At 42.7% G+C, this 72,089-nt stretch overlaps 1 protein-coding gene and 1 non-coding gene across 2 annotated transcripts; both read left to right on the forward strand.

Moving 5' to 3' along the window:
• Positions 1 to 13,620: 13,620 nt before the first annotated feature.
• Positions 13,621 to 46,904, forward strand: mphosph6 (M-phase phosphoprotein 6). The gene is made up of 5 exons (XM_078210620.1): positions 13,621 to 13,972; positions 24,191 to 24,303; positions 39,714 to 39,804; positions 42,937 to 43,034; positions 46,576 to 46,904. Exons 1-5 carry the CDS (start codon positions 13,922 to 13,924, stop codon positions 46,709 to 46,711), a joined length of 489 nt encoding a protein of 162 aa, XP_078066746.1. The 5' UTR covers positions 13,621 to 13,921; the 3' UTR covers positions 46,712 to 46,904.
• LOC144493200 (U2 spliceosomal RNA) lies at positions 39,070 to 39,261 on the forward strand. The gene has a single exon (XR_013497684.1). It is a non-coding gene; the product is annotated as a U2 spliceosomal RNA (small nuclear RNA).
• Positions 46,905 to 72,089: the final 25,185 nt, after the last annotated feature.

Genomic DNA, 72,089 nt, shown 5'->3' on the forward strand with positions numbered 1-72,089 from the left:
GCTTTATATATAGAGTGCTAAAAATGAAGAAGGCTGAAATAAAATTGGTTGAACGCACTAGTCAAAAGAGAAGCAAAGGTCTGTGTGTAAGATCAGCAAGAAGTTTAACAACACCAGGTTAAAGTCCAACAGGTTTATTTGGTAGCAAAAGCCACACAAGCTTTCGAGGCTCTGAGCCCCTTCTTCAGGTGAGTGGGAATTCTGTTCACAAACAGAACTTATAAAGACACAGACTCAATTTACATGAATAATGGTTGGAATGCGAATACTTACAACTAATCCAGTCTTTAAGAAACAAAACAATGGGAGTGGAGAGAGCATCAAGACAGGCTAAAAAGATGTGTATTGTCTCCAGCATCCCCCAGCATGTATTGTCTCCAGCATCCCCCATGACGATGGCATTGCTGCAACGGCCTCAGTGCTCAGCGCCAACAACTGCCAGTTTCCAGATGCAATTTTACATCTCATCCGCTTCATCCTGGACCACAATATCTTCACCTTCAACAACCAGTTCTTCATCCAGACACACAGAACAGCCATGGGGACCAAATTTGCACCTCAATATGCCAACATCTTCATGCACAGGTTCGAACAAGACTTCTTCACCGCACGGGACCTTCAACCGATGCTATACACTAGATACATCGATGACATTTTCTTCCTTTGGACTCATGGTGAACAATCACTGAAACAACTCTATGATGACATCAACAAGTTCCATCCCACCATCAGGCTCACCATAGACTACTCTCCGGAATCGGTTGCATTCTTGGACACGCGCATCTCCATTAAGGACGGTCACCTCAGCACCTCACTGTACCGCAAGCCCACGGATAACCTCACGATGCTCCACTTCTCCAGCTTCCACCCTAAACACGTTAAAGAAGCCATCCCCTACGGACAAGCCCTCCGTATACACAGGATCTGCTCGGATGAGGAGGATTGCAACAGACACCTCCAGACGCTGAAAGATGCCCTCATAAGAACAGGATATGGCGCTAGACTCATTGATCAACAGTTCCAACGCGCCACAGCGAAAAACCGCACCGACCTCCTCAGAAGACAAACACGGGACACAGTGGACAGAGTACCCTTCGTTGTCCAGTACTTCCCCGGAGCGGAGAAGCTACGGCATCTCCTCCGGAGCCTTCAACATGTCATTGATGAAGACGAACATCTCGCCAAGGCCATCCCCACACCCCCACTTCTTGCCTTCAAACAACCGCACAACCTCAAACAGACCATTGTCCGCAGCAAACTACCCAGCCTTCAGGAGAACAGTGACCAAGACACCACACAACCCTGCCACAGCAACCTCTGCAAGACGTGCCGGATCATCGACACAGATGCCATCATCTCACATGAGAACACCATCCACCAGGTACACGGTACATACTCTTGCAACTCGGCCAACGTTGTCTACCTGATACGCTGCAAGAAAGGATGTCCCGAGGCATGGTACATTGGGGAAACTATGCAGACGCTGCGACAACGGATGAATGAACACCGCTCGACAATCACCAGGCAAGACTGTTCTCTTCCTGTTGGGGAGCACTTCAGCGGTCACGGGCATTCGGCCTCTGATATTCGGGTAAGCGTTCTCCAAGGCGGCCTTCGCGACACACGACAGCGCAGAGTCGCTGAGCAGAAACTGATAGCCAAGTTCCGCACACACAAGGACGGCCTCAACCGGGATATTGGGTTTATGTCACACTATTTGTAACTCCCACAGTTGCGTGGACCTGCAGAGTTTCACTGGCTGTCTTGTCTGGAGACAATACACATCTTTTTAGCCTGTCTTGATGCTCTCTCCACTCCCATTGTTTTGTTTCTTAAAGACTGGATTAGTTGTAAGTATTCGCATTCCAACCATTATTCATGTAAATTGAGTCTGTGTCTTTATAAGTTCTGTTTGTGAACAGAATTCCCACTCACCTGAAGAAGGGGCTCAGAGCCTCGAAAGCTTGTGTGGCTTTTGCTACCAAATAAACCTGTTGGACTTTAACCTGGTGTTGTTAAACTTCTTACTGTATTTACCCCAGTCCAACGCCGGCATCTCCACATCATGTAAGATCAGCAGCAGGATAAATGATAATCGGTTCTGAAAAAAGTATCATGAATCGTGAAAGGCAAAGGGCAGGATTTTCCAGCCGCGCTCGATAAGCGGAAAATCCCACCCTAGGTCAACGGACCTTTGCATGGTCTGCCCTCAGCCCGCTACCATTCCCCTGGGGGCAGGATAGGAAAATTCCAGTGTAAGGAATTAAACTAAAAAGGGAGATGTTAAAATAAGGTAATTTGTATGAGCCCACCCATAAAAGACAGAAAGGAAAAAGGGGTGGACAGAAATCTCTTCATACACAGAGAGAAACCACAAAATGGAAAGAGATAAAATTGAGAAAAATTAAAAGGAATAGCAATAGAATTACAACTAGCATTTATATTGAGTCTCTAATGTAACAAAAAATTCCAAGAATTATCAAATAAAATTTGACACTGAGAAGTTATGAGGACAGGCAATCTGAAGCCTGGTCAAAGAGAGAGATTTTAAGCTGCATCTTAAAGTAGTATAGAGGGAGGTAGAGTTGCGGAGAGCTTTAGGCTGTGGGAATTTCAGAATTTAGGGCCTAGGCAGTTGAAGGAACAATTGGCAATAGCAGAGAGATGGAAATCAACAAGAGACTTAAATTGGAGGAATGTAAAGATTTTGGAGAGGCAGAAATATAGAGAGCTGAGGTTGTGAAGGGATTTAAAAACAAAGATGAGAATTTAAGATTGAAGGATTATGGAGGTTTGGAGTCAATGTAAGTCAGTGGGCACAGGGGTAATAGGGTGATTAGGACTTGGTGCAAGTGAGGATTTCATCAGCAAAATTTGGAATGAGCTCACATTTACAGCTTTCTATTCAATTGAACAAATAACAATGTGGGCTGTCCTCCAGGAGAGTATTAGAATATTCACGTCCAGAGGTTACAAAGGCATACCTGAGTGCTTCAGCAACAGATGAGCTGAAGCAGGTGTTGAGAGACAGGTGATGTTACAGAGGAGGAAGTAAGTGGTTTTCATGATGGAAAAGATTATAATGTTTGAAACTCAGCTCAAGGAAACGATAGGTGACAAAGATTGTGAACAATTTGATTCAGCCTCAGACAATGGCCAGGCAGAGGAATGAAATTGGCGGCCAGGAAACGGAGTTTGTGGCTTTGACCTTCTTAGTATTTAATTGGAAGAAATTTCTGCTCATCCAATACTGGATGCTAGGCAAGTGGCATGACAACTTAGAGGCAAAGTATGGGTTGAAAGACGTGATGGTGAGGCAGTGCTGCATGCCATCAGTGAGAAACCTGCCATTGCAGCCTCGATTTTAACTCTGTGCAAGTGAATGTGTTTTGAGTGGCTTAAAATCTCACCCTGTGGGTGGGTTTTTCCACACTCCCGTGGCGTGTTTTGTGACAGCGGAGGCAGCTTGCCATTGGCCGGAGGCAGGATCCTCCAGTTTCACCACTGTCAATGAGGTTTCCCATTGTACGCACACACACTTGCTGGGGAATCTGCAGTAGGGTTTGGTGGGACTAGAAGATCCCATGGGCAGGAATGGCCAGAAAATCCCTCCTTGTGTTTCAGAATAAGACTAACGAGCGGCAGTACATAAATGAGAAATCAGAAGGCTGTTTCTCATGGAATATGTTATGCGACCTAATGATTAAACCAGCAGGTGTACCTCTAATATTCTAATAGTTATTATGCTTTAAAAGTACTTAATTAACTCTAAAGAACTTCGGGTCAGCCTGAGGTTGTGAAAAGTGCTGTATAAATGCAAGTCTTTTTGTATTTTAAGCACAATATTCCAATAATCCTCTTCATCTTGGTGGAAGAAAGTACCTGAAAGTCACATATGTTTTCAAATAATTAAACAAATAGCAGAATAACTTGCCCTTCTGTATTATGGATGGAATTTATAGATCAGGAAAGTATTGATTAGGAGAATTATTTTACTTGTATGTTCAACACGCTGTTTGCTAGCACACTAGCAACTGCATGAGTTATGAATTACTTAATCAAAAAGTTACCAAATTTATCTTCTCAATTTAATTGTTCCTTAATCAATTATGCTAATGTGTCCAACATAAGTGACTCTACAAGCCACTGAAGGGCAACTGTTTGATAGGACATAGTAAGCAGCGTTTTAGAGGCAACTGTCCTTGTGGAGTTTACAAGGTTGTCTGCGTGAGTTTCCTCTGGGTGCCCCAGTTTCCTCCCACACTCCAAAGATGTACAGATTAGGTGGATTGACCATGCTAAATTACCCCTTAGTGTCCCAAAATGTGCAGGTTACGTGGACTAGCCATGGTAAATGCGTGGGGATGGGGCGGGTGGATGGGCCTGGATAAGATGCTCATTTGTAGAATTGGTGCTGACTCGATGGGCCAAAGGCACTGTCGGGATTCTATGGTTCTATGGTTCTAACTAAGAATTGTGCCATTAATTAAGTGGAGCATGCTGAGCAGCACTACTAATCGTGACACCCAAAGTAAAAACATTGTTGTAATAACAATATTGCAGTTGGTAAATCCATAAATGACATAAGGAACTTTAATCCAAGGATATCAGCTAGATCTCTAACCCCTCTGCCTTAGTTCCACATCAGAGAATTGGCTGAAGATTTATCCCCCACATCTAAGGATTATTAGGTGCCTAAGGTTTCTGTTTGCCTCCAAACCATCTTATATTACCTATTAGAGTTGTCAACTATGATTAAGTATATTCCTGCAGGTTTCATCACATGACTTGCTCCCACGCTTCAGCCATTAGTCGACCAATACATTTATCCCTGTGATGCACTGCCTTCCTTCGTCAATTGGAAAGCAACAAGACTCATTACCCAATTGGACAATGCTTGACTGTCGGCCAAACAGCCTTTTTATTTCCATTTTCAAAATTTTTATATCTGATAAAGAGAAATGTTCAAAGAAAATGACAAGGAAAAAAAAACATTTTTAAACGCCTAGATGCTCTTTTCTAGGGTTGCACACAGCAGAGTCCTGGAGATTGATGTACAATTCCTGGAGACTCAAGGCCACTCCTGGAGGGCTGGTAACCCTATTGCCTATTCTAAAATATGTTGACAGTTATACAAAATAACCTAGCTATCCAGCCACAACACACTACCCCACTAAACTAGTTTACCCCTTCTCAAGAAAGAAGGAGCCATGCATCTTGTAAATTAACACTCCTTCAGGACTTGTTGAGTACTTTAAATGCAGCTGTATTGTTTTCTAAGTTAAAATAAAATAAAGTGTGCAAGGTTGAACAATATTGGTGCATTTAACAGGAAAAGCAATATAGATATTACATAAAAGGGCTTGCAGTCATAAAATTTAATAAAAAACAATATTAATGCAAACATGCCAATGTCTCTGTTCCTTGTCTCAGCCCAACAATCATTCCATTCTCAGTCTCAGCCTGAGGAGTACTTCCATTCTTGGACTTAGTTTTAGCAACAGTTCCATTCTCATGCTCGAACTCAGGTATTTAGTTACTACTCTCTTCAGCCCTCAAGCACACCTCTGTTCTTTATTGCAGTCCACCTATCTTTGCTATTCCATTTTGTCAGATGTAAGAAAACTGACTGAATCTATTCTGCTTCCGCTTCCATTTTGCCTGATTGCTCTGCTCTCTTGCATTCATGCCAAACGATTTTGTTCCATACTTAATGAACTGCTCCACTCCCCAGTTCATTACCCAGACTGAGCTATGTCATGAAGATACCACCATGATGTAACAGATACGGGTGATATATGCACATTGACTCATCATCTACTAATATTGCATTCCATATAATTCTGCTAATTCTTGACAATCTATAGATATTACAGCTGATATTTATTAAATGAATGTGCATTTATTACAATAAGTTTAGTTTGCTGTGTTTGAGGGAGAATATGTAACAAGCAAATGGGAATCATTACAGCAATAAATCATTCATTGGATTCAGATTACTTAATCATAAATTTGAAGCTGTCACCTGTAAACACCAGAGTGGAGAGGTAAACAGCTGGAGGGACAAAGGAAGGGAGGAGTTGGGAGGAAAAGGCAGGGAAGGAGAAGAAAAGAGAGAATGAGAGAAGAATAAAGCAGGAGCAAGCAAAACGAACTGAGGACAAAGGCAAGGGAAAAAGAATGAGAAATAAAGAAGGTAGAAAAGAACACAGAAAGGAAGGAGGTCTGAGCCAGAACTAAAGGAAGTGATATGAGGTGGATGGACAGAAGGTGAAGAGGAATCAAGAAAAGAGAAATGGAAGAAGACATTATGGTAGAAAGATGTGGAGAGAATTTTTACAGCTTATCATTTCAGTATCAGTATTTAGAGGATTTGAGATTTGATTTGCATTGCCAGTTGTAAGGAAAAGTGAAAGCTTATGGATATAACTGAAATAAATTATTTTAGATTATATTTATCAAGGCTTACGCGAATGATCCATAAACATGGTAGTTTTGAGAAAATGAATATAGAATATCATTTTCTCCAGAGTTTCATGAAATTAGTAGTCCTGTATAACCAGAAGTCTAGGATGTAGTATAAACATGTTATCACAACAGTGTCCTGACCATTGCTTGGTCATATAACAACTTTATTTGTTCATGGAATGTGAGTGTTTCTGGCATAGCCAGTATTTATTCTTCTTGAGGCCTGACCCATGGCACCACAATCTCCATCATCATAGGTAGAGCAAAGAGGCAGATCATGAATCTACCCCAGCCAGAATGGGGACTGAACCTTATGCTGTTGGCACCAATTTGATCTTATAGTATAGAATCATAGATCCCTACAGTACAAGCCATCGAGTCTGCTCCGACCATAATCCCACCCAGGCCCTAACCCCCCCATATTTACTCAGCTAATCCCCTGACACTAAGGTCAATTTAGCATGGCCAATCAACCTAATCTGCACATCTTTGGACTGTGGGGGGAAACCCGAGCACCCGGAGGAAACCCACGGAGACACGGAGAGAACATGCAAACTCCACACAGACAGTGACCCGGAGGCCGGAATTCAACCTGGGTCCCTGGTGCTGTGAGGCAGCAGTGCTAACCACTATGCCACCATGCCGCCCATTACATTCATTATCTCCACTAGATGTCCAGCCAGCACACCAAGGAGTCAAAGTTCAGTATTTATTGTCCATTCCTTCTCGAACTGTTGCAGTCCATCTGGTGCCGGTACATCTTCCATAGAGCTGTTAGGGAGACAGTTCCAGTATTTTGACCCTGAAACAGTGAAGGAACTGTCGATGGCTTTGGGGTTTCCAGTGGATGTGAATGCATGTTCTTCTTTTGATATTGTACTATCCAAATATAAAGATGACTGTAATAATTAAGATTAAAGTGAACAATTTTAGCATTTCATTGTGTTATTCATTCAATTGATTCTGACCTCTCATGCATCTCCTTCACTGCACTATTGGAGGCCATGCCTACGATTGTCCAGACCATAATTTCTGGAATTCCTTCCCTAAACAGATCCAGCTTTCTATCTCCTTCTTCTCTTTTAAGAACTTCAAAATCCCACCACTTTGGCCAAGATTTTGTTCACCACTCTGAATACTTCCTCCTTTAGCTCAGCTCCCACTTTTGAATGATTACACTCCCACAAAACAGGTTAGGTCATTATTCTGCACTAAATGGGCAAGTTCTTGTTGATGTGGTTGTGACCCTGATTTTGCAATGGTATTGATGGTGAATCTTTCAGTATTCACCATCATTATGCCACTGAAACTGATAACAACTTCTGGAGTATGCACGTGTACAGAATAATGTGGATATCCAGAAATTGCTGTCAGTGATTGTACATTTCTCCAGAGAGCGCACAGTTGAGACACACTCTGGTCCATAACCAATGAAAATCAATTGAATTAACAAGGAACTTCCACTCTTACACTGTTAGTTTTGCTGTTAAAAACCCTTCAAAAAGTTACATCTTGCTGAATGATATGTAACTGGGTCTTTAATGTCATGTTAACATATTAATTACTGCAAAATACACTCACCAGCTGGCAAAGCTATTTTTTTATTTGTAGAATGTCAATTTTTTCAACAGTTATCTGTGTGGCTGGATGCTTACTTGCTTGCTGACATCATTGCAACTGAACACCAAGAGATCTCCTTAAACTGCCCTCAAGAAAGGGGAAAATCACACCACAAAGATCATTAGCTCTTTGTAGAAACAGTTATCTCCTTTACGAGAATCTTGTTAGACTGATCTCATACTCTTCCCGTTATCGAGTTGGCCATTTTAAAATGGTATTCATACAATACTTACAATACAGAAGGAGGCCATTTGGCCCATCATGTCTGCACTGACTCTCTGACAGAGCATCTTACCCAGGCCCACCCTATCCCAGTAACGCCACACATTTATTGTGTCAATACACCTAACATACACATCTTGGGACACATGGTATAATGGGTACAAAATATGATACAATATGGTACAAAAATCCATTGCAAGCTAAAGCCATTCTCCCAATCAGGTCCACTGCTCCAGAGTAACTGTCACTTACCTGTGCATCATAGCCCTCATAACCAAGCATTAACTTCCAAAAGCAATATCCCTGGAGAAATGTAGTTAAATATTTCCATACCCTTCTCAACAAATATCAATCTACCTCCCTTTTAAAACTGTCAACTTTACTCAAATACGTCCCTTGCAAGTTTAGTCCACTATTCGAATGTTTGGTTATGGAATGTTTTGCAGCCTCTGACGGTTTATTTCTAGTTCTTTTCTGGTCAAGTTAAATAGCCGGATTATTTCTAATTCAAGCTATCACTGGCATTAATTTGAAGATCTGCGTTAGAACTGTTCTACTGCATGCAAAAGGGAGGTGATGGCCTAATTGTATATCACTAGACTATTAATCCAGAAACTCAACTAATGTTCTGGGGATCCGGGTTTGAATCCCGCCAAGGCAGCTGGTGAAATCTGAATTCAATAAAAAAACCTGGAATTAAGAATCTACTGATGACTATGAAACCATTACCGATTGTCGGAAAAACCCATCTGGTTCACTAATGTCCTTTACGGAAGGAAATCTGTTGTCTTTACCCAGTCTGGCCCACATGTGACTCCAGAGCCACAGCAATGTGGTTGACTCTCAACTGCCCTCTGAAATAACCTAGAAAGCCACTCAGTTTCAAGGACAACTAGGGATGGGCAATAAATGCTGGCCAGCTAGCGACGCCCATGTCCCACAAATGAATAAACAAAAGATGCAGGATCTGTGATGCGCTATCAATAAAGCGAAAGACTACCCGTGTGCCAATACAAGTGTAGGCTTTTATTCACAACAGAATCAGGAGCAGATCCCAACAAATAACCGACCTGGACTGAACAAGGGGGAGGAGACAGCCACCTTTATACTGGGTGCCGCGGGGAGGAACCAAACCGGAAGGGGATATGTTCAGGTATGACAAACACACACAACGGTGGTCCAAATAGGACAAAGGCACAACTGAGGTCCACCACAATCTGGTAAGAAAAGATGTTATAAATAGAATCAAGGAAGCAAACCCCCTTTTAAAGGTCCCATGAGGGACCTTGTCAAAGGCCTTGCTGGAATCCAGGTAGACAACATCCACCGCCTTCCCTTCATCCACTTTCCTGGTAACCTCCTCGAAAAACTCTAATAGATTGGTCAAACATGACCTACCATGCACAAAGCCATGTTCACTCTCCCTAATAAGTCCCTGTCTATCCAAATATTTGTAGATCCTATCCCGTATCACACCTTCCAATAACTTGCCCACCACCGACGTCAAACTTACTGGCCGATAATTTCCCGGATTTCTTTTGGAACCTTTTTTAAACAACGGAACAACATGAGCCACCCTCCAATCATCCGGCACCTCCCCCGTGAATACTGACATTTTAAATATGTCTGCCAGGGCCCCTGCAAGTTCAACACTAGCTTCCCTCAAGGTCCGTGGGAATACCCTGTCCGGTCCTGGGGATTTATCCACTCTGATTTGCCTCAAGACAGCGAGCACCTCCTCCCCTTTAATCTGTAAAGGTTCCATGGCCTCCCTACCAGTTTGCCCTATTTCCGTAGACTCCATGCCCGTTTCCTCAGTAAATACGGATGCAAAGAAACCATTTAGTATCTCCCCCATCTCTTTTGGTTCCATACACAGTCTACCACTCTGGTCTTCAAGAGGACCAATTTTATCCCTCACTATCCTTTTGCTCCTAACATACCTATAGAAGCTCTTTGGATTTTCCTTCACTCTGTCTGCCAAAGCAACCTCATGTCTTCTTTTAGCCCTCCTGATTTCCCTCTGAAGTAGCTTCTTGCACTTTTTATACTCCTCGAGCATCTGATGTGTTCCTTGCTGCCTGTACATTTCATACAACTCTCTCTTCCTCTTAATCAGTGTTACAATCTCCCTCGAGAACCAAGGTTCCTTATTCCTATTTACTTTGCCTTTAATCCTGACAGGAACATACAAACTCTGCACTCTCAAAATTTTTCCTTTGAAGGCCTCCCACTTTCCATTTACATCCTTACCAGAGAACAGCCTGTGCCAATCCACACTTCCCAGATCCCTTCTCATTTCATCAAATTTGGCCTTTTTCCAGTTCAGAACTTCAACCCGAGGACCAGATCTATCCTTATCCACGATCAGGTTGAAACTAATGGCATTATGATCACTGGATCCAAAGTGTTCCCTCACACTCACATCCATCACCTGCCCTAACTCATTTCCCAATAGGAGATCCAATATCGCATCCTCTCTAGTCGGCACCTCTATATACTGGTGTAGAAAAATCTCCTGAACACATTTTACAAACTCTACCCCGTCTAAACCTTTAACAGTATGCGAGTCCCAATCTATATGTGGAAAATTAAAATCCCCTACTATCACAACTTTGTGTTTCTTGCAGTTGTCAGCTATCTCTTAAGGGCGGCACGGTAGCACAGTGGTTAGCACTGCTGCTTCACAGCTCCAGGGACCTGGGTTCGATTCCCGGCTTGGGTCACTGTCTGTGTGGAGTTTGCACATTCTCCTCGTGTCTGCGTGGGTTTCCTCCGGGTGCTCCGGTTTCCTCCCACAGTCCAAAGATGTGCAGGTTAGGTTGATTGGCCATGCTAAAATTGCCCCTTAGTGTCCTGAGATGCGTAGGTTAGAGGGATTAGTGGGTAAAATATGTAGGGATATGGGGGTAGGGCCTGGGTGGGATTGTGGTCGGTGCAGACTCGATGGGCCGAATGGCCTCTTTCTGTACTGTAGGGATTCTAATTCTATTCTATGATCTCTCCGCTGATTTGCTCCTCCAATTCTCGCTGACTATTGGGTGGTCTATAATACAAGCCCATTAATGTGGTCATACCTTTCCTGTTTCTCAGCTCCACCCATAGGGCCTCTGTAGACAAGCTCCCTAATCTATCCTGCCTGAGTACCGCTGTAACATTTTCCCTGACCAACAATGCCACCCCCCCCCACCTTTTATCCCTCTGCCTCTATCCCGCCTGAAACATTGGAACCCTGGAACATTGAGCTGCCAGTCCTGCCCCTCCTGTAGCCAAGTTTCACTAATGGCTATAATGTCATATTTCCACGTGTCTATCCACGCCTTCAGCTCATCTGCCTTCTCCACAATACTCCTGGCATTGAAATAGACACACCTCAAAAAATTATTTCCACCACACTCTACCCTTCCATTTGTGATTTTGCTTGAACTAACCTGTCTTTTTACCCCTGCTCCACTATCTGCTCTGGCACTCTGGTTCCCACCCCCCTGCAAATCTAGTTTAAACGCTCCCCAATAACACTAGCAAATCTCCCTGCAAGTATATTGGTCCCCTTGTAGTTTAGGTGTAACCCATCTCTCTTGTACAGGTCCCACCTGCCCCAAAGGAGGTCCCAATGATCCAAGAATTGGAAACCCTGCCCCCTGCACCAGTTCCCCAGCCATGTGTTTATCCGCCCAAGCATCCTACTCCTGCCCTCACTGGCATGTGGCTCAGGTAGCAATCCTGAGATTACTCCCCTCGGGGTCCTGCTTTTTAACTTCCTTCCAAGCTCTTTGTACTCACTCTTTAGGACCTCCTCACTCTTCCTTCATTGGTACCGACGTGTACCATGACATCTGGCTGATCACCTTCCCACTTTAGAACGCTGTGCACGCGATCAGAGACATCGCTGACCTTGGCACCTGGGAGGCAACAAACCATGCGGGAGTCTCTGTCCCGACCACAGAACCTCCGGTCTGTACCTCTGACCATTGAGTCCCCTATCACTACTGCTCTCCTCTTCTTGGATAGGCCACAAAAGTAACATTTGGGCCCTGCCGGAACAGCCGTCGCGGTGGAGCCGTCGGTAGAACGGGATGCAGGGTAGGACCCGAGATTGTGAGAGGCCGCTTCTAGCATTTCAGCCATTGTGGCTGTTCTTTGGAGATCTAGGCCATCTTGTTCAAGCAGGCGCTGCTGAATGTATGTAGACTCAATGCCCGCAACGTAGGCGTCGCGGATCAGGTCCTCCGCGTTCTGGGCTGCTGTAACAGCCTTACAGTCACAAGCTCGAGCTAGGACCCGCAGGGCGCGCAGAAATTGGGCGCCCGATTCTCCTGGCTGCTGCTTGCGGGTAGTTAGGAGATGTCTGGTGTAGACCACGTTAGGGCTCTTTCGGAACTGCCCTTTTAGGAGTTCAAAAGCGTCCACGTATGTAGCAGCGTCCCGGAAGATACCGTAGACAGCTTCGCTTACCCAGGCGCGGAGCACGTGGAGTTTAGCGTCGTCGGTGTCGATAGCCGTAGCGGTGTCGACGAATGCTTCGAAGCTGTCCAACCAATGATCAAATTTATCAGAGGCTCCAACCTCTTGAGGGTCTAATGCTAACTTGTCAGGTTTTAGAAACTGCTCCGTGCTGGTCAACTGTTGTGAATAAAATTGATGCGCTATCAATAAGGCAAAAGACTACCGGTGTGCCAATACAAGTGTAGGCTTTTATTCACAACAGAATCAGGAGCAGATCCCAACAAATAACCGACCTGGACTGAACAAGGGGGAGGAGACAGCCACCTTTATACTGGGTGCCGCGGGGAGGAACCAAACCGGAAGGGGATATGTTCAGGTATGACAAACACACACAACGGTGGTCCAAATAGGACAAAGGCACAACTGAGGTCCACCACAATCTGGTAAGAAAAGATGTTATAAATAGAATCAAGGAAGCAAACCCCCTTTTAAACTTTATTTATTAGTGTCACTAGTAGGCTTACATTAACACTGCAATGAAGGTACTGTGAAAAACCCCTAGTCGCCACACTCCGACTCCTGCTAGGGTACAATGAGGGAGAATTTAACATGGTCAATGCACCTAACCAGCACATCTTTCGGACTGTGGGAGGAACCTGGAGCACCTGGAGGAAACCCAAGCAGACACAGGGAGAACGTACGGAGTCCACAAAGACAGTGACCCAAGCCAGGAATTGAACCTGGGTCCTTGGCGCTGTGAGGCAACAGCGCTAACCACTGTAAAACCATTCCCTCCTGGGGTTATTATTGTGCACATCATAAAACAATGTTTTAAAATGACCTATCATGCTTAGAATCTGTGGAGAAGTGGGGGAGGGGGAAACAACCAGAAGCCAGAATAGTATCTTTTGTCTGCAAGTTGTTTCTGATACAGCAGCTGGGAGAGTGTGCTTGGTCTGTGGAGATGCTGGACAGCTCCCCATCCTGTTTCTGGCGATCGATTTGCCGGCCTGTGGTGGTTCGCGAGTGCGGCGGATCGATTGGTTTTGGCTGTTGCTAACGTGTTGCTGGGGGAGCGCCGCTCGCTCCGTTTAGTTTGTTTAACTCCGTAAAGTGTTTGTGTTTCTTTCCTGCGCCCCCCGCCCGCCCCACCAAGAAAATAACAATGGCCAGGGAAAGCGCCATGAAATTATCGAAAAACCTGCTGAAGATGAAGGTAGGATTGAATTCCAAAGCGTGCGGCGGCCTGGGACAGGCTTCACTTCCCAAAGCTGGAGTGTAGGCCCAGAGCGTGGACAGAGCGGCTGATTGTCCGGGTGGGGAGTGAGTGTGTGGCAGACTGTGTATCTGTGTTTGAGTGTGAGTGTGTTGTGGGGGGGGGGGGGACTCTCCTGTGTGCATCTTACCCAGACTCAGATCCTGCCTTATCCCCATAACCCCATGCATTTACCCCCCACCTGCACATCATGGGCACAGTTATTAGCACTGCTGCCTCACAGCGTCAGGGACCCGGGTTCGATTCCCAGCTTGGGTCACTGTCTGTGTGGAGTTTGCACGTTCTCCCCGTGTCAGCGTGGGTTTCCTCCGGACGTGCCGGTTTCCTCCCACAGTCCGAAAGACGTGCGCGTTAGATGGATTGGCCAAGCTAAATTGCTCCTTCGTGTTTAAGGGGGTTCTAGCCAGGGTAAATGCATGGGGTTACAGGGGTAGGGCCTGGGTGGGATTGTGGTCGGTGCAGACTCGATGGCCTGAATGGCCTCCTTCTGCACTGTCAGGATTCGATGGAATGTGTGTCACCTCGGGGCAATTTACCATAGCTAATCTACCTAACCAGCATATCTTTGGAGTGTGGGAGGAAACCGGAGCACCCGGAGGAAATCAACGCAGACACGAGGAGAACGTGCAGAGTCCATACATCACCCAAGACCAGAATCAAACCCGGGTCCCTGACACTGATTTGATTTATTATTGTCACATGAATTAGTATACAGTGAAAAGTATTGTTTCTTGTGCGCTATACAGACAAAGCATACGTATGTAGAGAAGAAAAGGAGAGGGTGTAGAATGTGTTACAGTCATAGCTAGGGTGTAGAGAAAGATCAACTTAATATAAAGTAGGTCCATTCAAAGGTCTGATGGCAGCAGGGTAGAAGCAACAGTTCCATGGTCATCTCAGATGGTGCCCTGTATATCAGGAAATTAGCTTCATCTTTACAGGTATCCAAACCAGCACCGCCAACTGCCATGTAGGTTGACACACCGAGTTCAGAATCTGCAACCCCTGCACTGGTGGAGATGGAAGCCCTTCTGCTACCAATGCAGCAAGCCCTGCAGCCACCGTGCTCACCCTAGGTCCGCCATCTGGACAGTAATCTGGGTACATCCTAAGCACAGCCAATTGGTGTAATTACACACTCGGGCAGCTGAGCACACCAAACTGCAAGTTCAAGGACTATGTACTGACTTAGGTGTATATATGTGCCATTTTTTTTAGAAGTCGGGGGTGGATGATGGTTCAAGAGAGATATGTTTGGGCTTTGCGCGAGGTTTTGTGCCGCAAGCTAAGGCTCCGCACAATTTAAATATTCAGTGTTCTGTTACAGCATTCAACATTGTTATTTGCAGGTGAGTATGGATTGTCCCAACGAAAATGAGGAAGATGTAGAATGAATATTCATGTATATCTTGCCATGACCTGTACACAGAAAGTGACGCACCAGTAGCAAGGGAGTTCTCACCAGTGTGGTGACAGCCATGGCATGTTAGAGCTGCTGAAGATCTTATAGTTTGAGTTGTCGTCCTTTGTCATCATTTTCACACAACCTAACAACATTACTGTGTAGGTGCACCCACAGTGTTGTTAGGAAGGGAATTCCAGAATTTTGGCCCAGCAACAGTGAAGGAACAGTTTGGATGGTGTATGGATTGGAGGGGCACATGGTGGTATTCCCATGCATCTTTGACTTTCCAGGTGGTAGGGGTCACAGGTTTGGAAGGTGCTCTCAAAGCAGCTTTGTTGAGTTGCTGTAGTGCGTTTTGTAGATGGTACCCACTACTGCCATACATTCGCGGCCAGGTGTCTCTGGAGAGGGAGCATGCGGTGTCCACGGGCGCGGTTGACGCCTTCCGCGACCGCTGGGCGCCGCAGGGGCTGGGGTGTATTATCGACCCCGATAATCACCTTTTGGTTTGACGTTTTAAGTTTCCTTTCGACTTTGTTTTTGGTTCGGGCTGTTCCCCCCTTCCTTTTAGGGAGCTGCCCCTTTTACTTTATCCCTAAGTTAATTTGAGTTTGTTTATTATGTTGGTACCCGAAAGAGCTACCCACTACTGCCATTGTGCATTGGTGGTGGGGGGAGTGAATGTTTGTGTTGGGGTTCGAATCAAGTGGTGATGAATGTTTAAGGTGGTGGATAGAGTACCCATCATGTGGACTGCTTTGTCCTGGATGATGTGGGTCTTCTTGAGAGTTGTTGGCACTGCACTCTCCAGGTAAGTGGAGAGTATTCAATCACACTCCTGACTTGTGGCTTGTAGATGGTGGACAAGCTTTGGGGAGTCAGGAGGTGAGTTATTCGCCGCAGTATTCTGAGTATCTGACCGGTTCTTGTAGCCACTGTGTTTATGTGACGAGCCCAGTTGAGTTTCTGGTCAATGCTAACCCCAAGAATGTTGACAGTGGGGGGTTCAGTGTAACACCACTGATTGTCAAAGGGTGGTGGTGAGATTGTTTCTTATTGGTGATGGTCATTGCCTGGCATTTGTGTGGTGCAAATGTTACTTACTTAGTGTCAGCTTAAGCCTGGATATTGTCCAGATCTTGTATTTGAGCATAGACTGCTTTAGTATCTGAGGAGTTGCAAATAGTGCTGAACATTGTGCAATCATCGGCGAACATCCCCACTTCTGACCTTATGATGGAGGGAAGGTCATTGATGAAGCAGCTGAAGATGGTTAGGCCCAGGACGGTACCCTGAGGGGCACCTGCAGAGATGCCCTGGAGCTGAGAAGACTGACTCCCCACAACCATCTTCCTGTTTGCCAGGTATGACTCCAACCAGTGGAGAGTTTGCCCTCTGATACTCATTGATTCCAGTTTTACTAGGGCTCCTTGATTGAGGGCTACTTGATGGTAATAATAGAAAATTGTTAAGAAGCAAAAGCAATGTGAGATGGTTACAGGAAAGCAAATCAGGTTTTATGATGCATTGCTCAGATTCAGTTGATTGTATCGCTCAGATTCATTCTCAACCAGAATGAATGTGGTTCCAATCTGAGAGCTCAACCAAAGAGTTCCATTCTTTGGTTATGCAAATTTTTCTGTACTGTAACAGCAATCAATATTTCGTACGCATTCAACTTCACTTCCACGCATCTTTGGACTGTGGGAGGAAACCGGAGCACCCGGAGAAAACCCATGCAGACACGGGGAGAACGGGCAAACTCCAAACAAACAGTGACCCAATCTGGGAATCGAACCCAGGCTCCTGGCGCCGTGAGGCAGCAGTGCTAACAATCGTGCCATCCTTATTTCTGTAAAAAAAATCCTGTTTTGCTTTATTGGCCTGATCAACCTGCAGTTGCACCATGTTGTATGTGTATGTATTCCCATCACTTTCTGCTTCTGGACCCTTAAGAGTACTTCCTTTCACTCACTATTGTGCAAGTTCACAATTCTCTGCACTTAATCATTATGTAAGTTTTATCCCACTTCACTATCTGGCATGCAAGCACAGAATGCTAAATATGGCATCTGTACTTCTAATATTGTGGTTGACCTGTTTCTAACAGTAAGCATTATATCTATTTGAAACCATCCCATGTAAGTAGCTTTAATTGTGCAGTAAAGCTTATTTAATCTATTTAAAGCATTTTTGAATAAAGACTACATAATCTCAGCTCCAGTATTCCCTTGCTGTACAAGTTAATAACTGTCTTTCTTTGTGGTACTCTATGCAGTTGAATAATTATTTGTGAAAAATATTTTCTTCCTTGTAATATGCAGTAAATCTCAAATATTTTGAAGTATATGCAGTGTCCAAAAAGTATAGAATGGAATTAAAATACAATCTGGCCTAAGGTTTGTGCATCGAATGCTTTTGAACTGCTCATTAGAATATATATTATCGCATTTATGAGTGGGAGCAAAAGTATGTCAGCAATTATAGGGATGAATTCCAGAAATTTCTCAAGTTACTGCAATGTTCGCACGTAATTTAATGCTTATCATAGAATCCCTACAGTGCAGAAGGAGGCCATTTGGCCCATCAAGTCTACACCGACCACAATCCCACCCAGGCCCTATTCCCATAACCCCTCATATTTACACTGCTAATCCCCCCTGACACTAGGGTTAATTTAGCATGGCCAATCAACCTAACCCGCACATCTTTGGACTGTGGGAGGAAACCGGAGCATCCGGAGGAAACCCACACAGACACTGGGAGAATGTGCAAACTCCACACACACAGTGACCCAAGGCCAGAATTGAATTCAGGTCCCTGGTGCCATGAGGCAGCAGTGCTAGCCACTGTGCCGCCCAACAATTGTAGTAGCTTATGGGCTACTACAATTTTGTCCTATATCAATATGAGCTGGTTACCTTATAGGTTATGTGTGTGAATTGGATAAATGTATGAGAAAGCAGTTCAAAATGTTTGCAGTATGATTTTTTTCATGGTGGAGGCAAAAAGGATAAGTCATTAATTTTGCTTGAACCTGAAATGTTTCTGGTTGCACTTATTTTTATGCCAGTGAAGTCAAAAGTCTGTAATGTGTTAATGCACCTTTTGTAGAGGATGTGATGGTATTAACTTAATTAGAGATCATGCAGTACGGCATGTTAATTGGGTTGGATGTATTTATATTCTTTCATACCTCAGCATAGATGTGTTCAGTTTAAATGTCTAATGTGGCTGTCTGAATTTGGATTCTTGTTCATTAAACAATCAGTTTCCCTGAGCTCCTCTGCAAAGTGCCACTGAGTCACTTTACAGCATATATGTGCATAAGTTGATGTTACAATTTAGAGTATGTGCACAAGAAGTAAAAGAGAAACAGATATAACTCATTGTGCACATACTCAGCAGCTATTATTAGAGCAGTGCTTGAGATAACCCTTTGCTGTGCAATATGAAAGAAAACGTCTACGCAATAAATTATTCAAATTTGGAATTCATTGCCTGAGACTCTGAGAAATAGATTTGGTAGTAGCCTTCAAAAAGAAATTGGATGAATAATTAGAGTCAGAGAGATATACAGCATGGAAACAGGCCCTTTGGCCCAACTCGTTCATGCCAACCAGGTTTCCTGAACTGAACTAGTCCCATTTGCCTGCGTTTAGCACATATCCCTCTAAACCCTTCCTATCCATGTACCTCCCATAATGTCTTTTAAATGTGTAATTGTACCCGCCTCCACCACCTCCTCTGGCAGCTCATTCCATGTACGTACCACCCACTGTGTGAAAAAGTTGCCCCTCGGGTCCATTTTGAATCTTTCCCCTCTCACTTTAAACCTATGCCCTCTAGTTTTGGACTCCATTATCCAGAGGAAAAGAACGTGACTATTCACCTTAGACCGGTGAGTCTAACCTCAATGGTTGGTAAGCTGATGGAGAAGATCCTGAGGGACAGGATTTATGAGCATTGAGAGAGGTTTAGTATGCTCAAGAATACTCAGCATGGCTTTGTCAAAGGCAGATCATGCCTTACGAGCCTGGTGGAGTTCTTCGAAAATGTGACTAAACACATTGACGAAGGGAAAGCGGTAGATGTGGTTTATATGGATTTTAGCAAGGCGTTCGATAAGGTCCCCCATGCAAGGCTTCTCGAAAAAGTGAGAGGGCATGGGATCCAAGGGGCTGCTGCCCTGTGGATCCAGAACTGGCTTTCCCAAAGAAGGCAGAGAGTGTGTATAGATGGGTCTTTTTCTAATTGGAGGTCGGTCACCAGTGGTGTGCCCCAGGGATCTGTTCTGGGACCCTTGCTGTTTGTCATTTTCATAAATGACCTGGATGAGGAAGTGGAGGTATGGGTTGGTAAGTTTGCCGACGACACGAAGGTTGGTGGGGTTGTTGATAGTCTGGAGGGATGTCAGAAGTTACAGAAGGACATAGATAGGATGCAAGACTGGGCGGAGAAGTGGCAGATGGACTCCAACCCAGATAAATGCGTAGTGGTCCATTTTGGCAGGTCAAATGGGATGAAGGAGTACAATATAAAGGGAAAGACTCTTAGTACGGTAGAGGATCAGAAGGACCTTGGGGTTCGGGTCCATAGGACTCTAAAATCGGCCCCGCAGGTGGAGGAGGTGGTTAAGAAGGCGTATGGTGTGCTGGCCTTTATCAATCGAGGGGTTAAGTTTAGGAGTCCGGTGATAATGATGCAGCTACATAAGACCCTCGTCAGACCCCACTTGGAGTACTGTGCTCAGTTCTGGTCGCCTCATTACAGGAAGGATGTGGAAAAGATTGAAAGGGTGCAGAGGAGATTTACAAGGATGTTGCCTGGATTGAGTGGCATGCCTTACGAGGATAGGCTGAGGGAGCTCGGTCTTTTCTCCTTGGAGAGAGGTAAGATGAGAGGAGACCTAATAGAGGTATATAAGATGTTGAGAGGCATAGATCGGGTGGACTCTCAGAGGCTTTTTCCCAGGGTGGAAATGTCTGCTTATGAGAGGACACAGGTTTAAGGTGCTGGGGGGTAGGTGCAGGGGAGATGTTAGGGGTAAGTTTTTCACACAGAGGGTGGTGGGTGAGTGGACTCGGCTGCCGTCAGTGGTGGTGGGGGCAAACTCACTAGGGTCTTTTAAGAGACTCCTGGATGAGTACATGGGACTTAATAGGATGGAGGGTTATAGGTAGGCCTAAAAGGTAGGGATATGTTCGGCACAACTTGTGGGGCCGAAGGGCCTGTTTTGTGCTGTAGTTTTCTATGTTTCTATCTATGCCTCTCATGATTTTATAAACCTCCATAAGGCCACCCTTCATCCTCATATGCTCCAGGGAAGAAAGTCCCAGCCTATCCAGGTTCCTCTTATAATTCAAACCTTCCAGTTCCAGTAACATCCTTGTAAATAGTTTTTGCACCCTTTTCAGTTTAATAACATCCTTCGTATAGCAAGGCGATCAGAATTGTACACAATACTCCAAATGTGGCCTTACCAATGTCTTGTACAGTTGTAACATAATGTCCCAACTCCTGTATTCAGTGCTCTGACCAATGAAGGCAAGTGTGCCAAATACCATCTTCAACCTGTGATACCACTTTCAAGGAACCATGTACTTGCACCCCTCGGTCTCTCTGTTCGACAACACTTCCCAGGCCCCACCATTAACTGGTTTGTTTGGCCAAAATGCAACACCTCGTATTTATCTAAATTAAACTCCATCAGCCATTCTTCGGCCCACTGGCCCAGTTGATCAAGATCCCATTGGAGTCTTGGATAACCTTCATCACTGTCCACCACACCACCAATTTTGGTGTCATCTGCAAACTTACTAACCATGCCTCCTATATTCTCATCCAAATTGTTCATATAAATGACAAACAACAGTGGACCCATCCCTATGGCACACCACTGGTCACAGGCCTCCAGTCTGGAAAAGTTGAACGGGGATACATGAGATTGCAGGAAATTAAAGGGACTTTTCTAGCTTGTCTTAATAATAATGAGGGCTGGTAAACCTAAAGCTAAATACTGCAGTTTTTATGGAAAGATGAATATATGAGCAAAACAGAAATAACTCGAACCAAAAGCAGCATACTGATTTAATGATGAATGTACATGTTGACAAAGGAAGGATTTTGCCTACAAAGCACTCACTATACTTCCAAAAATGCAATTCATTACATGAGGCAACTTTGATATGTTGAGACAATATGGAAAATACCATATGTATGATAAAGTGCAGGTGGGCAGACAGGAGCAGCTTGTGACTGTAAATACTGTAGCCACAAGAGCAGGTCAGAGGCTGGGAAATCTGCAGAGAGTAACCTGCCTCCTGAGTCCCCAAAGCCTGTCTATCATTTACAACACCAGGTTAAAGTCCAACAGGTTTATTTGGTAGCAAAAGCCACACAAGCTTTCGGAGCCCCAAGCCCCTTCTTCAGCTTTTGCTACCAAATAAACCTGTTGGACTTTAACCTGGTGTTGTTAAACTTCTTACTGTGTTTACCCCAGTCCAACGCCGGCATCTCCACATTATCATTTACAAGGCATAAGTCAGGAGTGTGATGGAATATTCCCCACTTGTCTGTTGGATGCAACTCCAACAACACTCAAGAAGCTTGACACCAGCTAGGACAAAGCAGCCTGCTTGATTGGCACCCTGTCCACCACTGTCAACATCTACTCCCTTTGCCACCGATGCTCAGTGGCAGTAATGTGTGCTATGTACACGATGCCCTGCAGAAACTCACCAAGGCTCCTTCGACAAAACCTTTCAGACCTATGACCTCTACCACCAAAGGACAAGAGCAGCAGATGCATGAGAACACCGCCAACTGCAAGTTCTACTCCAATCTGACATGGAACTTTTCTTTGATGTCTCTTCACTGTCACTGAGTCAAAATCCTGGAATTCCCTTCCAAACATCACTGTTGGTGTTCCTACAACAAATGGACTACAGCGCTTCAAAGAGGCAGCTCACCATCACTTCTCAAGGGGTGGGCAATAAAAATGCAGTTCTAGCCAGCAATGCCCACATCCCATGAAAGAATATGAACAATATATATATTCCAAGTGAGACCATTTTCTAAAAAAACCTAATTCCATGTTAAGTTGAGAAATGCTGAGATGTGAACTTAGCTACTGACAAAAAATATTGATGCATGTATCATCAAAAATATAGTCGATGATTCTGCAGATAATCCAGCCTGAAGAAGTGAACAATTAACTGCATTGATACCTATTGGCACAGTAATTGCAATAAGCAGCCAAAATAAAGCACAATGTTGTTTTAGAAATAAAAAGATAAAATATTGAAAGACAAAGCAAGTTAGTCAGCATATGTGGGCAGTCCAACTGACAAGTTACTGTTTTAGGCATATGGGCTTTTATCAAAACATTGATTTTTGTTCTGTTCCTTGCATTTGCAGAATTATTTTGTTGTTTATTTTGTTTGAAATGTCATTTGAGTGATGCAAAATCAATGTCCCACAGGAATCCTAATGCATGACGTTGTTTTTGGAGTTTTTGATTGGTGAAGCTTGCCATTTCTTTGGAAGCATCATATCTTTGGTCAAGAATTGCTTTGGGTCAGCTTTGAAGAAAAGCAAAACTTCACATTAACATCATGCAAAGGAAAATTGTGTGCAAGCTTGTTTCTCTGTAATACTTGAGATGGTGATATTGTGAGCAATGAATTGCCTGACCCATAATACAAGACTTTATTGTCTGATCCATATTATATGATGACCGAGGTTTTGTAGTCCAGTTCCAATTGTGAATAGCCCCTTTCTGGAAATGTTATTTTCAATGAATGAACTGGCCAAAGAATTCAATGAAATGACAAATTAGCTATTTTATCCACAACTGACCACTTATTCTGCATGCCATTCCTGGATCATTCAAATCAGTAAGAGTCCAGTTGATGTTTGATCATTTCAAGCACTACATTTATTCATTGTAGACTGCTAACCAAGCTAAATCTCTGAAAAGTGGCATTTGACTAATAAATTTTACATGCACGCTAGAGTGCTCAGTAATTGCTTTGTATTAAAGTTTATGTCCTAAACATATGAGGCATTTTCAAAGCTAACATTGCTTGACAGAAATTGTAGAGCCATCAGCATTTCATCACATTTGTATCATCAGCCCTTGGAATGCATCTGAAAGCCATGTCATTTATCAAAAACTAGGCTAAGTGTTAATAATATAGGTAGGGCATGTTTTATTGTTGCAATAGCAAATTTTAAGACATTCTAGAATTTTCACACAATGAATTACATAATACTTTGATATTGATAGTGTCAATTATTTTTAATTATTGGATAGCTCCAACCTCTGCATTTTTAGAGAGATAGTTTTCCCTTCCAAGCACAATATACATGAAAATATCCTTCTGCCTTACATATCACTTAACCTGGCTATAAAACTGCCATGTGTATGCTTCAAATGCTTACCTGTAAAAAGCCAATTACTCGAGAAGCATTCTTACTGATATAGTATCTGCCACTTCCACTTTCGGACCTGCTGTCCTTTTAACCATAAGAATAGTAGATGTGGCCTGCAAGTTGCAGATAAAATTCTCACTGCATCACACAGGTTCTGTAATCTTCCTTACTTATGCTGCATAAATTACAGTTTCTGCATTTTTCTTCCTAATCTATGTGAGGTGGATTGCATGGTAGTGGAAGTTCAACTGAAGGCAATTAGTGATTTTTTAAAAATGATATCTTTTTTAGCTTTCGTTATTTTTATTTGCTTTTAGTTTATGCAGAGGAGTTTGGATACAGAAACTAAGAAGCAATTGGAAGAAGAAGAAAAGAAGATAATTAGTGAGGAACACTGGTATTTGGATTTACCAGAATTGAAAGAAAAAGAGTAAGTTAACAACTATTTATGAAGGCTTATTAATAATTCCAATTGGGTAATTTTGCATCATTCTTTCCCAAGCTATTTCAGGCCATTTTCAGGAATTCATGGATAATTATGTGGTCAACTTGGAAGTAAGATCAACCAGGCTGACTGAATTGGATTTGACTTAAAACAAAAACAAAAGAAACATTTTTTTTAAATTGCGTTGATGGAACTAGTTACTGAAAAATCAGACTTTAATTTCTATCATTGAATGTTCATTGTTTATTTCTCACTTTCTTTGATGTGATTCTTTCTGAACACTTGCAGCTTTTCTTTAGGCCAATGTTCACAGGTTATATTTCAAGGTTAATTTGAACGAGTCACTTGACAAAAATGGTTAAGTGAGCCAAGTTCAAATTGTATGTTCTTGATGAGTGCTTTGAAGTTCGGAGACTTAAAAATTATTTTAGTCTTGATAAATGTATTCACTGTAAAATAGTTAACATAAAATTATTTTTACATTCCCAACAGTGCTGTTGAATGCCCCTCTCAACCTTGCCCAAGGGGTGGTGATCCTCAGTTTAAAATCACCACTAGTCAGCTCTGTCCCTCAAAGGGGAGAACAGCCCATGATCATCTGGGACTAAGACGACTTTATCTTTTATTGAATGCAATTTTGTTAGGATCAACATAAAAACAATACTGGATTCTGTTGTGGTCGTTAACACTGATAATTGGCAATTTGTGTGTGACTTCAAACTAACATGCTGTACAATAACCCAGTCTAATTAAGCTAACAGTGACAACACTGAAGATGTGTAAATGGATTTGATGTCAAATAGCTCTACTGTCTAGCTTGATCATTTGGCAGGTTTACCAAAACTTGCAGGTTTTAGGTATGTGTGTAAACGCAGTTTTTTATAGTTTGGATCCCAAAGAACAATATTTGGGGCTAAGAACATAAGAAATAGGAGCAGGAGTAGGCCATCTAGCCCCTCGAGCCTGCCCCGCCATTCAATAAGATCATGGCTGATCTGACGTGGATCAGTACCACTTACCCGCCTGATCCCCATAACCCTTAATTCCCTTACCGCTCAGGAATCCATCCATCCGCGCTTTAAACATATTCAGCGAGGTAGCCTCCACCACCTCAGTGGGCAGAGAATTCCAGAGATTCACCACCCTCTGGGAGAAGAAGTTCCTCCTCAACTCTGTCTTAAACCGACCCCCCTTTATTTTGAGGCTGTGTCCTCTAGTTTTAACTTCCTTACTAAGTGGAAAGAATCTCTCCGCCTCCACCCTATCCAGCCCCCGCATTATCTTATAAGTCTCCATAAGATCCCCCCTCATCCTTCTAAACTCCAACGAGTACAAACCCAATCTCCTCAGCCTCTCCTCATAATCCAAACCCCTCATCTCCGGTATCAACCTGGTGAACCTTCTCTGCACTCCCTCCAATGCCAATATATCCTTCCTCATATAAGGGGACCAATACTGCACACAGTATTCCAGCTGCGGCCTCACCAATGCCCTGTACAGGTGCATCAAGACATCCCTGCTTTTATATTCTATCCCCCTCGCAATATAGGCCAACATCCCATTTGCCTTCTTGATCACCTGTTGTACCTGCAGACTGGGCTTTTGCGTCTCATGCACAAGGACCCCCAGGTCCCTTTGCACGGTAGCATGTTTTAATTTGTTTCCATTGAGATAGTAATCCCATTTGTTATTATTTCCTCCAAAGTGTATAACCTCGCATTTCTCAACGTTATACTCCATTTGCCATATCCTCGCCCACTCACTCAGCCTGTCCAAATCTCTCTGCAGATCTTCTCCGTCCTCCACACGATTCACTTTTCCACTTATCTTTGTGTCGTCTGCAAACTTCGTTACCCTACACTCCGTCCCCTCCTCCAGATCATCTATATAAATGGTAAACAGTTGCGGCCCGAGTACCGATCCCTGCGGCACGCCACTAGTTACCTTCCTCCAACCGGAAAAACACCCATTTATTCCGACTCTTTGCTTCCTGTCGGATAGCCAGTCCCCAATCCACTTTAACACACTACCCCCAACTCCGTGTGCCCTAATCTTCTTCAGCAGCCTTTTATGGGGCACCTTATCAAACGCCTTTTGGAAATCCAAAAACACCGCATCCACCGGTTCTCCTCCATCAACCGCCCTAGTCACATCTTCATAAAAATCCAACATGTTCGTCAAGCACGACTTTCCCCTCATGAATCCATGCTGCGTCTGATTGATCGAACCATTTCTATCCAGATGCCCTGCTATCTCCTCCTTAATAATGGATTCCAGCATTTTCCCTACTACAGACGTTAAGCTGAGGAAAACATCCTAAGGAAAGGATGTTTTCAATAATCACTGAAATGTTTGATTATTCCTCCTGGGGTAAAGTACAGAATTCCCAGCTCCAGTGTTTAATTAGTTTGTGTGCGTATTATGTATGACTCATCACCAAAAAATCATCACCAGCTTGCCTTGGCTTCTAGTTATACTCTAGTAAATGTGACCTCCAAAACAAAGAGCTTGAAACTGTAGGTACTGTAAGATAAATAGTTCAACACTAGATCAAAAACCACTTATAATGTACACTTGCGTTTCAGATATCAAAAGACCATCATCCACAATCCAGCTCTTGGCATTTACATTGATAAATCTGACTCTTTTATCCTGGTGGCAGATTTATAGATGCAATCTTTTGTGAACCGGGAGACGAGAATCTCTATGAATTCAACTTTAACAGCAATATAGAAGCAGTGTTAGACCACTATAGAATAGTACTAACAGCTATTTATCTCATCCTCCTTATCGATGATCTGACTGTTTACAAGACACTAAAGTCGGTGTGGAGTTGTAGACAGTGCGGAGGGAAGTGGCAGGTTACAGAGGGACATAGATAAGCTGCAGAGCTGGGCTGAGAGGTGGCAAATGGAGTTTAATGTGGAAAAGTGTGAGGTGATTCACTTTGGAAGGAGTAACAGGAATACAGAGTACTGGGCTAATGGTAAGATACTTGGTAGTGTGGATGAACAGAGGGATCTGGGTGTCCATGTGCATAAATCCCTGAAAGTTGGCACCCAGGTTGATAGGGTTGTTAAGAAGGCGTACGGTGTGTTAGCTTTTATTGGTAGAGGGATTGAGTTTCGGAGCCAGGAGGTCATGCTGCAACTGTACAAAACTCTGGTGCGGCCGGACTTGGAGTATTGCGTACAGTTCTGGTCGCCGCATTATAAGAAAGATGTGGAAGTGTTGGAAAGGGTGCAGAGGAGATTTACCAGGATTTTGCCTGGTATGGTGGGAAAATCGTATGAGGAAAGGCTGAGGGACTTGAGGTTGTTTTCGTTAGAGAGAAGAAGGTTAAGAGGTGACTTAATAGAGACATACAAGATGATCAGAGGATTAGATAGGGTGGATAGTGAGAGCCTTTTTCCTCGGATGGTGATGGCCAACACAAGGGACATAGCTTTAAATTGAGGGGTGAGAGATATAGGACAGATGTTAGAGGTAGGTTCTTTACTCAGAGTAGTAAGGGTGTGGAATGCCCTGCCTGCAGCAGTAGTGGACTCGTCAACATTAAGAGCATTCAAATGGTTATTGGATAAACATATGGATGATATTGGAATAGTGTAGATTAGAGGGGCTTTAGATTGGTTTCACTGGTCGGCGCAACTTCAAGGGCCGAAGGGCCTGTACTGCGCTGTAATGTTCTATGTTCTAAGACAACAGACCTTTTTAAGCATGCACATGAAAGTTATCAAGGAACTGCACCCATCAAAGATTACAGAAGGTGATAAAGTGTAAGTGGGCAAGTTAAGCGACCTCATTAGTCTAGCTTGTGAAAAAGTCAAGGCTCGAGTCTTCTGCCCCTGCAGGAAGTTGGAAACAGGCGGATCTTGGAATTTGGTCAGTTAGTGTCACGATTGATACCTGACACATTCTTACCTCCACTGGGATTGACCTTCCCACTCCACCTTCACATGAGTCCCTAAGTGGTCAATTAATGAGCACTTAAGGGCTTCTTCCTGCCTCCGCTACAATCTTACCAGCTCCAGGTGGGCCTGCCGACAGCAGCTGGCATGACTGGTAAGATTATGAGGGCTGTGTGTAATCTGAAGTAAGGATCCCCTCGATCTGTGCTAATCTGTGTATGATCAAAAACATGGATATGGGGCGAGCAGGAAAGGAGTGGGTGGTGGCAACTGATAGCCACCCTACTGCCCTTGTTGACGACCTGCACGGTCATTGACGCAAGCACTCCCCTCCCGCACAGCACTTAACTTTTGCTTGGGTTGCTTCGCAGTCCTGGGACTCCAGAGGGTGTTGTTCTAGCAGCAGCAGCCATGGCCTCTGACGTGGTGCTGCCAAGTGCAAGTGCTGGGTAGTGCTTCAGACTCCTCAGTCTGGAGGAAGGCCCAACGCTGTCCACTTAGATGCCTGATGGGCAGAACACATGGCGGGTCTTCCTCCTCAGAGACAGCACAGCTTTTTCAGGCAGTGCGTGAGATACCTTTCTCTAGTTTGCCTTCTATCTTTCTTGGCTTATTACTGTCCTTGAGACCCATTTCCTGCAGTTGACTGTTCTCACTAAACCACACAACTACCTTTCTGGTTCCTATGATAGCTGATGTTGTAAATGGCTTCCTTTCTTCAGATATTGTCTCCAAGAAGCCACCTATGACCCTTTTCTTGCAATGCTGCAAGTTTCCACCTGCTCTGTTCTCTTGGAAAATGCTGCCTCTTCAGTTCCATGATTCTCTTACTGAAGCATCAAACCAGCCTTAACCACAGTGAGAAATTATATCTTCTGTAATTATGGTGCGCTAATTTCCCTCATCTTTCTTAGAGCTCTCTGCAACCTGTGATGTGGTCAGCCACGCCATCCTCTTTCAGTGCCTCTTCTCCATTGTCCAACTGAGTGGAACTGCCCTCGGGTGATTCCACTCATAACCAGATACAGAGAACTCCTGTATTGGCTCCTCTTCCAGCCCTCTAACAGTTTATCTTTGACTCTGATTGCCAATATCATCTGGATGTATAGTGGGCTGGGTGGAGGGCTTTGCAGAATAGCACTGGACACAAATGAGTTTATATGCAAGTAACTCCAAACTCTCTTAATGTGTTAAGCAGCAATGAAGGACCTAATCTCTGCCTCCCCCCAGCAATTTAAATGGAACGTCAACTGCTTACAAATTAGTTTCTGGTTCACTTCTTCTATATGTTGCTACCATTCTATGCATTTTAGTGCTTTCCATCGTTGTTAGAAGTTTCAAAAGTCTGCAAGAAGAGAAGCGGCAGAAGCTGCAATAATTTGTTCTGACTTCAAGGCTTCTGCACAAATCAATTGCTCACAGATGTAAGTGCACCACCAGGACTTTGTATTGGAACTAAGCATGACTGGGAGATAAACAGAGACCACCTACAGCAGGTCAAGCTGCTGGAAGTGGTCATGTCACCCAGTGTGTTCTGGGAGAAACCAGCATTCAGCCATAGCTCATAACTATGTTTGCAACCCATGCATAGTATGTATGAAATAATAGCCATACTGTCTCAAGAAATCTGATAGATTGGCAATCTCCGACCCAACCTGGCCAGACCCCCTCACCAAACCACGCCCCCCCGCCCCATGTTGTCTGCCTCCTCCACAATCTCCCTGACTCAGGCTGCCTTCCCAGCCTGTTCTCTTCAACGGGATCTTAAAATTCACCTGCTTTATAGCAGTTTGTGCCATAAAACAGGGTGCGTGACCTCCTTCAGTTGGTTTATTTTAGATTCCAGCACTGGATCTGCAGATGCACTGCCTGAGTCTCATGTAGCCTGAGTCAGGGGGGTTGGACAAGACAGGCACAGACAAAATTTTGCATAGGTAAGTGAGTACAAAGTGGGAATCTGATACTAATTTTCACTCTGAGGAAGTTATGGTCTGGTATGTCCTTTTTTAACATGGTGTAAAATTTTGCCTCATGATCCTGTGAAATACCTTGAAACGTTTTGCTACATTAAAGAAGCCACGTAAAAGTATATTATTATTGTTTCAAAGCTGCAAAATTAAACTAGCTTTCAAGTAATTAAAATGTATTTCATAAAAATGTCTCAACAGATCTGATAAGTTTGCTTTACGAATTGTGGTGGATATGATGTCTTGTGCCATGTGGAACGAATTGGAAAGTATCTGCATATCCAAAACGAGGCACATGTCTCAGATCCATTACAGTACAGGCAGACAGGAAGAAATTTGTTCTTCCTTTTATATTGGTATATCAAAAGCATACCTGTGAACTTGGTGAGTGGTTTAAGTTTGAAGCCTGAATCTGATTCTCTTAATCTGCAGCTGAAACCCTCATCCATACTTTTGTTATCTCAAGACTTGACAATTCCAGTGTACTCCTGATTGACGTCCCATTTTCCATCTTGCATTGCTTTGTGCTTATCTGATCCAAAGCTCTGCTGTCTGTATCTTGAGTCTAATGCTGTTCACACATCGCCTGAGTGCTGGCTGAGCTACATTTTCTCCTGGTTCAACCACACCTCAATTTTACAATTCTCTTACTTGTTTACAAATCTTTTCATGATCTCACAGCACCTTTCCCCCTTCTCTCTCTAAACTACTTTAACACTCCCCTTCCACCACCACCCCCGCCACCCCCCCCCCCCCCCGCCCCCCCCCCCCCCCGGCACCGCCGCCCCCGTCCTTCTCTCTCTTTATCCTCCTTTAAGACGCTACTTTTAACCTACCTCTTTGACGGAACTTTTAGTCATCGTCTGTGCCTCAACGTCAAAGTTTGGTTTGATATCACTCTTGTGAAATGCCTTGGGACATTTTACTATATCAAAGATGTTATATAAATGCTATTTGTTATTGATGGATCAGAGATTAAAGAAATTACCTTTGTAGTTAGGGATGTTATTGACATGCTGGAATGTATTGTGCATGTCCAGTTGTTCTGAGAAGGTGGCAGAAGGTGGTCTTTGATGTGAAAGTTTTCCCAAAATATTAAGTAGGGAATTCCAGGGTTTTGACCAACAAGGGCGGTTGCACCCACTTCGCATCTGGAATTCAGTTTTTAATTTTTACTCCATTCTTTAAGTTACAAAGCCAATGCTCAGCTTGGACCAGGTGGACCTGAATCCATATTCTTGCTTGCTTCAAAAACCAAATTCAAAAATCCAATTTAATCCAATTGATAGACCCCACAAGAGAGACAAACAGGATCCAAGCTGACAACATCAGGTATTGCACCCCCACTGGGGCCTGATCCAATGCTTGATCTTAGCCAAAATGTTGAGAAGCTTGTGTCCATGTTCAGACCAAGGTTGCAGTGAGGTGTGGAATTGGGTGGTACTGATGAAACCATTCAATAATTGTTTCATTATTTGTCCATGTGATGTTAGCATCACTGACGAGGCCAGAATGTGTTGCCCATCCTCAATCCCCCTTGAGAGGGTGATGGTGAGCAGCCTTCTATAGAGTATAAGTAAGTGCTGCTTGATAGAACTACGATCACTGCTTCCAATCATCACTACTTGATGATTGGAAGCAGGCTGATAGGCCAGAAATTGGTCTGATAATAGGAACAGCGGTAGGCCATTTAGACCTTGAAACCTCCTGCATCACTTACCAAAATCATGGCTGAGGTGCGACCTAACCAGCGGGCCTTTGCCTCATATCCCTCAATATCTCTGGTTAACAAAAAGCTATCAATCTTAGATTTAAAATTAACAATTGACTCAACGCCAACTACTTTACAGAAGAGAATTCCAAAGGTCTACTATCCTTTGTGTGTAGACTTGTTTCCTCACTTCAATGCTGAAAGACCTGGCTCTAACTTTCAGTTTTGTCCACTAGTCCCCGACCGATGTTCCCGCTAATTTCATTTTGCAGTGCACGATGACCTTTTATATGCCAGAGTCCCTTTAAGATTGGCGCATGGCCACGCATGCATGCAACTGTTCCCTGTGTGGCACATTCATTGAAAACTTCAACCAAATCATCCCTTAGCCTTCTAAATTCCAGGAATACAACCCTAGTTTGTGTGAAAAAAGCAAGAAACTACAGGTGCTGGAAATCTGAAATAAAAATAGTTCTGATAAAGGGTCATTGACCTGAGTTGTGATGTAAAGTGGGGTTAGAATTATACTTATTTCTGTGGGCAGTACATATCTTTGCAATTTTCCACATTGTTGGGTAGATGCCAAAGCTGAGGCTGTATTGGAACAACATGGATAGGGCAAGTCCTGTGTTGGTGTATATGCCTTCAGTACTACAGCTGGAATGTTGATGTGGCCTGTAGCCAGTGGACTGAACCATTGCTTAATGTTGTGTAGAGTAATCAAATTAGCTGAAGGCTATCGGCTGTGATGGTGAAGACCTTAGGAAGAGGCTGCAATGTTTACTCAGATTTATCAAGCTAAATTATGTAAGCTTTGGTTCGTGGAGCACAAGTATTGTTCAAAAAATTTAAAAAATAGATGAGCATTCTTTCATTTCGGATGGAGTATGTTAGAAAATTTGAAATAGCTCAGGAAAATCTGATAAAATGTATAAATAATAGACTTTTAAATCAGTAAATAAATGTCCATCCAGTTTCCTTTCACGTACCTTACTTTCTCCCCTCTAAACTATCTGGGGTCAGGGTGTTTGCTGGTTAAAGACAAAATTGCAGCATTATGATAAAATCGATAACTGTGGAAATTGCCATACAGCACGTCTTCTTGTATTAGTATGCGCCTTCCAAAAAGCTTCACTTCCAATAGCCCAAAGGCATGAGTGCAAGTTCACCAGTTGACATTTGCATTTGATAAGGTTAGCTGGGTAAAGCTAAATGACTTAAGTTTCTGAAATGTAGTCAGGGCACAGGAGCCATAGAATGAGAATGGGGATGGAGGTGGAAGCATTAGAGGTTGAAAATTATGTGCTAGTACTGAGTTAATAATCAGTCTGTTATTTTTCCAAGAACAAATCCCAAAGTTCAAATGCTATCTCCTTCTACATTTGTGTACACACTGTTCATCCGGGAAGGGGGCCATAATTGACTTGAAACTCGGATGCATACGGTCTGGAGTGGTGTGTGCACTGGGATGAATGATCAGCACAACTAAAACAGAATGGGAAAGCAATGGCCAAGTCAATGCACAATTATCTGCTTACAATATGCATCTCTTTTTTGGGCACCCTAGCAGATGGTCTACCTCGCTCATAGTCTGTCAGCTTTGCCTAATGCTCCAACTCCATTTGCACCCTTTCTTTCTTTTATTCATTTCGGTCATGGATCTTGATCTTGTAGCGTTTGTTGTTAGTAATTTTTAGATGCCTTTTCAATTTGTGAAAATCAGAATCGTATGGTAATTGGGATTTTTCTGTGTATATTGTCAAAACCACGTTGTGATTTGTCAAGATGTCCAACAGCAGTAAAAGTCCCTGAGAGTACAGAGGAGATTTACTGGAATAGTTCCAGGAATGAGGGATTTAAGCTACAAGGTTAGTTTGGAAAAGCTAGGGTTATTCTCCTTGGAAAAAAGGGGATTGAGTGGACATTTGATAAAGGTGTACAAGATTGCCACAGGGTTGAATCAGCTGTTCCCATTAGCTGATGGTACAATGACCAGGGTACACAGCTTTAAGGTTTTACGCAACTGATGCAGGGGGCAATGTGAGGAAGACTTTTATATGTAGCAAGTGGTAATGACCTGGAATTCATTGCATATATGGGAGGTGGAAGATTAATGATTTCAAAGGGAAATTGGATAGGCACTTGAGAGAAATAAACTTGCAGGGCTATGGGGATAGAGCAGGCAAATGGCACTGATTGGATTGCTCTACCAAGAGCCGGTATAGCCGTCTTCTGTCCTGCTATGTCTCTAAAATATTAATCTGAGGCTTCCCTCTGTGATGCACATAAAATATCCCGTAGCACACAAAATATCCCATAGCACTATTTCAAAGCAGTGTAAGGGAGTTCTTGTAGAATCATAGAATCCCTACAGTGCAAAAGGAGGCCATTCAGCCAATCGAGCCATTACCCACAACAACCCCCCCCCCCCCCACCCCCAGGCCCGATCCCCATAACCCCATGTATTTACCCTGCTAGTCCCCCTGACACTAAGGGGCATTTTAGCATGGCCATTAAACCTAACCTGCACATCTTTGGACTGTGGGAGGAAATCGGAGCAGCCGGAGGAAACCCACGCAGACATGAGGAGAATGTGCAAAGTCCACACAGACTGACTCGAGGCCGGAATTGAACCCTGGCACTGTGATGCAGCAGAGCTAAACACTGTGCCATCGTGCCGGTTGAGGGATAAATAAACACCATCTAGAAAAACATCTGGTTATTATCACATTGCTGTTTGTGAGAGCATGCAATGTGGGCCTTGGCTGCCACATTTCTTAGTTTACAGCAGTGACGACACTTCAGAAAAAATATTTCATTCATTTTGAAGTGTTTTGGGACATCCTGAAGTTGTGAAAGACAATATATAAATGCAAACCTTAATCCTTCTACTATATCCAAACTTCACAATTTTAAAATATCACTTACATTTCCTGTTAACCTCTGTGTTCCAATGGATGACACAAAGCTTGGTGAATTTGCAGATAGCGATGAAGACAATCAGAGGATACAGCAGGATATAGATCAGTTGGAGACTTGGGCAGAGAGGTGGCAGATGGAGTTTAATCCGAACAAATGTGAGGTAATGCATTTTGGAAGGTCTAATACAGATAGGAAATATATAGTAAATGGCAGAACCGTTAAGAGTATTGATAGGCAAAGGGATCTGGGTATACAGGTACACAGGTCACTGAAAGTGGCAATGCATGTGGAGAAGATAGTCAAGAAGGCATACGGCATGCTTGCCTTCATCGGCCGGGGCATTGAGTTTAAAAATTGGCAAGTCATGTTGCAGCTTTATAGAAGCTTAGTTAGGCCGTACTTGGAATATAGTGTTCAATTCTGGTCGCCACACTACCAGAAGGATGTGGAGGCTTTGGAAAGGGTACAGAAAGGATTTACCAGGATGTTGCCTGGTATAGAGGGCATCAGCTATGAGGAGAGGTTGGAGAAACTTGGTTTGTTCTCACTGGAACGACGGAGGTTGAGGGGTGACCTGATAGAAGTCTACAAGATTATGAGAGGCATGGACAGAGTGTACAGTCAAAAACTTTTTCCGAGGGTGGAAGAGTCAATTACTCGGGGGCATAGGTTTAAGGTGTGAGGGCAAGGTTTAAAGGAGATGTACGAGGCAGATTTTTTACACAGAGGGTTGTGGGTGCCTGGAACCTGTTGCCGGGGGAGGTAGTGGAAGCAGATATGATGGTGACTTTTAAGGAGCGTCTTGACAAATACATGAATAGGATGGGAATAGAGGGATATGGTCCCTGGAAGGGTAGGAGGTTTTAGTTAAGTCGGGTAGCATGGTCGGTGCAGGCTTGGAGGACCGTAGGGCCTGTTCCTGTGCTGTAATTTTCTTTGTTCTTTGTTCTTTGGAAATAGTTGTACCATTTCGAGTCTTTAATAACAATAGTTCCATGTTGCTGCTATCATGCTGGAGAATCAATGCTAATTGGACTTTGTGTTTAATGTCCTTTCTATTATAGGGCTCCCAAAAACCAAGCACGCCAAATTTGAACTGTTTGTATAAATACACTGTTTGTATAAATTCATCAGTACTGCAGCTACTTTGCTCTTGTACTCTGAGCCCTTATTTATAAAATCCAATTTTTTATTGACCTTTTTACGTGGCTTTATCTGTCTGCTTTGGCACTTCCAGAAAATTAAAATATATACAAGAAAATGTCAACACTGATGTCTCAATCACTCCAGCTGATGCTAACTAAGCTGCACACTTGCAGCTCAAGATTATTACTTGCACTAGCCATCCTCTCCACAATCAAATAGCAGTCTCTCTGTCCTCTCGTCTTGTCGCTTGGCGGTCTCTGCCAAGACTACTCTATCATCTAACTCCATATCTTTAAAACATATTTTTATTGAAGATATTTCTAATTTTTACAAACAAGGCAGCAAACCCTCAAGGATTGGTACAGTACAGCATAATTAGTTTTCCAGATATACGTACAGAAAAAGACAAGAAAGCCCCAATGCAGCTGGTTCGCATTATTCATTATTCATTACAAACGGAGTCTCCAAAGATACAAACAATCAAAGGATGTTTCAGAGATTGCGGGAAAACAAGAATACAGGCTAAAGTTATGAATACATGGCATAACAGTGCGCACCCTCGCTTACAGGATACTAGAGACAGAGACATGTAACTTACATTCCAGATTTTTTGCAATTGCATATTCAGCCAAAAAGAATATAGGATATTGACACAGGTATAGAGAAGGCTGATCATCCAGTGATTCTCGGACCATGCTTAGGTGCACACCAAAGCATACTTCCCTATTTCCAGCTATATCAGGGGCGCCATTGATACACAACAATGTCTTTTCCTAGGATATTTGCTCTGTCTGCATCTTTACAGGAGTCTGTTAGAGATTCTTTGACTCCAAAATAACAAAAATGCAGAAACAAACTAAACAACATCAATAGTTCTCAGGGGTTTTTCCTCACCAGCTGTGAGGACTGGTCGGGCCATACCACAATCTCCACATCAAACCAACCACCTTCCCGCAGTGGCGCTGCTCATATTAGTCATGACAAGAGTAAAGGTACCACATCATATATACCACCATTATAATTGCAAGGATTATAAGAAAAAAAGGATAAATGTCACATAGCCCTCGTGCCATACAACCTACCTAGCAGACTCCCCAATACTATCAAGCTCTTCAAGGACGTTAAACAACTAGGATTCAATTTTTACACAGGGCCAGAGCAATGCAGGTAGTCCTCATGCCACCTTGCACCCCTGGCATAATAAGGAAACAGCGGCATCAAATCTGTATCCTAAGCTTGGAGTAATTAAAGGAACATGCTGAGGGATGCATTCCATTATAAACAAATGGACATCCCTGGTTTCCAGAAGATAACCGGTGAAATTCACCTCTGTGCTCATATGCTAGATCACCCTCTCAACATGATAAATAACATCGCAAAATTAAAAAAGGAGTGTAACGACAAGGGGTAACATCTAGGACTGGCAATGAGCTGCAGATTATGATGCCAATTTATTGCCATGCATGGAGTTTAAAGAGCCAAAGTCTTAGTATGATTGTTAAATAGCCTTAAGGATCGATCAGATGTCACCCTCGGGGTAGCAGGATAAAGCAGGGCAAACTGCATTCAGATAGCTTTCAGATACTTTTCAGCTTCATCGAAAACTCTGCAACCAAAGCTATAGAAATGCATGATTATTAGCTGGGGTTCAGGCCTCAAAAAGAAGATACAATGTGCCCCTTCAAGATTAATATGCCCAGCTTTTATGATGAGATTAAGAAAACGTGGTAGCCAATTCTCAAAAGATTTAGCTGGGAGTTTGTCCTCGGCTCCTTCTAGAAAGATGGTCACGCACACACTCCTCCTCTGGCCCCGGCTCCCCAGGTCGATCAGGATATCTGACATACCATTTTAGCTGATTTTCCAAGGATTGAAAGCTGGCCTCAACTAAAGAAACTGCATTCTCGATAATAAGGATTCTTTCCTTTGCTTCGTCAAGCTTCTTATCGATACTCTGCAGTTCAGCCATATGAGCACTGAAATTCTGTGACAAAAAGCCAAGTCTATCGAAAAAACCTTCTTCAGATTGGCAGTCATCACCTACAGTGCCTTCGACATTGCTGGGTCGAGACCTTGCTCTCTGACCAAATCGCCATGTTGAAGGCTCAGCTCCACCCCGGCTGCTTCCAACTGCTTCTTTGCATTGCGGATTTTCATAACTTCATTTGGCATTTTGTCCCAAAGCTTATCCAGAATTCTTCCAGGGGCATAGTCCGGAGTTTTCACTCCAAGATTAGGCACTATGAAAGGATTAAAAGATGAGTAGTGCCAGAGCTCATGGAAACACAGCCGTTCCCACACTCGCATCACACAATCTCCCTCTAACATAATTTTATTCAAAAGCCTGTTAAAAAATATCCCACCCCTTATAGATTTTTCAGTGTTCAGCTCTCCCGTATAGACTATATACATATATAATAGAGTTGACTGTGTTTTCACATTAAATCACTTGAGAGTTACAACACTGTGCTTTTGATCGTATTTGCCCATTTACTTTCTTTTCTGTCACTGCTGACATTGATCACTGAAATGATTTATTGGGAAATAATAGAATTTACTTTGTTTTTTTTAGCTCTTCTCTGCCACTTCTGGTATTTAGCTGAAGGATCTTTTAATAGGCAAAAAAGTTTGATAATTGCAACAACATTTGGTCTGCCTGTTTTCTTATGCAAGCTGCAGATTACTATGGAAAAAGTAATGCCAACCAAGGACTGAGTTCTAATAGTCAAAAGTAACAACTTTTACTTTCAATGCATTTGAAAATGTTTTGTAGCGTTTACTCATTGTCTCTTAACTATTAATGACTGGGTGTGTTTATATAAAACATACAATTTATAAATTATGCAAATCATAAATTCATTTTTCAGAAGCAATGTATAAACAGATATTTTATTGTATAATTGTATATTTGGCATGCCATTCATAAAGAAATGCAAATGGCTTATAATTTCATGGTTTTAGTATATATAATTTACAAAGTAATAACCTGTATGACAGGTAATACATCACCTTGGCCTTGCACAGTCTGTATGAGAATGATGAATGAATAAATACGTTAGTATATTTTAAAACATAAATACCGCTTCAAAACAAAACTGCTTCTCGGCCTTTTGGCTAAGATCAAGTGTAGTATTGACATGCTGCACTTGGTTGAAGTCATTAGGTTACATTTTAGCTTCATTTGAAGCAATTTTTAAAAGCGACATCTCGGCCTTTTGGCTAAGATGCAAATGAGATCAAGCCTTGGAGGAGGAGCTATTCCTACTCCAATCAGCTTGGATCGTGTAGATCAAGCCCAAGACAGGAGGTGAAAGCCCTGTCTTGTCAGCTTGGATCAGGAATGTCTCAACTTGTTGAGACTCTGAATTGGACTTGATTTGATTGAATTGGAATAAAAATACAAAAAAAACCTGGTATTTATGTTATTTTATTAATTTGTGTCATAGTTTAGGAAGGAGAAATTAAAATTGGTAAAATGATACATGTTCACCTTTAGATGGTGAAACTATCTTTGTCTTTTTAATCAGTTGAATGCAGTCATATGTTTAAGAATCGGAATAAAAAGTGATGAGTTATTACATAATTTTTGTGCAAAAACAAAGTCTAATTTTTCAGTACGCCTGAAGCAGAGTGATTGCCTGTGACTTCCGTCCATTGAATAATCTAGGTGTTTTATTTTACACACACTCAAATATTTTCCTTAATAGCTAATTCTACCAAATTGTTAATATGTTTCAGGAGTCATATTATTGAAGAGAAGAGCTTTGTGCCTTGTGAAGACATGCTGTTTGGCCGAATGTCCTTTAAAGGTTTTAATCCAGAGATAGAGGTATGTTTTACAGGGAATCCAATTTTATGTCGTGATTCGAAATAGTCTTTTAAAGTGCTGAAAGAATTTATCAGCACTTTTATACAGCTGAATTTCTGTAAATTTCACATTTCAATGTTATAAAGTTAAGTTGAGAATAGCTAAGAAACGGACATTACTGGGTGTATGATGTGTTTAAAATCTTTTAAGTCAGCATTTCAAATTCTTTATGATGTTACTCCAAGTTGTAGGCGGTGGGATGCTGGGGGAAGTAATACTAAGATTATTGATTAGGATGTAGTAATATTGTGCTTTGTTTTGAGAGTCTTAGCTTAAGACAAAATCAAGGTTGTACACTCGTGCCAAAGACCTCTGTTAAAGTGAAGTCAAGGACTTTAGCTCTGACCATAAAATGTAGATGCAGAAGTAGGCCATTCGGTCCACTGAGTCTTCTCTGCCATTCAATGAGATCGTGACTGATTTGATAATTCTCATCTCCACTTTCCTGCTTTATTCCCCATAACCCTTGATTCCCTTACTGATTAAAACTCTGTCCATCTCAACCTTGAACAGAATTAATGATCCAGCCTCTAGAACCCTATGCAGTAAAGAATTCCACAGATTAACCACCCTCTGAGAGAAGAAATTCCTCCTCTTCTCTGTCTTAAATGAGCGACCCCATACGCCAAGATTATGCGCTCTGCTCCTGGACACACTCACAAGGGGAAACAACCTTTCTGCATCCCCTTTGTCAAGCCCCCTGAGAATCCCATATTTCTGAATAAGATCACCTGTCATTCTTTTAAACTCCATTGAGTACAGGCCAACCTACTCAATCTCTCATAAGAAACTCCCCACATACATGGGATCAACCTAGTGAACTTTCTCTGGACTGCCCCCAATGCCAGTATATCTTTCCTTCGAGAAGGGGACCAAAACTGTTCACAGTATTCCAGGTGTGGTCTAAGTAGTGCCTTGTATATTTAACAAGACTTTCCAATTTTCATACTCCATTCCCTTTGAAATAAAGACCAGCTTTCAATTTACCTTCCCTCTTACTTGTTCAACTTTGCTCGTTAGCTTTTTGTGATTTATGCACAAAGATCCCAAATTCCTCTGTGCTGCAGACTTGCTCCATTGAAATAATATTCAGCTCCTTTATTCTTTTTACCAAAGTGCATAACTTCACATTTTCCTACGTTATATTTCATCTGCAAATTTTTGCCCACTCACTTAACCTGTCTATAACCCTCTGTAGACTCTTTGTGTCATCCTCACCACTTGCCTTCCCACCTTTTTTGTGTCATCTACAAACTGGGCAATAATCCATTCACATCCCTCTTCCAAGTCATTAATAAATATTGTAAATAATTAGGGCCCCCAGCGCTGATCGCTGTGGCATCCCATTAGTTACAGGTTGCCATCCTTAAAATGTCCCTCTTATCTCAACTTTCTGTCTTAGTTAGCCAATCTTCTATCCATGCCAATGTACTACCATGGGCATAACCTTATGAAATGTTTTGTATGGAGAGATGAAAGACATTAATGCTTTTTTCAATGGAATAGTAAAAAGTTCAGATCTGATGGTGAGGTTCAAAATTATGGTGGATTTGATGAGGTAAGCGAGTGAAACAATTTTTTCCCTAATGGTCAATGAGGCAACTTTTAGAGCACAATTGCACGATCACCATTGCAAAGATTGAAAGGAGAATTTAGAGGACTTACATTTTGTATCCTAACATGTCTCTTTAAAAAGCTATGACAGAAACAATGTTATAAGCCAAATCCATAATAATGGCCTTTATCAATAATGGGGATATACATCTAACATTAAATTTGAATGGGTATGGGGTAAGGACATAGAATTTAATAACTCATTCAAGAATATCAACACAGACATGGTGGGCTGAATGGTCCCTTTTGTTTTGTAGAATTATATAACTATATGATTCCATGAAAAGCAGAAGGAAGGAAGTTACTCAGTAGGCCTATAAAGGTGAAGATACTGTGGTGAAGGGCCAGAGGAGAGAATCTGAGAGTTAAAGCATGTACCGATAAAGAACTTGAAGGGTGTATGTTTTTGCCAAAAGCAGCAGGCAAGCTTGGTGGGGGTAGGAAGGGATAATGCATGGCGAGGAAGCTTTTGAGAGAATCTTGTCAGTAAGCAAGATGGCAAGATTTGAGGTTGGGGAAGTTAATGTGCAAGGTGAAAGTCACTATGAAGTCAGAAAAGGGATGGATCATTTTGATGCAAATATAAATAAATGAATATGGATCACTCAGTGCTAAAGGGCAATATGACTTGGCAATGAGGACTTTGAAGGAGACATGAGAGGTTAAGAGGGTGCAGTACTTGCAGAGGGAGATTTTAACCAAGGGTCCTTTTAAAATGAAAAGGCATTTTTTTTAATGCAGCTACTGTTTGTGCCAAATACTTTTCTTCCATGAAAATTGTATATTTTTTTAAATAAAGCTGGACTTTTGTGCTAAGTAACAAAAATCCAACGTTTGTAGCAGTGATACACTTACGGAAGCCACTGAAAATGACATGGAACGTAATTTGTGCATCTGACTTGGGCTAAAATCACCCAAGCAACATCCCAACATGTTTGAAAGAGAGTAACTTTATATTAAACAATGGTTATGATACTTGACTAGAAAGTCAGAGGTCATATATTCAGATCTCAACATGGCCATTTCTGAAGTTGAAATTAAATTCAATAAACCTGGTAATATGTGATTAAATTCAATAAACCTGGTAATATGTGATCCACCTGCTGTTTTGTTTTAAAAACACAACTGATTCACTAAATGCCCCATTTGATCAACATGTGACTTCCATCTTGCACTGTGGATCAGTACTAATGCCATCTGAAAAAGCCAAGCAAGCCACTCTGTGTAAAAGCAATCAATATGAATTGGGCCAATCTTGATTATTTACAGAGCCTTCACAGTACTGCAAATTCCTAAGAACAAAAAAAACCTATTAATTTTTATATGTCCGGCAAATACCAACAAATTTCAAATCTTAACCGTTAAGTGCCTCTCTATGGTTTTAAATTTGGAAATTTATGACCTATTTTCAAGACAATCTAACGTTCAGCAAAATATCCAAATAGTAGAGTTAATAAATAAGTATTGCCTTTATTCCAGAAACTAGTTGCACAGATGTATTCCCAGAATGAAAATGAAGAGCCTGACAAAGACGTTAAGATGGAAGTAGATGTTACAGATATAGAAATGGCTAGGAGGTAAGTTACTATATCTCCAAGAGGTGTGATTCAAAGTATTGGGTTACATTTATCTTTCAGACACAGAATATATTTAATATGTCAAAGTTAAAGATGCAGTACATTTTTTAAGGTAAATGATGGATGTTATAGTCACAATAGCTTCTGAGGTATTGCAGTATATCATTTAAAAGTGGCCTTTTTCGATCATTACAATGATCATAAGCCATGAAAAGAATGTTGGTGTCTAAACAGAAAAGGATTAGTAAACCATTGAACTATAACTAGACGTAGTGGTCCCAAGTTTAGGAAAAAGATTAGTATTAATAGAATTGTTGGTGCAATCAGTCTGATATTAAATAGTACCACTGTAGGAAATAATTGCATACGATGTGATGTATTGTTCAGTGTATCAAAAAAAACGTCCAGGAGGATTAGGAACATAGGAGCAGGAGTTGGCCATTTGGCCCTTTGAGCCTAGTCCACCATTCTATAAGATCATGGCTGATCTTGTTTTGGTCTCAGTTCCACTTTCCTGTCTGCCCCCTCCCTTTGACTCCCTTGCCTAACAAAAATCTGTATAATTCTGCCTTGCCTAAATTAAAAGACCCAGCCTTCACTACTTTCTGGGGAAGAGAATTCCACGCACAAGCGACCCTTCGGGAGAAACAAATTCTCCTAATCTCTATCTTTAAAGGAACAGAGCTCCTCTTAAGTCCTCTTATTTTAAACTATGTTCCCTAATTTTAGTCTTCCCCTACAAGAGGAAACATCCTCTGGGTATAGATTGATTATTTCTGTATCAGGCAGTTCTTTGAACAGCTTTACACGCAAATCAGACTATTAAAAAGAAGTTCAAATCATTGGGATAAGGCACTGCATGGTTTCAACTCTTGTCAATGGTATCACACTCCACTGTTGCAATTAGATATCTCTAATGAAGCAAAATATTATTATACTTATTGACAGAATAACTTCCTTGGATTGGTGTCCATATGTAATAATTGATCCACAAACAAAAGATAGTTGTTAATAAATGTCTTAATCTTCATTGAAATCTTTTTATCGTACTTGTGGGCTTTTGAAACCCTTGAAGCTACAGTGGTGTGAGTTATTGAGAGGTCATTAGCCACCTGTCCAATAATCTTTATTGCTGAAAGACAGCTGCTTGATAATTTCCTTCACTCGAAGAAGACCCCTCTGAGGTTTCAGAATCTTGTTTGACAGAGCATGATGTACAATAACAAATGGTTATTGTTCAAGTGTGAAAATTTCATAATCTACTGCATCAAATCGTTTCATAAGTTTATAAATCACACTTATTGCAACTGTTTGAAACTTGCTGAGGCAAGCTATATGGATTGCACTTAAGTGGCTTCTCAGTGTTTGTTGCTGCATTGGGTCTTGAAGAGCAATCTGCTTTCTCCCAGACCAAATTCCATTCCTCTGCCGGCTTTGGTATTTTTCTGTGACCTACACCTTCTGCTACTGAATGATCTCTGCTTTCTGCCCGCTCCCTGTGGTGCTTACTCCACTCAGCCTTAGTATTCCTCCATTATTCATCACTAGACTGGATTGATCCAACCTCCACAAGCTACAGATGAAACACATCACCTGGCCTTCCATGTCCATTGTATTTTACTTAACTAAGTAGGGCTTCAAGTTTTGAAATATTGCTCAACGATTATTTGTAGTTAGCATATAAGTCTCAAGTTGAAGTCTGAAACTCTCTAAAAACAGGGGTACACCAAGTACAAAGGTGAAGTGCCGGTGTTAGTGTGGGTGGTTGCTATTTTGAAATGTCATCAGCATCTGACGCAAACAATAGGGGTGCCTTAAACTCCCAGGCATCTTCACAACAGCCCATATTGCTGCTTGACCCCTTGTGCCCAGTTATAAGGTAGCAGCAAGTAGGCTGAAAAATTGAGGTTGACAACAATGTTTAACTCTTTCATAGAATCCCTACAGTGTAGAAGGAGGCTATGTGGCCCATCAAGTCTGCACTGATTCTCCGAAAGAGCATCTTATCCAGGCCCACCCCCTGTCCTATCCCTGTAACCTTGCGCGTTCATCATGGCAAATCCCCTAACCTACACATCTTTGGAAACCAAGGGGTGCTTTACCATAACCAATCCACCTGGAATGCACATCGTGGGAAGAAACAGGAGCACCCAGAAGAAACCCATGCAGACCCAGGGAGAATGAGAGTATAACCTATTGTGGCTGAAAAGGTGGGTTTGATATGTAGGCAGAGTATAGGCAGGAATGGAAAAATAGGGTCATCTTACATACCGGGCCAACTAATATGCTGCGATTTGCAGTATATTAAGTAATTTAACTAGTTTAAGCTATGAATTTAATACAGCACTTGAATCTCCCCAGGCCAAGTTATAACTATTTGATTTTAGAGGGAAAAAACAAATCCACCAGCAATACATACACTGATACTCTATCCCTTGAACAGCTCCTGGATTCACATCTGTCTCCAAATCTGGACATTTGTTCATTAATGGTGTCAGCCAAAGGTCAGTTGGCAGGACTCTTGCCTCTGAGTTACAAGGTGATGGGGTTGAAGTCCCACTGCAGAACTTCAGCACAAAAATCAAGTTAGACACTCCATGCAGCAGTGTGATTGCTGCACTATTGAAGGTGTCATCAGTCAGATGAGGCATTAAAGTGTGGCCCCATTTGTTCTCCAAGTAGATGTAATATATTTCATGACAATATTTTGAAGAAGAGCAGAGCAGTTAGTTGTTGGGCACTTACCCACAAACCACCTTCCACTGAATTCCTCAGTCCAGTGCCCCCGTTAAATTTATTTCCTTGTGCAACCTATTCATTGAATGCATGGTACCTTTATTTTTTTTGTGCAGCTGCGCACACATGATGCCTTAAAGGTGTCACTGTGAGTGGCTGGTATAGCACCTTCTGGGTGCTGCACACACCCACAGCTTACAAGGAGCATTGCCACAGACTGTGTAAGTGGAACAACAATCACTGTTCCTTTTACTATTTCTCTCCAGAATGTTTGTTTACTCACAAATAAGACCCCCTTGCAACTTCATTGTGGGTGATTGCATTGTCATTAAGACTTTGAAGTGGCAACACCTTGCCCTTTACCAAAGCCTTAATGTCCACCTACACTTTGTTTGAGCTACCATGCCCAAACAACTTTATCACTAAGTTTATACCTCTTCCTACATCTCATTTTTAGATTTTCACCTTAATGCACCCTTCTTGCCTCCTTCAAAATCCCTGTTTATTACCTTTCCTCTCAATCGTGCCCTGAATTTTCTACTAAGATATCCTCTTACCTTTCTTTCCTCAGAATGCCCTCTGACAGGCTCTTGACTGTCAGTGATTCAAATTTACTCAACTCGGCATGCAGGCTCTTCTCCTATTTCACTGGCCTTTCATTCCCTGACTTCTCTCTCCATAAACTCTCCTACGTAGTTAGAATTAATGATTCAAAACAATACTACAAATTAGTGGATAATGTGCAATAGTTAACATTCAAATTATTTGCATTCAGTGAAGCATTATCAAACCTTGTCTCTTCCAGATATGAAAGCTTAGTGGGAACCATAAAAAGGAAGTTTACCAAAAAGAGAGACCGATCAGCTCTTCAAAGTGAAGAAACAGAAGCGAGCACCAGGAGTAGTAAAGTCAAGAAGACATTCATTAAGCCTCAGGAATAAAAAACACAAGCGTGTCTTTAAATATTTTTCTTTGTAAGGCGATGGACTTCCTGTCTGAAACTCTGCAGTAACTGGCTGCCTATTGTAATTATGGAAATATAAATTTTGTTTGTATACCAAAATTAGAAAGTATTACAACTTGCTGCAATGAAAATATTTTGTGACGGTAAACATGTTCTGCGGTTTCCTTGTACTGAATGGGTGGTGATCATTCTCAAATACATTTCAACAACGTGTCATATATGCACAGTTAAAATCAGCTGAATTATACTTAAAAGTTGACTTGAAGAGAAAGTTATCCTGAGACGGAATCATATAAGTAAGCAATGGTGCAAGCGTAATATGCTTCCATTTTACAGCTCTGAACACAAATGTAGTAGTCTTCCTTTGGAATCTTCTGCTGATAATATCTTTGTAACACCTTAAACGTGTAAAAGTATAATTATTGTCTTTAAGGTGAAGCAGAGTATTTTTCTCTGCTTCTCAGAGATATTTCTTTCCTGTGAGCATTAGGAAACATAAAAGAATGTCTGATTTGAGTATGAAGATGAGAATTTTACACACTGACTGGATTGTTCCAGTGAACCTGAGGTTTATTAGAGGAAATCTTGACATTTATAGTGAATTTTATTGATTCTGAATATACATTTAGAAGAGCTATTGCATCAGCAGAAAATAAAAATAGAGTCAAAATTATTAGATGTGATATGAAACCTTATCATAGGAAACCAAAGATTTTTACTAAAAGCCTCTTGCGGGCAGGAGTAATGATTTTCTTTTTAAATTCCCAAAACACATTTTTCTCACATTTTGACAGAAGATGACTGATAGCAGTCCCACATAGTACTTTTTATTGGCCCAGGGAATAAAGGTGGGCTGATACCCAGGTTACACTATAGGTTTTGATCTAAACCTGACCTCAAGTCATCAAACTAAATGATGGTCTTGGAGTCGTCTGTCAATTTTGCACATCGCTGCCACCAGCCGCATTCTACTCTTCCACTGAATACACAAAACAATAAACTGAAGTTATTGTCCCACTGGAACAGCAGCGAGATAAGCATCTGGTGCTAACAGATGGAAGAATGAGTGGTGTGCGTGCATGCACAGGATCTGCATTATGTCACAGGAGATGTGATATTGGGGCATGTTGGGCCTCAAATCAGATCAGATGTGCACAATGAGCTGGGCAGGTAAGTAGCTGGATACTAAAGTCATACATGCATTGTGAAGAAAAAAAAGAGCAAGTCCAGCAGAAAAAAGCAAACTTCACTCATGAAGCCAAACTCTAGTGCCTGGGTGCTAGGACTTCAGGGAGAGGAAAGAGAGAAACTTCCTGGATAGATTTTGAACTCTAAACTTACCAATGTTGAGTCTCTTTTGTAACTGGCTTATACTTGTTGGGGGGGGAGGGGGGTGGCCTTTTTTTGCCATACCACCTTGGCCATTAGAAGAAATTAAAAAATGAAGTGAACTAGTTTGTTCATTTTTAACAGTGGCTGATTCTTTACTGGAAGGGATGGGGGGAAATGAGAAATATGAGTCTGTGACTCACTAATTCAATTTTAGTTGCTTTTCTGACTTGTTTAAATTTAATCCAGTCAGCACAGATCACTTGACAGATTATAGTGACTTGAGGTAATCCAGACACATTTCACTTGTGACAGCTACATAATACAAAACTTAGAAAATAGAAATCAAACTGAAGACCTTTGCCTGTGGCACCTTGGTTGGTGTCCAGCCCAGACTCACAATAAAGTTTCTTATGTTGGCTGTCTGAATCCAGTTCATACTAGGTATTGGCTCCCAGCACTAATCTATAGTTGTTGATCTGCACCAAAAAGCCAGGGGTCACCTGGTATTAGAGAATTGAAATTGTTCCACGAGTACAACTTGGGATCAGGCATATTGGGGTACAACTGATTCTAACCTTGCTACAACTGGTACTTAAAACTCCTCAGCACGAATATACCTCATTTTGATGAGCATTAAGTGCCAAAAAACAATTTAAAGGTAAAGGTTCTGTGTTAAGCAATGTTCAATACTTCATCATGAATCTACTCACGTCAGTATTTCCACAGCAGTGCCATTTCCTCTGCTTAATCCATCTGATACCAGCAATGCTCACTGCCCAGAAAGTAGTTTCCTTTTACATTTATTCATTTATGTAACACCATGGTGGGTGCAAACAGTTGTAGCTTTGACTGAAAGTTTTTTTTTAGCCTCAGCATAGTTCTCAATTGAAACAATGCAATTGCTCGCTTTAAAAAAGTACCGTACGTGTGTAAACGACGATTGTGTAAAAGTGAATCTTGTGAGAGTTAGCTCCGTAATCTTTTGCCAAAAGAACTGTAGCTTTTCAAATTTCAGTATAAAGGTCGGCCCTCTATTTTCAGGGATAAAATCAAAATTTCAAAACTAAAGTATAATCTCTGCAATCATATCAAAACCTCATTACATTATTCATTCATTTCATCCAGTTCCTTCTTGTCAGAATAAGGCATGAAGAATGTAAATTGACTGTGATTTTTGGGTGGGATGGGGAGAGAAGCGGACAGATTGAAGAGTAATGAACAGCACATATGGAAACAGCATGCAGGGGTCAATTTAGTGCAAACTTTTAATGAATGAAGGCCCAGCTTTTGGTCCTTGATCATCACCCTCAGCCTTCCTTTGGGGCCAGGGAGAAGAGTCTCTGCAATTCTCCCTGCACCAAGGCCCAGTTCAAGCGTTGGGAGCTTTCACCAGCCATTTTCCAATGGAGTAACCTTTCCTTTTGCTTCTCCCAGACCCCAAAGCAGTTTTGAAACCGCAGGCCAAGTCAACACTGCAACTTTCTTTGCCGGGAATGAGGGAAGTTCGTTAAAATCACAGAGACAACGAATAACGGGTGCGGGCACACCATTTTGTGGATTCTGAGAGCTATATTGTGGGCACTGGGTAGGTGTATTTTACCCATGTAAAAGTCAACCTTTTAACTTGTTGCTGAAATAGTCAACTTTTACATGAGTATATACGGTAAATAAGTTTTGAGACCAACTAAATAGCTTGCTTAACTAAAATGAAATACTCAGCCAGTTTGGCAGCATCGGTGGAGAGAGAAAAATAGAATTCTGATAAAGGGTCACTGACCTGTTACAATTGACTCTGTTTCTCTCTCCCAATGCTGCCAAAATTGCTGAGTATTTTCAGCATTTTCTGTTGTTTCAGATTTCTAACCTCTAGTATTTTGCTTTCATAAATAGTTTGCTTAAGTATTCTCATGGCTCTGGAGGGTTACAGAAACTACACTGTCAACATGAAATCAGTAATCACAGGTGCAATTTTTGTAATAATTTAGATGAACCGAAATGCCATTCCTCAGATAACAATCTGAAATTAATTGCAAACTACAATGGCTATTCGACACATATGGCTGTTTTGTAGAACAAATAAAACATGGAAGCATATGAGAAAACCATTTCAAGAGTGCAAATAAAAGCTACATGATCTGTAAATCTTAAATGTGGTAATACTACTCTGTTCATGCTGCATTGTGGTAAGCTTAATTAAGTTTATTTATTAGTTACATGTAGGTTTACATTAACACTGCAATGAAGTTACTGTGAAATTCCCTGAGTCGCCACACTCCGGCGCCTGTTCAGGTCATTACACCTAACCAGCACGTCTTTCAGACTGTTGGAGGAAACCGGAGCACCTGGAGGAAACCCACAAAGACGGGGAGAACATACAAATTCCACACACACAGGGACCCAAGCCGGGAATCGAACCTGCCGCTGTGAGGCAGCAGTGCTAACCACCGTGCCACCCGTATAATTATAAACCTTATCTAAAAATATATTACACAAAGAGTTAGGACATTTGGCCCCCCTGCTCCACCATTCAATAAAGTAATGGCTGTTCTAATTGTGGCTTAAACTCCACTGTCCATCGCTCATGACCCTTAACTTCCTTGTCGATCAAAAACCTATCCAGCTCGGCCTTGAATATATTCAATAACCTAGTCTCTATTGTTCTCTGGAGAAAGATAATTTCACACACTAACAACCTTCTGATAGAAAATGTTTCTCTTCATTTCAATCTTAAATGGAAAACCCCTAATTTTTAAACAGTGTCCCCCAATTCTAAACACTTCCATAAGGGACACCTTTCACCATCCCTTCGGGGTCTGACAGCATCTGTGGGGAGAGAATGGAACCAACATTTTGAGTCTAGATTACCCTTTGTCAGAACTCCAGAGGATGGCCACCAAAGTCATCTCAGACAACAGGGCATAGCAGTCGGCAGGCTGCCTCCACCCCTGCTGTGGATGCCGGAGGGGGCCACCATGACATAGCGGTAGGCCAAAGAAAAAAATATATAGTCGCACAATGTGTGCCCAGGTGTTAAACACATGTATCTAATGTGAGTGATGAAATAATAATAAGTCAGTCACCCGATGAAGGAGTCGCGCTCTGAAAGCTCGTGATTCCAAATAAACCTGTTGGACTTTAAGCTGGTGTTATGAGACTTCTTACTGTAGAAATTAAGGGCAGCGGTTACTTTTGCGGCAGCTGACAATGGGTGTCCTTCCAGTGGCACCAAATCCTGCAGAATATGGCAAATGTGAGTGACCTGATCCCTTGAAATACGCAGGCATCAGCAACACCAGTTAGAACATAGAACATAGAACATAGAACATTACAGCGCAGAACAGGCCCTTCGGCCCACGATGTTGCACCGACCAGTTAAAAAAAAAAACTGTGACCCTCCAACCTAAACCAATTTCTTTTCGTCCATGAACCTATCTACGGATCTCTTAAACGCCCCCAAACTAGGCGCATTTACTACTGATGCTGGCAGGGCATTCCAATCCCTCACCACCCTCTGGGTAAAGAACCTACCCCTGACATCGGTTCTATAACTACCCCCCCTCAATTTAAAGCCATGCCCCCTCGTGCTGGATTTCTCCATCAGAGGAAAAAGGCTATCACTATCCACCCTATCTAAACCTCTAATCATCTTATATGTTTCAATAAGATCCCCTCTTAGCCGCCGCCTTTCCAGCGAAAACAATCCCAAATCCCTCAGCCTCTCCTCATAGGATCTCCCCTCCATACCAGGCAACATCCTGGTAAACCTCCTCTGCACCCTCTCCAAAGCCTCCACATCCTTCCTGTAATGTGGGGACCAGAACTGCACACAGTACTCCAAGTGCGGCTGCACCAGAGTTGTGTACAGTTGCAACATAACGCTACGACTCCTAAATTCAATCCCCCTACCAATAAACGCCAAGACACCATATGCCTTCTTAACAACCTTATCTACTTGATTCCCAACTTTCAGGGATCTATGCACACATACACCTAGATCCCTCTGCTCCTCCACACTATTCAAAGTCCTCCCGTTAGCCCTATACTCAACACATCTGTTATTCCTACCAAAGTGAATTACCTCACACTTCTCCGCATTAAACTCCATCCGCCACCTCTCGGCCCAACTTTGCAACCTGTCTAAGTCTTCCTGCAAACTACGACACCCTTCCTCACTGTCTACCACACCACCGACTTTGGTGTCATCAGCAAATTTGCTAATCCACCCAACTATACCCTCATCCAGATCATTAATAAATATTACAAACAGCAGTGGCCCCAAAACAGATCCCTGAGGTACACCACTTGTAACCGCACTCCATGATGAATATTTACTATCAACCACCACCCTCTGTTTCCTATCCGCTAGCCAATTCCTGATCCAATTTCCTAGATCACCCCCAATCCCATACATCTGCATTTTCTGCAGAAGCCTACCATGGTGAACCTTATCAAACGCCTTACTAAAATCCATATATACCACGTCCACTGCCTTGCCCCCATCCACCTCCTTGGTCACTTTCTCGCTCATCTGCAGATAACAATGATGTCTATATAGCCAGGATCTAGTGGAGTGTCTACTAATGACTATGATCAATCCTTTCATCCAAAGGGGTCTGCTGCCCCTTGGTGTTGAGGGTTCTGTACCTTCCTTTGAAAAGCCAGGCGCCTCCTTTGCATTCTTCTCCTCTCCTGCCTATAAGCAAAAATGCAGCCAGTGACAAAACCAGGCTCCATCTTCCAATGTCCCCACAGCAGTATTGGATAGAGAGATGAAGGAATCAGCATTTGTTTCTAAAGGTCCACTTTTGTTCACAGAATCATCTGCAACAAAACAGGCTGCTTGATTGCCACCCTATCCACAAACATTCAATCCCTCCACCACCGACGCACAGTGGCAGCAGTGTGCACCATCTACAAGATGCACTACAGCAGGTCACCAAGGCTTCTGAAACAGCACCTTCCAAACCCATGACAACTACCATCCAGTGAGAAAGGGCAGCAGACATAGAAATACCACCAGCTGAGGTTCCCCTTCAGATCACTCACCATCCTGACTTGGAAATATATCGCCACTCCTTCACTGTTGCTGGATCAAAGTTCTCCCAAACAGCACTGTGGGTGTACCTTCACCACATGGACCACAGCAATTCAAGCAAGCAACGCACCAGCACCTTCTCAAGGGCAATTAGGGATAGTCAACAAATGTCGGCCTAGCCAACAATGCCCATATCACTTGAATGGTTTTTTTTAAATGACATCATAATGATGTTCACGATGTTTGGAGACATGAAACTTGGCCCGCCATTGACAGATGAAGGGCACAATCGCTTCCTGATATGTTAGCCCCTATATTCAATCATGGCTGATATTTTTCTCATCCCCATTCTCCTGCCTTTTCCCCATAACCCCTTAATCTCTTATTAATCAAGAACCTATTTATCTCTGCCTTAAAGTCATGCAATGACCTGGCCTCCACAGCCTTCTGTGGCAAAGAGTTCCGCAGATTCACCACTGTCTGGCTGAAGAAATTCCTCTTCATCTCTGTTTTAAAGGATCATCCCTTTAGCCTGAGGTTGTGCCCTCTGGTTCTAGTTTTTCCTACTAGTGGAAACATCCTTTCCACATCCACTCTATCCAGGCCTCGCAGTATTTTGTAAGTTTCAATAAGATCCCCCTTCATTCTTCTAAATTCCAACGCGTACAAACACAGAGTGCTCAACCATTCCTCATATGACAAGCTCTTCATTCCAGGGATCATTCTTGTGAACCTCCTCTGGACCCTTTCCAAGGCCAGAACATCCTTCCTTAGATACGGGGCCCAAAATTGCTTACAATACTCCAAATGGGGTCTGACCAGAGCCTTATGCAGCCTCGGAAGTACATCCCTGCTCTTGTAATCTAGCCCTCTCGACATGAATGCTAACATTGCATTTGCCTTCCTAACTGCCAACTGAACCTGCACGTTAACCTTCTTGAACAAGGAGTCCCAAGTCCCTTTGTGTTTCTGATTTCCTAAGTATTTCCCCATTTGGAAAATAATCTGTGCCTCTATTCCTCCTTCCAAAGTGCATAATCTCACAATTTTCCACATTGTATTCCATCTGCCACTTCTTTGCTCACTCTCCTAGCCTGTCCAAGTCCTTCTGCAGCCCCCCTGCTTCCTCAATACTACCTGTCCCTCTACATATCTTTGTATCATCTGCAAACTTAGCAAGAGTGCCTTCAGTTCCTTCTTCCAAATCGTTAATGTGTATTGTGAAAGGTTGTGGTCCCAGCACCAATCCCTGAGGCACACCACTAGTCACCGGCTGCCATCCTGAAAAAGACCCCTTTATCCCCACTCTTTGCCTTCTGCCAGCCAACCAATCCTCTATCCATGCCAGGATCTGACCCTTAACACCATGGGCTCTTAACTTATTTAAGTCTCATACGTGGCACCTTGTCAAAGGCCTTCTGGAAATCTAAATAAATCACATCCTCTAGTTCTCCTTTATCTAACTTCCTTGTTACCCCCTCAAAGAACTTTAACAGATTTGTCAGACATGACATTCCCTTGACGAAGCGAAGCATGCTGACTCAGTCCTATTTTATCATTCACTTCCAAGTACTCCGCGATCTCATCTTTAATAATGGACTCTAAAATCTTGCCAATGACCAAAGTCAGGCTAACCGGCCTATATTTTCCCGTCTGATGCCTCCCTCTCTTCTTAAACAGCATGTTACATTAGCTACTTTCCAATTATCTGGGACCCTCCCTGGCTCCAGTGATTCCTGAAAGATCACCACCAATGTCTCCACAATTTCCTCAGCTATCTCTTTTAGAACCCTGGGGTCTAGTCTATCTGGTCCAGGTGATTTATCCACCTTCAGACCTTTCAGTTTCCCCAAAACCTTCTCCTTAGTGATGGCCACTACACTCACCTGTGCTGTGTTGTCAGATTTGCTGGTCTTCTCATTAGACTAGGGGATGCAAAGATTCTTTGGCTTTATTCAGTAACTATCTAAATGTTCTCTAGGTATTGTATTTAATATTCCATCCCATCAATACAAATCGACAAGGCATAGTAAACTATGGACGAAGCGCTGATAAATGAGATTAATATAGATTAGTCTTTGATGGTCAGCATAGACATGGTGGGCCGAAGGGCCTGGTTCTGTGCTGTTTGACTCTATGACACCGTTAGCCATTAGCTTCATCAAATCTGCCCGAATAATCTACCTCAACCTCAAATTCAGAATACTTGTGTTACATCAATGTGAAAATCACTACTTCCTACACTCTTGAAAAATCTCCTTCAGACAACAAAAAAATATTGTGTTCTATTAGTTCCATTCAGATTAAACTGTGATTCTAGAGTTAAAAGACTAAGTAGTGTATCCATATTGTATCCAGAATTCAGTGGGAATGTTTAAATGCTCTATATATAGTTACCTCGCTGAGAACAAATGTCAGTGCTTCAGCACTGAATTCTGCATAGCATTGTTCTAGGTCATATCTGTCCAGTGATTATTGTTATGAGTGAGATCTATTTATGTTTGTATTCTACTATTCAACTAATCTGTCCAATTTGCAATATCCTTTTAGCCTAAGAGTTTCTTATAAATAACCTTTCAAGATCCCTTTATCTAAAGTTGACCACATTTTAAAAAATCTTTCATAGGTTTTTCATAAGGCCTGTATTTGTTGACCATACCTAATTGCCATTTCAGAGAGCAGGGAAGAGTCAACCACATGTGGACTTGGAGTCACATTGTTGGCCAGACCAGGTAAGGACAGCATATTTCCTCTCCAAAAGGGGTAATGGCAAATCAAGATGGGTTTTTACCACAAATAATGACAATTTCATGGCAGGGACTAGCTTTCAATTCCAGATTAATTAGATTATTAAACTTAAATTCCACCAATTGCTGTGGTGGGACTTGAACCGGTGTCCCAGATTGTTAACCAGGGTCTCTGGATTACTCGTCTAGCAATATCACTACCATAACAAACCACTGTGCTACCGTCACTACCATAACAAACCATTGCACCACACCAAAGAATTCCAATGAAGTTAATAGAAAAGAGCTTATTACATAAACTCTGGCTTTCAGACTTTTATGACACTTGCGCCCTGAAGCCTTGAGATTAAATTAGTTAGGTGAAAATTCAGTGACCTGCTGATAGTGAATAACTGACACCGCTGAATAAAAATAAATTCTTTCTTGAGTGCTTTTGTCCGAACAAAGGTTGTTCAGCTTCACATCTTTCCTGGGTTGGTTTCCCTCCCACACACGCTCTGTGCCCACTAAAAATTGGATGGAAATATATGGCATTTAAGTGTCACTTAACTGGCAGAGCAAGGCAAATTCCCCATCAGTCTGGATTAAATTCACACCCAAGTCCCAAAAAAAATCCCAAAGAATAATGTGCCACCCAATCACTGATTTAATTGGGTTTAATTTTGACTATCCACTTGTACAAACGGATTCTCAAGTGCGATTCATTTTCAGTGAGTGGGCTGCCTGCTAAGTCACAAGTGAAGTTGTGAATGAGTCATGGTCTACAGTCAAAGTGAGATAAGTCATATCCCACAATTTGTCATAATGCATCTTGTTTGCATTAAAGTAAAGCACTACATTAAACGGTAAGAGATTGGGTTCAGTGGATATTCTGTCTCTTTGCAGATTGGTTCCAGTGCAACTGAAGGCAGCTTGAATGTTCATTAGATTGTTGTTTCACAAAGTGGTTTGAATGTTTACATTTTGAAGATCTTATTGAAATGAAATTGCAGAAGAAATACAGTTATCGCAATTGGAATTTAACAGGAATATCAACAGTACGCACTCTTAAAAAACGCTGAACTTGTTTGTTCAAAGCTAGTTTGATTAACTATTTTTTTAAAGTTTCATATCATAAAATATTTCTGATGATATTTGATGCAAAATGAAAACAGAATGCAATGCTAACACCAGATTTATTTAGTGAACCACTGCGTTATCAAAGTTACTTTACAATGTGATGGAAACTATGCTTCTTAGCTGATGATCTTGATTCGTCACTTCAGATTGCTCCCACCACAACCACCATCAGTGACATCCAATTACCCTGGAGTTCAAGATATTCTCTGTAGACCTAATAGAAGACTGGAATCGTACAATAGGTATTTGAACTGCCAGAGGTTTTCCAGAGTTTAAGTGAATAAAGCATGAAAATTTCATAAAGCCACCATGAGACTGTGCTAAAATCTTTGTCAAGATGTATTATTTAATCAAGTAAACACTCTGGCATGTGTTATCTGATTTAGAATTTAGATTTTCTTCCAAATGTGACCATCATTTTACTATCATTTAATGGATATTGAAGTGTGTTGCCAGTGTACATTTTGGAAGATGCTGGCAAGTTTACATGCAGCAATTAGCCCTTCATTTGGATGTTGCGTTGACGGAGACCAGTAAGTCTGGAGAACATGAGATGCGACCTGACTGTCAGCCTTTTTTGGTATTCAATGTTTTGCTGCCTTGAGTGTCCTTCATTTACTGACAACAGTGCAAATCTACCCAAAGGTTTATACTGCCAGAGCAGAATCTTATTTATGCCCACATAATTTTCTCCTGATAAAAAGGGTAAAGCAAAATGTAAAGAAAGACTTCGTAGTTGCAGGTTTTATTGGATGATGTATATTGAAAGCTCTGTGTAAAGGTAAAACTCAAATTGAATTTGAATGGGTTGGCTGTTGTAAATCCCAATTATTTGTACTTTCAGATGCCTAATAAATTTTTTTTGTAAGTTTGTTATATTCTTGCTGCTCAGACTTTCTTCAGAATTCCTTTGTCTGTTTTACCATTGAATAGGATGACTTAGCTCATTATTTGGTGGGTTCTTCTTTGTAGTGCTGACTCGAATCGAAAATTGGTATCTCCAGAAGCAATTTTTTTTTTGCATCTGTGATAAATGTTACTTGTTTTACTTTTATCCTTCCTTATTTGCTTTCCGCAGTTTCAAATTACTTTTCCAGACTCAAGAATTGTTCAATTGGTTGAACAGTTGAGCAGCTGAACCATACAGAGCAAGAACCTTAACTCGGCCAGTCACACAAAAACTGTGGCTTCAACAGTTGGGCGGCACGGTAGCACAGTGGTTAGCACTGCTGCTTCACAGCTCCAGGGTCCTGGGTTCGATTCCCGGCTCGGGTCACTGTCTGTGTGGAGTTTGCACATTCTCCTCGTGTTTGCATGGGTTTCCTCCGGGTGCTCCGGTTTCCTCCCACAGTCCAAAGATGTGCGGGTTAGGTTGATTGGCCAGGTTAAAATTGCCCCTGAGATGCGTAGGTTAGAGGGATTAGCGGGTAAATATGTGGGGGTAGGGCCTGGGTGGGATTGTGGTCGGTGCAGACTCGATGGGCCGAATGGCCTCCTTCTGCACTGTAGGGTTTCTATGATTTCTATGAACAGCAGCTCAGGGGCTGGGTACTCACCAGCGCGTGACGCACCAGCTGACTCTCCAAAGCTTTTCCACCATTTAGAAGTCAGGAGTGTGATGGAATGTTCCCCACTTGTCTGGATGAGTGCCGCTCCAACAACACTCAAGAAGCTCAACACCATGGGCGGCACAGTGACACAGTGGTTAGCACTGCTGTCTCACAGTGCCAGGGACCTGGGTTCAATTCCGACCTTGGGTCACTGTGTGGAATGTCTGTGTGGATTTCCTCCAGGTGCTCCGGTTTCCTCCCACAGTCTAAAAGCGTGCGGGTTAGGTTGATTGGCCATGCTAAATTGCCCCCAGTGTCAGGAATTAGCAGGGTAAATATATGGGTTACGGGAATAGGGCCTGGGTGGGATTGTGGTCAGTGCAGACTCGATGGGCTGAATGGCCTCCTTCTGCAAAGTAGGGATTCTATGATTCTATATATCACATATATTTTCTCTCTAGTAGTAGAGGCTAGTACAATTTTGCCTTTTAAAAAGCATTTAGATAGTTACATGGGTAAGGTAAGTTTAGAGGGATATGAGCCAAATGCGAGTAATTGGGACGAGCTTAGTGGTTTAAAAAAGGGCGGCATGGACAAGTTGGGCAAAGGGCCTGTTTCCATGCTGTAAACCTCTATGACTGTATGACCATCTAGCACAAAGAAGCCCACTTGACTGGCACCCCATCCACCCCCTTAAACATTCATCCCCTTCACCACCATTGCACCTCAGACTGCAGAGTGTATCATATACAAGTTGTACTACAGCAACTCACCATGGCATCCTTTCCAGAACCTCCTAAGCCCACAAACTCTACCACCTGAAAAAATAAGGGCAGTTGGCACAGCAGGAACACCAGCACCCCAAAGTTTCCCCTCCAAGTCACACACCCTCCTGACTTGGAAATATATCATCGTTTCATCTTTGTCGCTGGGTCAAAATCCTGGAACTCCCTTCCTAGCAGGCCTTGTGGGTGTACCTGCACCACATGATCAAAATTGCTCAAGAACCATTCGGAGCGGCATGGTGGCAACAGTGGTTAGCACTGCTGCCTCATAGTGCCAGGGACCTGAGTTCAATTCCGGCCTCGGGTGACTGTGCCGAGTTTGTACATTCTCCCCATGTCTGCGTGGGTTTCCTCCAAGTGCTCCGGTTTCCTCCCACAGTCCAAAGATGTGTGGGTTAGGTGGGTTAGCCTTACTAAAAATAAATTACCCCTTAGTTATCAGGGGGATTAGCAGGGTAAATATATTGGGTTACAGGGATAGGGCCTGGGTGAGATTGTTACTGGTGTAGACTCGATGGGCTGAACATTCTCCTTATGTACTGTGGGGATTCTATGAAAGCAGTTCAACACCAAGGGAAATGAGGAAAGGGCAATAAAGTGTGTGTGAATTAAAAAAACACGGCCAAACTGGCATTTGTTCCTCTGCTGAGTTCATTGATTGAAGCTGTGATCCTGCGGACACAATCCCTGCATTGGAAAGCGGAAATGTGGGTTGGGGCTGATTCTGGAGGTGTGTGGTTGCCCGCTAGAGACAGGATTGTTTTGCTCCAATGCACCATAGGCCAAACAGCCTGACAACACTGCTTCGGCCCAGGGTAGGGTGGCACAGGTACCGGAGGGCAGCTGCTTAAAGATGCGAGCGTACCCCAGCTAGATGCCGTTGCTTTGTAGAGAGGAATAGGGGAAGGGGATAATTGACAGGAAAAAGGGCGAGACAAAGTAATTGCTCTTTGGAGTTCCTTCAGGCAGACGACAGGCTGATAAAAAAGAAATGCTGTGAAACTGCAATATATCTTATCAATTTCACACATTTAAAATTGGTGAACCTGCCTGGGCTACATGTATAAAACATAAAACAATACATTTGTTATGGTGCCAATTTTTACAATGATTGTGAGAATAAATTGGTCAAGATTAAATAAATATGGAGCAATAGTGTAATAGAATGTCAGAATTTAATATGCCTTGGGGCAAGAGAAAATAATTGTATCTAGTTAAGGAAACTAATTTTATGCAGTTCTTTCTATTAAATCAGATAAAATGCACTGCGTTTGCCATTAGACTTTCTACAATTTGCTGTTAAGGAAGTATTAATATTAATAAACTGCATACAGCAAGTTCTCGATCGGAGTGTTGTTGTCTCAAAGGTTGTGAGTGGAAAGGTAAGAGGTGAGCCAGCCTTGCGAGATTATTCTGCCACCTAGAGGCCATTTGGGTAGCATCATTGATTTAGCCCTTTGCATTGGGACACCGTTGTCACGGTCAAATGTCACCTGGCAGTCATTTCCCCAAATTGGCCAGTTAGTTGCCCAGAAGGTGGCTCGCTGTCCAATTAAGGAGAGCAAGCAGCCTCTCAAAAACAAGGCCCCCCCCCGTGCAGCGAAGAAACCACAGCTCGCAGTTCATTTAGGTGGCGATGGAGAGGTGCTCTCTCATTAACTTTTTAAAGTTTTAAATTTAAAAGTGTCTCCAGCAGCCTCTCCCTATCCCTCACCTATGGAATTTTACCTGTATGAAATAGACTTCCACTTGAGTGGTTAATGGTAACCGAGTTAACACTAATCACAAAGCGATGAATGATTATTTGTGTAGCAATGGGTTTGAATATATAAGCATAAGTGCAGATCAAGATAACTGCTGTGTGTAATATAATAGTTCTTGCACCACTGGAATGTACCAAGTATAATAAATAGTGAGGAGCTAAGAACATAGGACGTATCCTTCCAAAGTTTTTCTTGGTTTTCCTTTGGGTGGGAGAAACACAAAGGTTTGAGGTTGTTTTTCAGGTGATTGAAGTAATTGGAGACCATGATGGTATGCAATACATGTTTAAATTAATGCATTTAATACTCTTTAATTTCCTCTATTCAATCCAAAACTTTGGCTGACACTCATTTTTACTTATTATTAAAATATTTAATTACATGTGAAAACTGGAAACTTTGCATAATTTTAGATGTTTTTTTGTGAAAGTACTTTAAATCCGATTCGCCTCAAACATGCATCAGTTGGTTTGTCTCCTCGAATGGCTCCTGACTCGAGTCATTCAATACATAACCATTAAAGTCTTCATTTACATATATCAGGTTGTATTAATGTTTCCATCCAATCATCGATGGCACAGTGGTTAGCACTGCTGCCTCACAGCGCCAGGGACCCAGGTTTGATTCCCGGCTTGGGTCACTGTCTGTGTGGAGTTTGCACATTCTCCCCGTGTCTGCGTGGGTTTCCTCCGGGTGCTCCGGTTTCCTCCCACAGTCCAAAGATGTGCGGGTTAGGTGGATTGGCCATGCTAAATTGCCCCTTGGTGTCAGGGGACTAGCAGTGTAAATATGTGGGGTTATAGGGATAGGGCATGGGTGGGATTGTGGTTGGTGCAGTCTCGATGGAACGAGTGGCCTCCTTCTGCACTGTAGGGGTTCTATGATTCTAATCCAATATGTTGTACATCATAGGATTATATATTAAGCAAAGTTAAAAAACCTGCAGTGATGGTTCTACATGGTTAGGCATAGTGGTCAGAAAGTTATGTGTGTTAAATTCACTGCTCAGTGAGCTATTAGCGATGCGGATGCACATAAGGATAGACATTTTCTTGTACTTTATGAGTTGCTAGAATGCCCAGAAGGTCACCTTCATTCCTGTTAGATGATTAGTTGCTTTGAAGTTGTGTCCATGTCCTTGTCACACTAAACCACGCTGAAATGTAAATGTATGGATGACAGTTATCTGATTTAAGTTCCTTTCCCTGATGAAGCAAGCACTATATTTGTTTATATTTCAGAAGCAAGGAGCATTAGCCCTGCAGTTCAAGGGCAATTCTGTGTGTTTATTGATTTTAATTTACAATACCGCACATTAAGCTGAGACCACCTTGCATGTTTCAGACAATTTAAAACTATATGCAAAATAAAAACAGTCAAGGTGTCTGAAACATCATAGCTGTTAACTGCATTAACTTTAAAATATTTCACTATTGTGGGTGGGGTAAGGAAGGGGACAGTGGTGCAGTGGTAATATCCGGGGACTAGTAATCTAGGCGCTCTATGGACAAGGATTCAAGTCCCACCAAGACAGCTGGTGGAATTTGCACTCAATTAATAAAAATATGGGATTTAAAGATAGTCTCAGTCATAATATCAGTAGCTATTATTGATTGTTCTCATAGAATCCTACAGTGCAAAAGGAGGCCATTCAACCCATCAAGTCTGCACTGACCACAATCCCACCCAGGCCCTATGCATTTACCCTAGCCAGTCCCCCTGACACTAAAGGGCAATTTAGTATGGCCAATCCATACTAAATTGTATGCAGATCTTTGGACTGTGGAAGGAACTGTAAGAAGTCTCACAACACCAGGTTAAAGTCCAACAGGTTTATTTGGTAGCAAATACCATAAGCTTTCGGAGCGCTGCCCCTTCGTCAGATGGAGTGAAAATCTGTTCTCCAACAGTGCACAGAGACACAGAAATCAAGTTACAGAATACTAATTAGAATGCAAATCTCTACAGCCAGCCAGGTCTTAAAGGTACAGATAATGTGGGTGGAGGGAACATTAAACACAGGTTAAAGAGATGTGTATTGTCTCCAGACAGAACAGCTAGTAAGGAAACCAGAGCACCTGGAAGAATCCCACACGGACACGGGGAGAATATGCAAACTCCAAACAGGCAGTGACCCAAGCCGGGAATTGAACCCAAGTTCCTGGCGCCATGAGGCAGCAGTGCTAACCACTGTGCCACTGTGCCACCCCACGTTTTAAAAACCCACGTGGAAGGGTCTGGCCTACATGAGACTTCAGAACCGCAGCAAGGCCTCTGACATAGCTGGCATAATAGCAATGGGCAACACCTACTGGCCTTGCCAATGATGCCCTCATCTCATCAAAGAATTTTTAAAAGACTTGTCATCTGTCTGTCTTATGATTTTCTGCAGCGTTCAGTGCCTATCATGGCTTAAAAGAGATGATACACCACAGGCCATAATGTAATATGTTTTGTTATCCTGCCGAACCTGTAATGATAGAAAATCCTTGAGCTTCAAAACATGCTCCTAGTGAATTACTTATAGTGGTCTCGTGTCTGAAATAAAGGTGAGATGTTTAGCTGCTGCAGATCCAAATAAAAGAATTCAGCTACTTATAATCACAGAATCACAGAATTGTTATAGTGCAGAAGGAGGCCATTTGGCCCATCGTGTCTGCACTGGCTCTCCGAACGACCATCATGACTTACTGCCGTTTCCCTGCCTTTTTCACATATCTCTGCCCATTGTATCTATTCGAGTTATCATCTAATGCCCTCTTCAATGCCTCGATTGAACCTGCCACCACCACACTTCCAGACAGTGCATTCCAGACCCGAACCACTCATTGTGTGAGAAAGAATTTTCTCGCATCACATTTCCTTCTTTTGCAAATCATTTTAAATCAGATTTGCCAAACCAGCTCAAGTCAACAAGAGGGCATTTGAAATGGATTCGAAAGTTCACATCAGTAAGGACTTTCAGTGCGAAAGCTGAGGAATGATGGATGGACTTCCACTGCAGCAATAGTAAGGAAACAACCATCAGGCTCAGGGTGGCTCGGTGAAGTTTAAGTTTAAAGCTTATTTATTAGTGTCACAAGTAGGCTTATATTAACACTGCAATGAAGTTACTGTGACAGTGCCCTAGTTGCCACACCCCGGCACCTTTTCGGGTACACTGAAGGAGAATTTAACATGGCGAATGCACCTAACCAGCACATCTTTCCGACTGCTGGAGGAAACCGGAGGAAACCCACACAGACATGGGGTGAACATGCAAACACCCCACAGACATTGACCCAAGCCGGGAATCGAACCTAGGTCCCTGGTGCTGTGAGGCAGCAGTGCTAACCACCCGGTATGGAGGTGCCAGAGTTGCCAGAGGAGGTGGTGGAGGCGGGTACAATTACAGCACTTAAAAGACAGATACATGGATAGGAAAAGTTTAGAGGAATATGGGCCAACCTCAGGCAAATGGGACGAGTTCAATTAAGGAAACCTGGTCAGCATGGATGAGTTGAGCAAAAGGGTCTGTTTCCGTGTTGTATATCTCTATGGCTCTATGAATATTAGCTGGATTTCTACACTTGGTCACTATTTGGTGATCACTGGTGAAATGCAGATCTGTAGAAATCTGTTGAGAGTGGGACTGTGAAACAAAAACAGAAAATGCCAGAAAATCTCAGCAGGTCTAACAGCATCTGTGGAGAGAGAATAGAGTCAACGTTTCGAGTCTGGATGATCCTTCCTCAGAGCTGGGATTGTGTTCGGTTGTGGTGTTTTAGCAGCTGAATAGTCTGATTTATGTATGAAGAATGGGCACTGGGATGAGGTACCAGAGTTATCAGCGACTGGTCAACACTTTCAGGAGGGAAAAGATAAATAAATTTACTTGACAATTAAGAGGCCGTACTGAATTTCAGTTGTAATGTGCTGTACATTTTCAATTTGGAAGCCAGTCAAGCAGGACCCTGGGGAAGATCCTGCAGGTGCTTATATTGAGATTAGTTGAATTAAATAGGGCAGATGAAGGTCAGCTTGCCATGAAACTAAGTAGCATTGTCCTAATCAGTGCTATTCCACAGATAAACAGAAAGTTGAAACATTTACAATATTCTTTATCTCCTGTCAAGTATTTGGCAGAAAACTCAAATGTAATTCCATGGAATACATGAAAGAAAGACTTGCAGGCCGTAACTTCCAAGCCCCAGGGCTGTGTGACTGGGGGGTTCCCCAAAGATGAATTGGGACCCCCCTGGAAATTTTTAGGTAAGGTTTGCATGGCAATTGTCCAGAATTGTAAATTCCTCTGGGGCAATTGCCCTGTGCTGGGAACCATGCCATTTAAATTGCGAACTTTGGATGGTTCTGACTGGGTTACATCAATAGTTACCCAGATGTTAGAAAAATTAAACCACTTCTAGCTTCTGGGCAATTATTTTAAGGACCCAAGCAGCCGCCCCATCGGGTGATCCCACACCCTTGAACCCCACGTAAATATCCCCCCCACCCCACTGAATACTTGCCCCCATGAGAACTGCCCACCCCCATGGAAACTCCTTCACCAAACACCCCCTCGCGGGATTCCTCCCCCACCCCACCCCCTCGGGACTCTTCCACTGGTCCGCTCCACTTCCCAGCCATTGGGACTCCTCCCACCAAGGCGCAAGTCCTGATTTTCACAATCCCACACCCCCAAGGTCCAACTCCCAATAGCTCATCCCCGTCCCCCCCTCCCACCCAACCGAGGCCTGTCCCAACCCAATGCCCACCCCTCCCTTCAAGGCCACCACAACCTTCTGCCCATGGCCCAACTCCTCCAAAGCCCAACTGCCCCGTGGCAGAGCTGGGGGGGGGCATGGGGGGGGGGGGCGGTGGAGTGGGGGGTGGGGAGCAGGTAGTTAAGGTCACATTCAAATCAGCTAGGATTTTGTTGACTACTGGACCAGGCTCAAAGTGCCAAATGGCCTACTCCAGCTCTGCTTAAGTTAAGTTCCCAAATATAGCATAGGAACATACAGTTTAAAAATCCATATGCTGTTTGTAGACTATCTGCAAATGCCATTGTTGAGCAAATTATGTGGACGTTAACCTTCAGCCTGGTACTGGTACCATTAACTCCTCTCAGTTTGGTTCCCCGACACACACCCCTCTCCCCAACCTCTCTTTTTCCTACATTTCGGAATTACTACTCACTTGGTGTTCCTTTTATCATTGCATTTCTTGGTTTAAAACCATTGGGTGGCACGGTGGCACAGTGGTCAGCACTGCTGTCTCATAGTGCCAGGGACCTGGGTTCGATTCCCGGCTTGGGTCACTGTCTGTGCGGAGTCTGCACATTCTCCCTGTGTTGGCATGGGTTTCCTCTGGGTGCTCCGGTTCCCTCCCACAGTCCAAAAGACGTGTTGGTTAGGTGCATTGGCCATGCTAAATTCTCCCTCAGTGTACCTGAACAGGTGCCGGAGTATGGCGACTGGGGGATTTTCACAGTAACTTCATTGCAGTGTCAGTGTAAGCCTACTGTGACTAATAAATAAACTTTATTGAACTGACATGTTCTGCAGGTGTCAAGGGCAATATAATATTGGTGTCATAATGGTTCCACATGGCACCTTTGATGAATCGAGGTTTTAATTTGCTGTCGTGTGCAATGTGTAGTAACATCAGCAAGTTCTGCATTTTAAGAACCGGAACTTTCCATATTTCTGTTCACCTTGTTGTAAGAGATCACAGGGCATCAATTTCTACTCCTCCAAATTAAATTTTTTTTAAATTCAGACACTTGGTTTATAGATTATTGCAGGGGAGATTAACCGGGGCTGGCAGATTAGAACATTACCTGCGTATTTATGGAGGTCAAAGAATGGTTAAGCAATGAAAAGGCACAAAGCAGAAGTTTAAGACCGGAATGATGGCAAGTGCGCAGCAATTTGCAACTGAACTAATCAAGCAGCTGGCAAGCTAAACTAATAAAGATGGAGCATCTGCCAGATGGACTGGAAGAAAGTAACAATATGAAAACAGGTATGAAAATATTAGCAGGCAACAAGATGACCTTTTCCTTTATTGTTTTGCTGAGATTCAACTGTAATATTGGAGAAAAAATATTACCTTGCCTGTAAACTACAATGAAGTCAATGAAATCCTGGCGTGTTTACTTTGACACCTAGCAATTTTGGATACTAAGTGTGTACTCTGATCTCTCTGTATCTTTTGGTTGAGTGCTCATTCGACATGTACACCAGTGTAGGAATGTCATCTGTACCATAGGAACTGCAGATACCCGGCTGGTCTGGTGAAATGTGCGTCCAACGTGTGCTTTAGAATAGCTGCCAGTCCTGACCTCAGAATATTACAACCTCGAAGACAAGTTGAAGAACGGAAAACAATGGAGCTTAACACCCCAAGTATAGAACGGTGAACGAGATATGCAAGGGTTGTAAGGCCTCCACGTCCCCTGAATTTGTGAATTCAAAGACTCAAAGCCAAGATGGGATCGTGGTAATGTTGCAAGAATGCCCACAAGAAACTACAACAGGTCGTGACTGAAGCCCAGTCCATCGCGCAAACCAGTCTCCCACCCATTGACTCCGTCTGCACTTCCCGCTGCCTCGGAAAAGCAGCCAGCATAATCAAAGACCCCATGCACCCCGGACATTCTCTCTTCCACCTTCTTCCGTTGGGAAAAATATATAAAAGTCTGAGATCATGTAGCAACCGACTCCAGAACAGCTTCTTCCCTGTTGCCACCAGACTTTTGAATGGACCTATCTCACACTAAGTTGATCTTTCACTACGCCTTAGGTATGACTGTAACACTATACTATATTCGGCACTCTCTCCTTTCCTTCTCTATGAACGGTATGCTTTGTCTGTATAGCATGCAAGAAACAATACTTTTCACTGTATACCAATACATGTGACAATCAAATTAAATCAAATCAAATACAGTAATAACAATAATGTAGTGATATGAACAATGTGGTAACAACATTATAAATGCATCAGAATGATAACAGTGTAAGACATGAAGTAAACTAGTTTAATTAATCATTGGATAATGACTTGAGGGGAGGTAGAGTATAAGGATCTGGCAAACAAAGGGTTAATGTGGGATTGCGTACAGTACTGCCTACACAGGGATATAAGAAAGCACATGACTCAAATCCAGGGGTCAGTGTGGTGTTGAGCAGATAAACCTAAACAGGGAGATAACTCCTCACCTATACCCTTTACAGAACATGGGTTAATAGTTCTACTTGTTAATAAAGACTTACAGTTAACCTACTGAAGATTATGAAGACTTCTTTAAAAGATACAATTCTGCAACCAAAACCTTCCCAATAGTTCCCTCGTGCCTTTGTAAGTGGCAAGAAGATTGTGTAATTTTAGTGTGGCCATGGTATCGCAGGTTAACTCACTTGCCAGAAAAATGCCATTTTGAATAATTAACCCTCAATCCTCTGTCTTCTCAGCTATGTTTTCCAGTTATTCAGCTCGTGGACTGATGTGGAAACAAACCCTGATGTCACTATTAAATTTATTGGGCAGAATTCTCCCCAAAAAATTCAGAGTGTTGAATTCGCAGGAAAACTGGAGGTTTCTTTTAGTGGGAGTTCACACTCGAATTTCCCACACTCTGTGCAATGCAGAGGCCACCAGGTGAATATCATTAGATTTCATAGGGCGGGGCTTATCCCCAGCCGAGAACCTGAAACCATCAGGTCTCTGCGCATGCACAGTGGCCCCGCACTGTCAACCTACCATTTGCTGGCCAGCTCAATCGCTGGCCAGCCCGAGACCCCCCAATGCTGCCCGCCATGGCCTGATTCTGGCTTCCCCGACCATTCCGCCCACCCCCCCACAGAATGCCAATCCCCCAACGCTCCACAGTGCAGACACCCCACAGGCAGACCCCCCCTGCCCTGGCAGATTCCCCTCCCAGCCCACCCTGATCGCCGGCCTCCCTCTTGCCCCAATCGCTCCCAATGCAGAATGGTAGCGGGACCCCGCACCCCCACAGATCGCCCGCTAGACCCCACCCCCATCAGGCCCTGCCCCATATACCCCGCCTCCTTGGCACTGCCTGATGCTGGATGGGCAGTGCCAAGGTGCCCCTGGGCATGGGCACTTTGTCCCTTAGGCAGTGCCGGAGGCACAGGCTGGCACTACCAGGGTGCCCATGCTGAGGGGACACCAACCCCTGCCACCCGACCCTCTGAGGGGGCCCCCAATTGCCCCTCCTTCACTCCAGCTAGTCAGACCACTAGCTCCCTGAAGGTGGGGAGCTATTCTAAACCCCGCTGGAGTGAACCACTCTGGCAGGGTGGGAGAGGCTAGAGAATTCAGTCCTGGGCCAGCTAGTAGCATTCAGATGATAGTTAAAATATCATTTAAATGCTAGCCCCGCCGATTTCCGGCGCAGAGCAGACCGTGCCAAAAAGCCGGCACTGGGAGATGCTAGTGGGGTGCGAATGCTCACACGAATCCTGCAAATCGCCCCCCACGCAATTCTCCTGGCCCGCTGCACTAAAAAATTAACGCAGCGCAATGGGAGAATGGCCCCCATTATATATGTCATGCAGAAACTGGCGTTCTGACATGCCCCTAGGTGGCATCTCTGACTGATTTTCCAGTCTTAACAGCAGCTTTCAGTCGCACCTTCAGCCGCACCTCTTTACCAACAGATGGGGCTTCAGAAAGTGCAAATCCCCTCACATACAACTGCGAGCAATGCGCTCAAATGAATCAGCTTTGTCTTGGATTTCTTTATGCAATCCCACAGGAGATCCATTCATCAAAAATAATAGTTATTCTAACATCAACAGCATTGTTGTGTAATGTTAAAAGGTACATACTTAAAATTGAAATGAATTAAAATAAATTTCTGGTTATTCGTTTCCTGTTCACACGATAGGTTTTTATTCTTTTAACTTTAGTCATTTGGTAGCGGGAGCATTGCATTATACTACATGAGAAGACATGTGATTCCGCGATTGGACAACACTTGCTATACGACCCTAATTGTGCGAATAATTACAGTGAAAATTAATTTCAGATTATCAGTCAGGTTCACATTATAGGGGAGGCGATGGTCTAGTGGTGTTATCGTTAGACTATTAATCCAGAAACTCAGCTAATGTTCTGGGGACCCGGGTTCAAATCCCACCACAGCAGATAGTGGAATTTGAATTCAATCTGGAAATAAGAATCTACTGATGACCATGAAACCACTGTCGATTGTCCGAAAACCCCATCTGGTTCACTAATGTCCTTTAGGGAAGGAAATCTGTCATCCTTACCTGGTCTGACCTACATATGACTCCAGAGCCACAGCAACTAGGGATGGGCAATAAATGTTGACCTGCCAGTGACACCCATGTCCTACAAATGAATTTTAAAAAACTTATGTGCGCTAGAAGCTACACATATTCACACACAGGGCTCTGTCCTTTGCAGACTGAAGGAGCATGTCCATGCATTGCTTCGGGCACAGCCAATCCTTGGTTCATTCCCCATGGCAATGTCTTAACCAATCAGAGTCAAACCTGCCTGTTTTGAACAAAAGCTTGACAGTTAACTGCTCCTTGCTGCGTTCTCCGTGGCAATGTGTCTACCAATCAGAGCCCACTTGTCTACCAATCAGCACTCTCTTCTGATATAGAATAAATTGTTGCTCCCTTTACTCTTCGTATCCTTGCAAACTGTCCTGATGAGTACAAGATTCCACAGCTTTGACAGCATGTCCCTTTTTTCAGCAATATTTTAATTTTGTTTTGATTTCATTTCTAAACGCTCCTGTCTGATCTTCCATTTCTCCAGAGACTTTTTAAAACAGTGTACTCTTTGCTTTCTTCTGCCTTCTGAATCCAACTAATAATTGTGAAGATGTGCCTTTTTAAAATGCTGAAAATTATTCGCAAATGCAATTTTAGAGTCTGTCAAAAGCCACAATTACTACTTCTCTGCCCCATTTACACAGTCACAGATACATAGAAATATGGAATTGGAAGCAGGAGTAGACCATTTGGCCCTTCGAGCCTGCTCTGCCATTCATTTTGATCACGGCTGATCATTGAATTCAATATCCTGATCCTCCCTTTCCCCCATATTCCTTGATCCCTTTAGCCCAAGAGCTATTTCTAATTTCTTCTTGAAATCAGACAATGTTTTGGCCTCAGCTATATTCTGTGGTAGTGAGTTCCACGCATTCACCACCCTCTGGGTGAAGAAATTGTCAGTGAATATTTCCTGTTATCTCCAGGAACATTCTTTAAACTTAAAGCATTTCTGAAATGGGAGTTTCAGAGTTGGAAATGAATAAGTTAAATGTGACTACAGGACATCCCAAAGTCCTTTAAAGCCAATGAAATGCTTTTTGAATAGCAGCCACTGTTGTTAATTGGACTAATGTAGCTGCCAAATTCTGAACGGGTTAAATTAGATGAATGAAAACTTAATCAATTTTGGCGGCGTTAATAGAAAAGAGAATGTTAGCAACGAAACCAGGGGGATTTGCTCTTCTTCTCTGAGTGTTTCAGAGGATCTTTTACATCCACCTGAAGTAGCAAACAGTGCCAGAATTTAACATTTCATAATAAAAACCATTGGGTGGAATTTTCCACACAACTTGTCGCGTGTTTCACGGTGGCGGAGGTGGCCTGCCATTGGCTGACAGCGGGATCTCCTGGTCCCGCCATTCGCAATGGGGTTCCCCATTAAATGCTGCCCTCAATGCTGGGAAACCCATGGCGGGGGTACGCCATTGGAGGGACCGGAAGATCCCACCGGCATGAATGCCGGAAAGTTACGGCTGAGATTTTGCAATACTTCACACTGCTCTAAAATGTCAGACTAGATTATCTGATGAAGTCCTGGAGTGGGGCATGAGACCCCAACCTTCTGATTCAGACGCTACAAAGTTTTTTTTAATTTTTAAATTTTTACTGTGCTCATAAAGTTACAAAAGCCAATGCGTAGAGTGGACAGAGCAAGCCCTCAATCCATCTCCTTGCTTGCTCCAAGAACCAAATTCAAATTGG

Source organism: Mustelus asterias, chromosome 4 (assembly GCF_964213995.1).
Source record: "Mustelus asterias chromosome 4, sMusAst1.hap1.1, whole genome shotgun sequence".
Lineage (NCBI taxonomy): Eukaryota > Metazoa > Chordata > Chondrichthyes > Carcharhiniformes > Triakidae > Mustelus > Mustelus asterias.

What these genes read in the sequence shown, in the direction of transcription:
- mphosph6 (XM_078210620.1), top strand. Translation starts at nt 13,922, where the DNA reads ATGGCCAGGGAAAGCGCCATGAAATTATCGAAAAACCTGCTGAAGATG. An exon ending in AAAACCTGCTGAAGATGAAG is followed by an intron (nt 13,973 to 24,190) that starts GTAGGATTGAAT and finishes ATTTGCTTTTAG; the next exon opens with TTTATGCAGAGGAGTTTGGA. An exon ending in GATATAGAAATGGCTAGGAG is followed by an intron (nt 43,035 to 46,575) that starts GTAAGTTACTAT and finishes TGTCTCTTCCAG; the next exon opens with ATATGAAAGCTTAGTGGGAA.